The sequence below is a fragment of the Macaca nemestrina genome, chromosome X (assembly GCF_043159975.1).
Source record: "Macaca nemestrina isolate mMacNem1 chromosome X, mMacNem.hap1, whole genome shotgun sequence".
Classification (NCBI taxonomy): domain Eukaryota; kingdom Metazoa; phylum Chordata; class Mammalia; order Primates; family Cercopithecidae; genus Macaca; species Macaca nemestrina.
The window spans coordinates 38,917,827-38,989,915 of NC_092145.1; the positions used below are offsets into that span (position 1 = coordinate 38,917,827).

At 36.7% G+C, this 72,089-nt stretch overlaps 2 protein-coding genes across 2 annotated transcripts; one reads left to right on the plus strand and one right to left on the minus strand.

Moving 5' to 3' along the window:
* Nucleotides 1-18,497: 18,497 nt before the first annotated feature.
* LOC105468373 (kita-kyushu lung cancer antigen 1 homolog) lies at nt 18,498-19,856 on the plus strand. The gene is made up of 2 exons (XM_011718478.3): nt 18,498-18,765; nt 19,535-19,856. The coding sequence occupies exons 1-2, from the start codon at nt 18,691-18,693 to the stop codon at nt 19,799-19,801; spliced, it is 342 nt and encodes a 113-aa protein (XP_011716780.1). The 5' UTR covers nt 18,498-18,690; the 3' UTR covers nt 19,802-19,856.
* Nucleotides 19,857-22,583: 2,727 nt separating this feature from the next.
* On the minus strand, nt 22,584-46,104 carry LOC105468372 (sodium- and chloride-dependent neutral and basic amino acid transporter B(0+)). The gene is given in 9 exon segments (XM_071088525.1): nt 22,584-22,730; nt 23,753-23,920; nt 28,040-28,149; nt 28,425-28,524; nt 29,400-29,518; nt 30,703-30,747; nt 30,750-30,827; nt 32,027-32,226; nt 45,902-46,104. Coding segments are annotated over 9 exon segments (1,170 nt in total).
* Between the last annotated feature and the right edge of the window lie 25,985 nt (nt 46,105-72,089).

The following is a 72,089-nucleotide window of genomic DNA, read 5'->3' on the forward strand; positions in this document are numbered from 1 at the left end:
AACAAACACAGCCGAAACCTCTACAGACGCAAACGACTCTGTCTGACAGCTTTGAAGAGAGCAGTGGATCTCCCAACACGGAGGTTGAGATCTGAGAAGGGACAGACTCCCTGCTGAAGTGGGTCCCTGACCCCTGAGTAGCCTAACTGGGAGACATCCCCCACTAGGGGCAGTCTGACACCCCACACCTCACAGGGTGGAGTACACCCCTGAGAGGAAGCTTCCAAAGCAAGAATCAGACAGGTACACTCGCTGTTCAGAAATATTCTATCTTCTGCAGCCTCTGCTGCTGATACCCAGGCAAACAGGGTCTGGAGTGGACCTCAAGCAATCTCCAACAGACCTACAGCTGAGGGTCCTGACTGTTAGAAGGAAAACTATCAAAACAGGAAGGACACCTCCACCAAAACCCCATCAGTACATCACCATCATCAAAGACCAGAGGCAGATAAAACCACAAAGATGGGGAAAAAGCAGGGCAGAAAAGCTGGAAATTCAAAAAATAAGAGCGCTTCTCCCCCGGCAAAGGAGCGCAGCTCATCGCCAGCAACGGATCAAAGCTGGACAGAGAATGACGTTGACGAGATGAGAGAAGAAGGCTTCAGTCCATCAAATTTCTCAGAGCTAAAGGAGGAATTACGTACCCAGCGCAAAGAAACTAAAAATCTTGAAAAAAAAGTGGAAAAATTGATGGCTAGAGTAATTAAAGCAGAGAAGGTCATAAACGAAATGAAAGAGATGAAAACCATGACACGAGAAATACGTGACAAATGCACAAGCTTCAGTAACCGACTCGATCAACTGGAAGAAAGAGTATCAGCGATTGAGGATCAAATGAATGAAATGAAGCGAGAAGAGAAACCAAAAGAAAAAAGAAGAAAAAGAAATGAACAAAGCCTGCAAGAAGTATGGGATTATGTAAAAAGACCAAATCTACGTCTGATTGGGGTGCCTGAAAGTGAGGGGGAAAATGGAACCAAGTTGGAAAACACTCTTCAGGATATCATCCAGGAGAACTTCCCCAACCTAGTAGGGCAGGCCAACATTCAAATCCAGGAAATACAGAGAACGCCACAAAGATACTCCTCGAGAAGAGCAACTCCAAGACACATAATTGCCAGATTCACCAAAGATGAAATGAAGGAAAAAATCTTAAGGGCAGCCAGAGAGAAAGGTCGGGTTACCCACAAAGGGAAGCCCATCAGACTAACAGCAGATCTCTCGGCAGAAACTCTACAAGCCAGAAGAGAGTGGGGGCCAATATTCAACATTCTTAAAGAAAAGAATTTTAAACCCAGAATTTCATATCCAGCCAAACTAAGTTTCATAAGTGAAGGAGAAATAAAATCCTTTACAGATAAGCAAATGCTTAGAGATTTTGTCACCACTAGGCCTGCCTTACAAGAGACCCTGAAGGAAGCACTAAACATGGAAAGGAACAACTGGTACCAGCCATTGCAAAAACATGCCAAAATGTAAAGACCATCGAGGCTAGGAAGAAACTGCATCAACTAACGAGCAAAATAACCAGTTAATATCATAATGGCAGGATCAAGTTCACACATAACAATCTTAACCTTAAATGTAAATGGACTAAATGCTCCAATTAAAAGACACAGACTGGCAAACTGGATAAAGAGTCAAGACCCATCAGTCTGCTGTATTCAGGAGACCCATCTCACACGCAGAGACATACATAGGCTCAAAATAAAGGGATGGAGGAAGATTTACCAAGCAAATGGAGAACAAAAAAAAGTGGGGGTTGCAATACTAGTCTCTGATAAAACAGACTTTAAACCATCAAAGATCAAAAGAGACAAAGAAGGCCATTACATAATGGTAAAGGGATCAATTCAACAGGAAGAGCTAACTATCCTAAATATATATGCACCCAATACAGGAGCACCCAGATTCATCAAGCAAGTCCTTAGAGACTTACAAAGAGACTTAGACTCCCATACAATAATAATGGGAGACTTCAACACTCCACTGTCAACATTAGACAGATCAACGAGACAGAAAGTTAACAAGGATATCCAGGAATTGAACTCATCTCTGCAGCAAGCAGACCTAATAGACATCTATAGAACTCTCCACCCCAAATCAACAGAATATACATTCTTCTCAGCACCACATCGTACTTACTCCAAAATCGACCGCATAATTGGAAGTAAAGCACTCCTCAGCAAATGTACAAGAACAGAAATTATAACAAACTGTCTCTCAGACCACAGTGCAATCAAACTAGAACTCAGGACTAAGAAACTCAATCAAAACCACTCAACTACATGGAAACTGAACAACCTGCTCCTGAATGACTACTGGGTACATAACGAAATGAAGGCAGAAATAAAGATGTTCTTTGAAACCAATGAGAACAAAGATACAACATACCAGAATCTCTGGGACACATTTAAAGCAGTGTGTAGAGGGAAATTTATAGCACTAAATGCCCACAAGAGAAAGCAGGAAAGATCTAAAATTGACACACTAACATCGCAATTAAAAGAACTAGAGAAGCAAGAGCAAACACATTCGAAAGCTAGCAGAAGGCAAGAAATAACTAAGATCAGAGCAGAACTGAAGGAGATAGAGACACAAAAAACTCTCCAAAAAATCAATGAATCCAGGAGTTGGTTTTTTGAAAAGATCAACAAAATTGACAGACCACTAGCAAGACTAATAAAGAAGAAAAGAGAGAAGAATCAAATGACGCAATTAAAAATGATAAAGGGGATATCACCACCGACCCCACAGAAATACAAACTACCATCAGAGAATACTATAAACACCTCTACGCAAATAAACTGGAAAATCTAGAAGAAATGGATAATTTCCTGGACACTTACACTCTTCCAAGACTAAACCAGGAAGAAGTTGAATCCCTGAATAGACCAATAGCAGGCTCTGAAATTGAGGCAATAATTAATAGCCTACCAACCAAAAAAAGTCCAGGACCAAATGGATTCACAGCTGAATTCTACCAGAGGTACAAGGAGGAGTTGGTACCATTCCTTCTGAAACTATTCCAATCAATAGAGAAAGAGGGAATCCTCCCTAACTCATTTTATGAGGCCAACATCATCCTGATACCAAAGCCTGGCAGAGACACAACAAAAAAAGAGAATTTTAGACCAATATCCCTGATGAACATCGATGCAAAAATCCTCAATAAAATACTGGCAAACCGGATTCAGCAGCACATCAAAAAGCTTATCCACCATGATCAAGTGGGCTTCATCCCTGGGATGCAAGGCTGGTTCAACATTCGCAAATCAATAAACATAATCCAGCATATAAACAGAACCAAAGACAAGAACCACATGATTATCTCAATAGATGCAGAAAAGGCTTTTGACAAAATTCAACAGCCCTTCATGCTAAAAACGCTCAATAAATTCGGTATTGATGGAACGTACCTCAAAATCATAAGAGCTATTTATGACAAACCCACAGCCAATATCATACTGAATGGGCAAAAACTGGAAAAATTCCCTTTGAAAACTGGCACAAGACAGGGATGCCCTCTCTCACCACTCCTATTCAACATAGTGTTGGAAAATCTGGCTCGGGCAATTAGGCAAGAGAAAGAAATCAAGGGTATTCAGTTAGGAAAAGAAGAAGTCAAACTGTCCCTGTTTGCAGATGACATGATTGTATATTTAGAAAACCCCATTGTCTCAGCCCAAAATCTCCTTAAGCTGATAAGCAACTTCAGCAAAGTCTCAGGATACAAAATTAATGTGCAAAAATCACAAGCATTCTTATACACCAGCAACAGACAAAGAGAGAGCCAAATCAGGAATGAACTTCAATTCACAATTGCTTCAAAGAGAATCAAATACCTAGGAATCCAACTTACAAGGGATGTAAAGGACCTCTTCAAGGAGAACTACAAACCACTGCTCAGTGAAATAAAAGAGGACACAAACCAATGGAAGAACATACCATGCTCATGGATAGGAAGAATCAATATCGTGAAAATAGCCATACTGCCCAAGGTAATTTATAGATTCAATGCCATCCCCATCAAGCTACCAATGAGTTTCTTCACAGAATTGGAAAAAACTGCTTTAAAGTTCATATGGAACCAAAAAAGAGCCCGCATCTCCAAGACAATCCTAAGTCAAAAGAACAAAGCTGGAGGCATCACGCTACCTGACTTCAAACTATACTACAAGGCTACAGTAACCAAAACAGCATGGTACTGGTACCAAAACAGAGATATAGACCAATGGAACAGAACAGAGTCCTCAGCAATAATACCACACATCTACAGCCATCTGATCTTTGACAAACCTGAGAGAAACAAGAAATGGGGAAAGGATTCCCTATTTAATAAATGGTGCTGGGAAAATTGGCTAGCCATAAGTAGAAAGCTGAAACTGGATCCTTTCCTTACTCCTTATACGAAAATTAATTCAAGATGGATTAGAGACTTAAATGTTCGACCTAATACCATAAAAATCCTAGAGGAAAACCTAGGTAGTACCATTCAGGACATAGGCATGGGCAAAGACTTCATGTCTAAAACACCAAAAGCAACGGCAGCAAAAGCCAAAATTGACAAATGGGATCTAATTAAACTAAAGAGCTTCTGCACAGCAAAAGAAACTACCATCAGAGTGAACAGGCAACCTACAGAATGGGAGAAAATTTTTGCAATCTACTCATCTGACAAAGGGCTAATATCCAGAACCTACAAAGAACTCAAACAAATTTACAAGAAAAAAACAAACAACCCCATCAAAAAGTGGGCAAAGGATATGAACAGACATTTCTCAAAAGAAGACATTCATACAGCCAACAGACACATGAAAAAATGCTCATCATCACTGGCCATCAGAGAAATGCAAATCAAAACCACAATGAGATACCATCTCACACCAGTTAGAATGGCGATCATTAAAAAATCAGGAAACAACAGGTGCTGGAGAGGATGTGGAGAAATAGGAACACTTTTACACTGTTGGTGGGATTGTAAACTAGTTCAACCATTATGGAAAACAGTATGGCGATTCCTCAAGGATCTAGAACTAGATGTACCATATGACCCAGCCATCCCATTATTGGGTATATACCCAAAGGATTATAAATTATGCTGCTATAAAGACACATGCACACGTATGTTTATTGCAGCACTATTCACAATAGCAAAGACTTGGAATCAACCCAAATGTCCATCAGTGACAGATTGGATTAAGAAAATGTGGCACATATACACCATGGAATACTATGCAGCCATAAAAAAGGATGAGTTTGTGTCCTTTGTAGGGACATGGATGCAGCTGGAAACCATCATTCTTAGCAAACTATCACAAGAACAGAAAACCAAACACCGCATGTTCTCACTCATAGGTGGGAACTGAACAATAAGATCACTTGGACTCAGGGAGGGGAACATCACACACAGGGGCCTATCATGGGGAGGGGGGAGGGGGGAGGGATTGCATTGGGAGTTATACCTGATGTAAATGACGAGTTGATGGGTGTGGCACACCAATATGGCACAAGTATACATATGTAACAAACCTGCACATTAGGCACATGTACCCTGCAACTTAAAGTATAATAATAATAAATAAATTAAAAAAAAAGAAAATGTTAATAAAATAGACTACTAGTTATACTAATAAATAACGAAAGAATATTCAAATAAACATAATCAGAAGTGACAAGGAGGATATTACCACTAACACTACATAAATACAAACAACCATCAGAAAATATTAGGAACAGGTTTATGAAGATAAACAACAAAATCCAGGAGAAATGGAGAAATTCCTGGAAACATACTCCCTACCAAGACTAAAACAGGAATAATTTGAATCCCTGAACAGAATAATAATGAGCTCTGAAATTGAGGTAGTAATAAATAGCCTATCGACCAGAAAAATCTCAGGACCAGACATATTCACTGCTGAATTCTACCACATTTACATAAAAGAGCTAGTACCATTCCTACCGAAAATATTCCTAAAATTAAGGAGGAGAGACTCCTCTTTAATTCAGTTTAATTCATTCTATGAGGCCAGCATCATTCTGATAGTGAAACCTGGCAGAGATACAAAAAACCAGAAAACTTTAGGCTAATATTCTTGATAAACATTGAAGCAAAAATTCTCAACAAACTACTGGCAAACTGAATCCGCAGCACATCAAAAAGTTTATCAACCACGAACAAGTAGGCTTTATTTCTGAAATGCAAAGTTGGTTCAACATGTGCAAATCAATAAATGCGATTCATTACATAAATGGAAATAAAGACAAAAACACATGATTATGTTAATAGAGGCAGAAAGGACTTTTCATAAAATTCAACTTTCCTTCATGTTAAAATCTCTCAATAATCTAGACATTGAAGGAACATACCTAAAAATGATAAGAGCTATATATGAAAAACCCACAGCCATCATCATACTGAGTGGGCAAAGGCTGGAAGCACTCCCCTGAAAAACCATCACAAAACAAGGATACTCTCTCTTTCCACCTCTATTTGACCGAGTATTGGAATTCCTGGTCAGGGAAATAAGGCAAGAGAAAGAAACAGAGGGCACCCAAGTAGAAAGAGAAAACTATCCCTATTTGCAGACAACATGATCTTATATCTAAAAAATTCAATAGTGTCAGCCCAAAATCTCCTTAAGCTGATAAACAGCTTTGCCAAAGATTCAGGATACAAAATCAATGCCCAAACATCACTAGCATTTCTATACAGCAACAACAGTCAAGCTGAGAGACAAATAGGAACACACTCCCATTCATAATTGCCACGAAAAGAATAAAATACCTTTGAATACAGCTAACTATGGAGGTGAAATATCTCTACAAGTAGAACTACAAAACACTGCTCAACGAAATCAGACATGACACTAACAAATGGAAAAGGATTTCATGCTCATGGAGAGAAAGAATCAACATCATCAAAATGGCCATATTTCCCAAAGCAAATTATAGATTCAATGTTATTCCTATTGAACTACTATTGAGATTCTTCAAAGAACTAAAAGAAAACTATTTTAAAGTTCTTATGGAACAAAAAAAGTCCAAATAGCCAAGGCAGTTATAAGCAAATGAAACAAAGCTGGAGACATGATGCTACCAGACTTCATACTACAATACAGTGCTACATTAACTAAAACAGCATAGTACTGGCAATAAAAAGAGACACATAGACCAATAAAACAGAATAGAGACTCTAGAAATAAGGCTGCATGCTTACAACTATCTGATTTTGACAAATCTTACGGAAAAAAAAAGCAATGGGTAAGGATTTCCTATTCAATTTTATGGTGCTGGGATCACTGGCTAGTCATAAGCAGAATATTGAAACTGGAATCCTTCCTTATATCATATGCAAAAATCAACTCAAGATGGATTAAAGACTTAAATGTAATACCAAAAACTATAGACACGCTAAGAGACAACCTAGGCAAAACCATTCAGGACATAGGCATGGGCAAATATTTAACAATGGAGATGCCAAAAGCAATTTCAACAAAAGTAAAAAAAAAAAAAAAATTGACAAATGAGATCTAATTAGACTAAAGAGCTTCTGCATGGCAGAAGAAACTGTCAACAGAGTAAACAGACAACCTACAGAATGGGAGAACATTTCTGTAAACTGCATTCAACATAGGTCTAAAGTCTAGCATCTGTAAATAATTTTTTAAAATTTACAAGATAAAAACAAACAGCCCCATTACAAAGTGTGCAAAGTACTTGAACAGGAACTTTTCAAAACAAGACATACATGGGCCAGCAATTATAATTTAAAAAGAAAACATTAATGATTATTAGAAATACAAATCAAATCCATAGTGAGATAACATCTCACACCAGTCACAATGGCTATTACTAAAAAGCCAAAATATAACAGAGCTGGCAAGGTTGTGAGAAAAATAAATGCTTATACCATGTTGGTGAAAGTGTAAATTCATAAATAAACTTCCTACCCCTATCTCTTTCTCTACCTTCTATTTAAGACTAATAACTCTTAGATTTGCTCTTCTGAGGCTATTTTCTAGATCCTACAGGCATGCTTCATTTTTATTAAATTCTTTTATCTTTTTTCTTTCCTATGTATTTTCAAATACCCTGTCTTTAAGCTCACTAATTATTTCTTCTGCTTGAAAAATTCTGCTATTAAATAACTCCGACGCATTCTCCCATATGTCAATTGCAATTTTCGCCTCCAGAATTTCTGCCTGACACTTTTAAATTATTTTAATCTTTGTTAAATTTATCTGATGGAATTCTAAATTCCTTCTATGCGTTATCTTGAATTTCTTTGACTTTCCTCACCACAGTTATTTTGAATTCTCTCTCTGAAAGGTCACATAATCTCTGTTTCTCCAGGATTGGCCCTGGTGCTTTATTTAGTTCATTTCGTGCAGTCATATTTTTCTGCATTGTGTTGATGCTAGCAGATGTTCTTTAGTGTCCAGGTATTAAGGAGTTAGGTATTTACTGTAGTCTTCACTGTCTGGACTTATTTGTAGCCATCCTTCTTTGGAAGGGTTTCAAAGTATTTGAAAGAACTTAGATGTCGTGATTTAAGCTGTTTCTGCTTTGGGAGGAACCCCAGCTCCAGAAACACTGTGGCTCTTGCAGATTCATAGAGGAACTGTCTTGATGATCTTGGACAAGATCCAGAAGAATTCTCTGGATTACCAGGCAAAGATTCATTTTCTTTTCTCTTACTTTCTCCCAAACATACAGACTCTCTCACTCTTTGTTCAGAGCCATCTAAAACTGGGGGTAGAGTGACACATGCACTCTTGTGGCCACCACCACTATTGCTGTGCTGGGTCAGACCTGAAGCCAGCACAGCACTCGGCCTTATCCAAGGCCTGCTGTTGCCACTGACTTGCTACTGTCTGTGTTCACTCAAGGCCCTGTGGCTCTACAATAAGCAGGTGGAAAAGCCTGCCAGGCCTATATTCTACCGTTCAGGGCAGCGAGGTCCTCCAGCACTTGGGTGGGTCCACAAGTACCATCTTGGAGTCGGGGACTAGAGTGAAAAACCTTAGAAATCTACCTGGTATTCTATGGTACTGCAGCTGAGCTGACATTCAAAATACAAGACACAGTCTTTTCCACATTTCCCTCCTCTTTCCAAAGGCAAAGGAGTTTCACCCTGTAGCCACTGCCAACACTGGCCACAATGAATACTGTCAGGTTGCCGCCAATCTTTCCTTAAGGCCCAAGGGCTCTTCAGTCAGTCAGCTTGTGGTGAATGCTGCCTGGTTTCAGACTCAACTTTCAGGGCACTGGGCTCCCCTCTGGCACAGGGCAGGTCCAGAAATGGTGTCCAAGAGCCAAATCCTGAAATAAAGGACCCCAAGAGCTGGCATGGTGCTCTACCCGCTTGTGGCAGTGTTGGTACCTGAGGTGCAACATAAAGTCCCATTTACTTTTTCCTCTGCTTTTCTCAAGCAGAAGGACTCTCATCCAGCAGCCACCATAGTTGGGAATTTGCTGAGTCTAACCTGAGTTCAGATAGTCTGAGAGTCTCACTCAAAGCCCTCAAGGTAGCATCTCAATATTGTTGCTGTCTATCTAGGGCCCAACATCATAGTATCAAACACATTTGCCCTGAGGTATGAATAAAAATAATAATATTCTAAAACTAAAGAAAATACAGGATCTCTGTAAACCTATCAAAGATCTACAGCAACCATGCAATTTTTCTATTTAAAAAATCACAAAATAGATGAGAGTAAGATAACAGAATAGAAGGCTTCATTCATTATCCCCCACACAAGAACACAAATTTAACAAATAATTACACAAAAAACACCATCATAAGAACTGAAAAATTAGGTGAGTACTCACAGTATCTGGTTTTAACTTCATATCAATAAAAGAGGCACTGAAGAGGTAGGAAAAACAGTCTTGAATTATCACACCACCCCTTCCACATCCCCCAGCAGTGGCTGTATGGTGCAAAGAGTGTTTCTGTGTGCCAGGAAAAGAAAAACTGCAGAAATTGAACTCAGCACTCCCCTGTTATAGCAGAAAACAAAACCAGAAGAAAATTAGCTAATGCTCATCTATGGAGTGAACATTTAAACCAGCCATAGCCAGAGAGGTATAGCCAATCCCAGAAGCCCAGCTGTGGTGGCTATTATGTGACAGTCCTTCAGGACTTTGCTCTAGGCAAAAGTTTATTGAGCACAGAAAACAGAAGTAACATATGTCTTCTTCTGAGAAATTCCTATTCAATCCTCTGCTCATTTTTATTGTATTATTGGTTTTATTCCTATAAAGTTGTTTGAGCTCCTTATATGTTTTGGTTGCTAACCAAACATTGTCAGATAGATAGTTCAGAAATATTTTCTTCCATTCTGTGGGTTGGCTCTTCACTTGTTGATTGTTTCCTTTGCTGTACACAAGCTGTTTAGCTTGATGTGATCCCATTTGTTCATGTCTACTTCTGTTTTGTGAACTAAATAGGCATATGGAAAGGTGCTCAGCATCATTGATCATCAGAGAAATGTAAATCAAAACTACAATAAAATATCATCTCACCTCAGTTAAAATGGTTTATATCCAAAGATAGGCAATAACAAATTCTGGCAAGAATGTGGAGAAAAGAGAAACATTGTACACTGTTAGATGGAATGGAAATTAGTACAACCACTTTTGACTTTCTTCACAAAAATGAAAAGAGAGCTAGTATATACTCCAACAATTCCAGTGCTGGGTATATACTCAAAAGAAGTCAGTATATAAAAGAGATGTCTGCATTCCCATGTTTGTTGCAAATAGTCAGGATTTGGAAGCGACCTAAGTGTTTTTCAGCAGTTGAATTGATAAAGAAAATGTGGTACAGATATGCAATGGAGTACTATTTAGCCTTAAAAAGGAATGAGATTCTGTCATTTGCAACAACATGGATGGAACTGGAGATCATCATGTTTAAGCAAAATAAGCGAGGCAGAGAAAGACAAACATTGCATATTGTCACTTATTTGTGGGAAAAGTCAAAACAATTGAATTTATGAACATAGAGTGTAGGAGGAAGGTTACCAAAGGCTGGGAATGGAAGCAAGGAAGGTGGTGGTAGAAAACTGAGGATGGTTAATAGGTACAAAAAAATAGAATGAATAAAAGAGGCCTCGTATTTAGTAGCAAAACAGCGTAACTACCAACAATAATTTAATTATAATTTTTAAAAAATAAATAATAAATAGATGACTAAAAGACTATAATTGGATTGCTGGTAATACAAAAGATAAATGCTTGGAAAGATGGATACCTCATCTTCCATGATGCAATTAGTATACCTTGCATGGCTATATCAAAACATCTCACCTATCCCATAAATATATATACCTGCTATGTACCCACAAAAATTTAAAATAAAAGAATGTTTTACAAAAAGGACAAGGCAAGAGTGTCAGCTCTCACTACTGGTTCTGAACATTGTATGGGAAGTCCTAGATTGCACAATAAGAAAAGAAAAAAAAAGTCTACACATTGGATAGGAAGAAATAAACTGTCTTTATTCACAGAGGACATGTTCATCTATGTAGAATATCTCAAACAACTCCCAAAATAAACCCTTCTAGAACTAATAAGAAGCTACAGTCAGGTTGCAGGATATAAAGTTAATATATGAAAGTCAACTGCTTTCTATATACCAGCATTGAGCAAGTGAAATTTGAAATTTAAAAAATTATATTAGGAATATATAACTACAAACTATATCACACATAAATTATTATATTACACATAAATTATATTACATTAGGAATAAAAAGTAAAACAGGTGTAAATTTAAAAAAAAATACCAGATGTATATGCAAAGTTAATTATAAACCTCGAATGAAACAAATAAACCTAAATAGATATTTTATGTTCATATATAGAAGGAGTCAATATTGTCAAAATGTCAGTTCTTCTCAGATTGATAGATTCAGAGAAATACCAACAAAAATCTCAGAACATTAATTTGTGGACATCAATAAATTGCAAGCTCAGCTCGCTGCAACCTCTGCCTCCCAGGTTCAAGCAATTCTCCTACCTCAGCCATCCGAGTAGCTGGGAATACAGGAGAGAGCACCACCACGCCCAGCTAATTTTTGTACTTTTAGTAGAGATGGGGTTTCACCATGTTGGCCAGAATGATCTCGATTTCTTGACCTCATGATCCGCCCACCTCGGCCTCCCAAAGTGCTGGGATTACAGGCATGAGCCACCGCACCCGGTCAAAAACCTGATTTTGAAATGAGACAAAAACCTTAACTGACACCTCACCAAAGAAATATACAGATGGCAAATAAGCATACAAAAATATTCCCAGAATCAGATTTCACATGAGAAATCCAAATTAAAGCAAGAATGAGATATCACTATACATCTATTAGGGTTGCCAAACTCCAGAGCACTGACACCAAATGTCGGCAAGAATGTGGAAGCAACAAGAACTGTCACTTAGTGCTGGTGGAAAGCAAAACGTTATAGTCACTTTGGAAGACAGTTGTTTCATACAAAACTAAATCTACCTTTACCATATAATGTCATATTTCTTGATGTTTACTCAAAAGAGTTAAAAACTTATGTCCACACACAAACCTGCACATGTATGGTTATAGCAGCTTTTTTCATAATTGCCAATATTTGGAAGCAAGCAAGAGTCTTTGAGTAGGCTAATAGATAAACTCTTGTATATACAGATACCAGAATATTTTGCAAGACTAAAAAGAAATGAGCTATGAATCCATGTAAAGTCATGAAGGACACTTAACTGCATATTACTAAGTAAAAGGAGCCATTCAGAAAATGCTACACATTGTACAATTCCAAATATATAACATTCTGGAAAAGGCAAAACTATGGATACAGTAATACGATCGGTGATTTATAGGAGTTGAGGTCAGGTAGATATAAATAGGTGGAGTACAACAGGATTTTTAGTGAATCTACTTTGTACAATACTATAATGGTGGATACATATAAATTTGCCAAACCCATAGAATGTAAAACACTCAAGTGAATCCTAATGTATATTATGGATTCTGTGTCACAAAGAGTTGTTAATTTAGGTTCATCAGTTGTGACAAATTTACCATTCTGGTCATGAGATGTTCAAAATTTGGGAGTCAATGCATCTGTGAGGGCTGAAGGCATATGGCAAATATCTGTACTTTCTGCTCATTTTTTTCTGTGAGTCTGAAGCTTCTCTAAAATTGTATATTTTTAAATGATAGCAAACTGAAGGGAACAGAATATTTAAAAAATTATACACCATGACCAAGTAGGATTTACTCCTGGAAAGAAAGGATAGTTCAATGTATAAAAATCAATCAGCATAATACATCACATTAACAGAATAAAAAGGAAATAAGCACATGATCATCTCAATTGATGCAGAAAAATATTTGACAAAATTCAACAGTCTCCAAGATAAAAACACTCAACAAACTAAAAATTGAAATTTCTCAATGGTAAAAGGCTGAAAACTTTTCTTCTAAGTCATGGAACAGGGCAATGATGCCCTCTTTTGCCACTTCTACTTAACATGATACTAAAAGTCCTAACAAGAGCAATTAAAAAGGAAACAAAAAGTCTCCAAATAGAAAAGGAAGAAGTAAAATGATCTTTGTTTGCAAATAACATAGTCTTATATTTAGTAAGCCCTAAACAGTACCCACACACACACATACACACACACAACTCACATTCACAATTAGAACTAATAAGAAGATTCAGCAAAGTTGTAAGGTGTAAAATCCACACTCAAAAATCACTTTCACTTCTGTCCACTAACAATGAAATCTGAAAAGAAAATTCAGAAAACAAGTCCATTTTCAATATTCTCAAAAAGAGTAAAACACAGAAATGCACTTAACGAAGGAGGCAAAATACTTGTACACTAAAAATGACAAAATGCTGCTGAAATAATTTAAAGAAGATACAAATAAATTAAAATATATAGTGTAATATTGGAGTGAAAGACTTAATAATCTCAAAATGTCAATATTACCCAAAGGGATCTACAGAGTCAATGCAAATACTATGGAAACATCCCAAAGATGTTTTTTTGCAGAAATATCAAAATCCATCCTAAATTTTATTTGGAAGCACAAGAGAAATCAAGTTGCCAAAACTATCTTGAGAAATAAGAATAAAGGTAGAAGACTCACATTTGCTGATTTCAAAACTTACTAAAAACTATGGTACTCAAAACAATTTGCTACTAACATAAAGACACACATGAAGTAATGGAACAGAACAGAGATCACAGAAATAAACCCTTGAGTACATGGTCAATTGATTTTCATCAAGGGTGCCCAGACTATTCAATGATGAATAATTAGTCTTTTCCATAAATGGTGCTGGGAAATCTGGATCTCCACATGCTAAAGAATAAAGCTGGACCCTTTACACTATATACAAAAATTAACTCAAAAGGGATCAAGAAACTAAAATTAAGGGGTAAGATTATAATACTCTTAGGGGAAACATTTAAGAAAAGCTTCATCCTGGATATGATAAAAAAATTACAGGTAACAAAAGAAAAGATAGGTAAAGTGGACTTCATTTAAATTAAAAGCTTTTGTGCATTAAGGGACACTATTAAAAGAGTGAAAAAGCAACACATAGGAACAAAGAAAATTTTGCAAGTCATATATCTAATAAGAGATTGGTATCCAGAATATATAAAGAACTTCTACAACTTAACAACAGAAAACAAACTAACAAATTAAAAACCGGGCAGAGGATTTGAGTAGAGGTTTCTTCAAAGAAGATATAAGCACATGACATGACACTCAACATCACTAATCATAAATGCAAATCAAAGTCACAATGAAAGATCTTTCATAAACATTAGGATGGCTACTATATAAACAAAAGCAAGAAAAAAGAGAATAACATGTGTTGAGGAAGATATAGAGATATTGGAAACCCTGTGTACTGTTTGTGGAAATATAAAATGGTATAGCTGCTGTGGAAAGCACTATGAAGTTCCTGAAAAAACTAAAAATAGAATAACTGTATTATCCAGCAATTCCAATTCTGGGTATATACCCAAAGAAATTAAAAGCAGGGTCTTGAAGATATATTTGTACATCCATGTTCAAAGCAGCATTATTTATAATACTAAAACATGAAAACAATACAAGAGTTTATCAACAGAAGAATGGATAAGCCAAACATGGTATACACATACAGTGGAATATTATTCAGCCTTCGCTTCGTGAAAGAAAGAAAATTGTGACACATGCTACAACATGGATAAAACTTGAGTACATTATGCTCATTGAAATAAGCCATTCAGAACAGGAGAAATACTGCATAATTCAACTTGTATGCGGTATCTAATGTAGTCAAATTAATAAAGACAGAAAATAGAATGGTGGTTGTCAAGAAGCAGGGAAAGAGGAAAATAGGAAGTTAATGTTTCATAAATATAGAGTTTCAGTTGGGGAAGATGAAAAAGCTCTGGCAATGGATGTTGTGATGGTTGCACAACTATGTGAATGTACCTATTACCACAAAACTGTACACTTAAAATTGATTAAAATGTTAAATTCTATTTTACATATATATTTTAGAATTAAAATAAAATGAAAAAATCAATGATTAGCAACAGTACTCTAATGTGTTTGATGAGAATATTTTCCAAGATTTCTGAAGTTTTCACTTAAATACCAGTAGGATCAAAATTCACAATCCTATTGTTAGAGATAAGGTTAATGGGCTTCCCTCAATTTTATTCAATGAAACTGGAAATTTAGATGTCAAGAAGCCCACAATCACATACTAATAGAAGTGTTATTGCCCAGCCATTAAATATTAAAATCTTTCAAGGCTCCATTCAAACTTCTCTTCATTTGTGCTCCCTACACTGACATGAAGAAATTTCTATTTTATCTAGAGTTTCAATTATCATTTTCATGCAGATGGCTCACAGATTTATGTCTTCACTTGTCTCCATGGGAACATTTATTTCGTGCCTCAAAGTCACCTCAAACTTGATATGTCCAAGACTAAATTAATGATCAGCAACTCCACACTTGGTCATTTTCTATCCATCCCATTGAATAAGCCATAAAGCCAGGTACTTCACTCCCCTTTAGATCTCATATCCTATTATGAGCTCCCACACCACTATGTACTCCTTGCTATCATTTATCTCAGTACTTTCACATGCATTTCTGTATTTGATTAATATCTGTCTCTTACACCAGAGTGCACACTCCTGGTGGACAAAGACTTGACTTTTGTTCCTAATCAGATTCTTAAAATACAACACGGTGTCTAGTATCTAAGTGTTTAATAAATATTAATTGAATCAATAAAATGTTAAGCTTTGTACTCATAACTAGGAAATGGTGTGATATAAAAAAATTAAAAATATAATTCCTCCCTTTCCCATCTATATGAAGATGAGGGTTGTTTACCTAGCAGAGTTACTGGGTTGCAGTTAGACGCTCACCTTGAGATTACGGTGACTATTGTTTTTAAATTCTGGGTCTTAGGTTAGTGTCATAGTGAATCCAGAAAAGTTTCCTTGTCCCCATCACAGGGTGTGTGATGGAGGTGTGGCTAGCTTCTTCAGTGTATCGCTGCACAAAACCCCTAGGCGAACCAGGCAGAAGAACAGGTTGTGGGGCTCGACTTCATGGCAGCCTCTAGGGGTGAATGTTTACAGCTCCTGAGACTGCAGAGAGCATGTGTTACCATATGCTCTTTAGTTTTGTTGTCTATACATGGCTTGTGTTAAACAGCTCAATTAGACCTTCTGCCTTATTGCAAGGACAGAGAGTTTCCTGTATCCAGAGTTCTCGCCTTAGTGTACCTGAAAAATTGGATCATGCATGGGCTTGGAGAATGAATGCAAGGTTTTATTGAGTGGAAGTAGTTTTTGGCAGATGGTGGAGCCATAAGGGAGATGGAGTGAAAAGGTGGTTTTCCCCTGAAGTTGGGCCACTCAGCGGCTGGGGTCCCCTCCAACCACTTTGAACAAACTCTGCATTGTTCCACCAGTCAATGGCCTGCCAGCTTGCCCGTGCCTATCAGTGTGCTCTCACCCCTTGACGTCCTCTCAATGTCCAGCCTCTTGTGTGTTCTGCTGGTATATTCCTCTGGACATCCAGCCACTTGTGTCTGTGCCTGCTAGGGGCTCCAGTTTTTTATAGGCACAGCATGGGGACATGGCAGGCCAGGGTTATCTTCAGAAGTGCAACATTTGGGCAGGAAAACAGAAATGCCTGTTCTCACCTAGGTCTGTGGGCACAGGTCCAGGGTGGGGAGCTCTAGCCAGGGACCATGCCCTTCCCTTCCAGCACTTCTCTGTCTCACTCCTGTATCTATAGCCTACATTTAACTGAATTTCTTGAACATTTCTAACTTGTCTAGAGCAATGATTCCTGTATGTGTTACAAATCCAACTACACGGTTCAATTCTTTGGTTGGAGAATATTAAACACCTGATGCTCACAAATCAGGGTGGAGGTGGAGAGCATGTGAATTAGGATGGGAATGGGGGAGTTTATCTCAGAGCTCAAACTCCATGGATTCAAGTCCTGATTTGCTAAATAGTTTCAAATGAGTTTAACACCTGCATCTGTTTTCACATTTGCAAAATTAGACACAGTAGTAAAAACACCTTGGCTCTGGAGAACCAAACACCACATGTGCTCACTTATAAGTGTGACCTGAATGATGAGAACACATGGACACATGGCAGGGGGTAACAAAACACACTGTGGCCTGTGGGGGACAGGGGTGGGATGATGGAAAGGGAGAGCATCAGGAAGCACAGCTTAATGGGTGCTGGGCTTAATATCTGGGTGATGGGTTGATCTGTGCAGGAAACAACAATGGCACATGTTTACCTAAGTAACAAACCTGCACATCCTGCACATGTATCCCAGAACTTAAAATAAAAGTTGATTAAAAAAAATAAAAACTAAAATAAAAATAAATATCATGGTATAAACGTGAAATTAAAAAGAAAAAAGATACCTTTAGTGCAAATTTGTTGAGGCTTACATGTGAAAATGTCCCCAAAATTATTTCTTAAACTGTATTAATGACACAAATGTATGTAATGATTCCAATGTGACTAGGGCTGGAGTAAATTCTAAAATAGCAATGTGAGTGTGGAGTAGGTAGTTTCCGGCAAAGATAACTTGTGGGTAGCTACTTTTTACAATGCGTTTCTGTCTTGTTTTTGAAGTGAATAAAGGAATGGTTGTAGCTAAGACATATATATATATATATATATATATATATATATATATATATATATATATATATATTTAAAATGGGAGCAGTCTTAAAATATTCTATTTAACCAATCCATTTGGAGGCTATACTTCTACCACGTTTCAGCTTCCCAGAAATCCCACACTTCCTCACTGTCTTTCACTCTCTTCTCTAAGGACCTGACGTTAACCAGGTGGACGGTTACTAAGTGCCGCCTGGTTTCCTGCAGGGCCGGTTTTTACGTCATCTTATTGTGGCGCAGAACCTCCGCGTGCGTGCCTAACTGTGAGGTCTCGCGTCCTCAGCAGTATATAAAGCGGGACAACACAGAGCATCCCAGTTGCACCAGGCAGTGCAAGACACATAGTATCCTGGCCTGAAGTATCCCAAATCAGGCTGACTAGGGGGCCTACTACCAGCTGAGGGGGTCCGCCCCGAGAAGGGAGAAGAGGCCGAAGAGGAACCATGAACATCTATTTACTCCTAGCGAGCAGCATTCTGTGTGCCTTGATGATTGTCTTCTGGAAATACCGCTTTCAGGTAACGGTGAATATGAGGGAGATTTGAATTAGATGAAGCTAGATAAGTATGTGGACTGGGGAGTGTGTATATGTAAGAGAGTAAAATACAGTAAAATGAGAGGTAAGGGGAGATCATCTCATTTCTCTTTTTCGCTCGAAGGAGCCCCAGACTTTTACCCCCTCACTTCCGCAATTCCTGTATTCTGACCAGTGATTCGACAGTTGTGGTCTCTTCTAAAAAGCCCCAAGTCCCTAAGTAATGTGGTCAGCTTTTCACTCATTGGAGAGGAAAGTGCAGTTGTCAGTGCCCATTCCCCACCACCATCTCCCACTTTAAGAATCTTACCTTCTCTCTTTCTTCTCTTGCATTTCCTCCCCAATGTGTCTGTTTGCTGATCTCGCCATCTTTATTTTAAGGGTGCTTTCCGGGCATTCACAAATAATTCGAGTGTAAATGTGAATTTTCTGGTGTTAAAGTCACAAGTGAAGTGCTTTTAGATAAGAGTCAAAGACAGGGTTCATATGTTTACCTACTAGGCTGCTCAGGAGATGTAAGGAAAGGATATGGAACTTCGGCACTAACGGCTACTTTCATAAATTTTTTTTCTCAGTCTGGTTTTGGAAGAATGTATGTTTGAGTTAATGTAGTAATTCAATACATTTTTAATCTCTACATATTAGCGGAAATCAGTTTATTTTGGTAACCAAGATTAAACAAGTTGTTTTTTGGTAGTTTGGAAATTGCTTAATTCGATAAACTACATATGTATAATTCCCTTCCTTTACAGAGAAACACTGGTGAAATGTCATCAATTTCTACTGCTTTTGCACTACTAAGACGCTCTTCTACTGGGTTAATTAACAGCAATACAGACAACAATCTTTCATTCAACAACCTCTCTCGGGATATTTTAAATAATTTCCCACACTCGATAGACATGCAGAAGCGACTATTGGTAAACCTCAAGAGGGTGGAATACAAAATGGCTGAACTGGAATATATTCTAGTTAGCCACGGTTTCAGAGGTGCATCAGGTCACCGGAAATCCACCTAAAAGCGTACAGGATGTAATGCCAGTGGTGCAAATCATTAAAGACACTTTGAGTAGATTCATTTGATTGTGTGTGTATACTAAATGAATTATTTTTTAAGAGGGAGGGGATACCAAGTCAGATAAAATAAAATCCAGATACTTATCGAGTTTCTTACTTATACTTTAGATAATTGATTACATGTTGCTAAAATATATTTACTGGGGAAGGAATGTAAGCACAATAGAAAAAGAAAAACCGTTCAAAAGTTTTTTAAAAATAAATAAGCTACATTAAACAATATAGTTGAGATATAGTGATTTTTATTTCAATCAACTGTGAAAACTAGTTTTCACTAATGGTTTACAATAGAATACTATAAATTGTCTCCATAAATTACTTTGCATTAAAGTAAGTGGGATTTGATGAACTGTTTTCCCTTATGTAGAATGCTGTTTCTTGCCACTGTTGAATCAGGCTAATAATAATAATAACTATTATGGAACACCCTACAATATGCCAAGCACTATGTTAAGATTTGTGCTTTACACATTTGTGAAGATAGTGACAAAAACTTTTAACTGTTCTTTGTGGTCAGCTTTTGAAAAAGATTTCTTACCCTTCACACTTTTCCCAATTAGATATTCTTTCATTTAAAATCAGCCGGGTGCAGTGGCTCATTTCTGTAATCCCAGCACTTTGGGAGGCCGCAGCGGGCAGGTTGTGAGGTCAGGAGATCAAGACCATCCTGGCTAACACGGTGAAACCCCGTCTCTACTAAAAATACAAAAAATTAGCTGGGCATGGTGGCACGGGCCTGTAGTCCCAGCTCCTTGGGAGGCTGAAGCAAAAGAATCATTTGAACCTGGGAGGCCGAGGTTGCAGTGAGCTGAGATTGCACCACTGCACTCCAGCCTGAGCGACAGAGCGAGACTCTCTCTCAAAAATAAATAAATAAAAATAAATAAAATGAAGTTTAAACAATAAAATAAAATGCCCAAATCTTCCCTGAATTGCAAAAGTCACATGTGGAAAATTGGACTCCTTAAATAGTACCAAAATGTAGTAGTAGAATGCATGTAATATAATGTGGATTAAAATTAAGGAAAAGTATTTCTAACCTCTAATTAGCCATCTGTTTTCAAATATTGTTTTATAAAATCTTGTATCTAAGGAATTAACAATCTGTTGAAGTTTACTAATAGCATTTGACCTGCCTTCAAGGGAAACCCTCAGAATGTCAAACACTTTCAACTTATATGTATGTACATAACTTATTGAGGTGGTTCAATTAGAGGCCTACCTATTTACCTACTTTCCTGTCCCCTCCCCTCTAAATAAATTACCCATATAAATTAAAGAAATGCCTTAATTTCTTACTCCTTTCATGTTCAATTACGACTAAGAGAAAACAATTTAAAATATTTAAGAAAAATGATTCCTGCTATTGTCACTCATTTGCCAAGCACGAAATGTCAGCAGTAGTGTATGTGGTCCTTAAACTTCTTTAGGTCACAGGTTTCTTTGATATTCTGATGAAAACTATGGACTCTCTCCCTAGAAAAATGCATGTAGAAGTACACACAGAAAATATTCCATATAATTTCTGTTTTATATGTTCCCTGAAGCCTATGAACCTTAAGAATTGATGAAAAATTCTTTATATATGTAGGCAGTGTTTATCATCATAGGCTGTGATGCTTAAACCAGTTGTCAACAATATAGAATAAATATGTAAAGCTCTTAGTAATATATTTAATTATCCTTTGTAAGGAAACTAGGACATAGGACTTCTAATTTCACTTTTCTCATTCTTGACAAGTTTGACAAGTTTATCTTCTAATAGTATATAAGTAAGTTGTCACCTGTAAGTAATAACTTACTCATATAAGACAAAAATCACTCTAGCATCTGGGTATCACAGTCATAAAATGCTAGATTTGATTAAAGCCATTTTCTCATTAATATTTCGGTCCATATGCTATTTGAAATTAAACATGTATTTCAGAGGGTATAATGAACAACTCTTAATTTTGTGAAACACAATAGAAATTAAATGGGTGCTAGTTTTGTCCCAAATGACCCAAGGAAGTAAGATTGTATATGGGAAAGGAAGTACTCAATATTTCATTTTCTAGATTTCTTACTGGCCATAGAATCCTTACTTTTCTCTTATGTCACTCTTTATAAAGAACATTAACTATAAGTTTCACACACAGAAAACATGAACTGTAACAAACGCTTGAAGTTTTTAAACATATTTGGATAAAAATATTAAACTACAGTCCTCTTATAGTATACATAGTCCATTTTTGCATATATTTATGACATTTCTAATTAAGTGAGGCCTTCAGTTTTAATGCTTTTTTTAAAAAAGTATTGATTTATATTCCCCACAGACTTGTGGAAAAGAAATATTTTATATTAAGAAAATACAAGTAAATAATATTTTAAAACTTGTATAATGGAAAATGTAAATATTTCAAAGCAATTAGCCCCAAAAAGCCTTCAATGTATTAGAAAAGCATTATAATCTTTACAAAAATATAATTATGATATAGAGACAGTTATGTATGTATGTGTGTGTTTTTCAGATAGATAATCTGAAAAGAAATATAATCACATGGCTAAGCATTAAGAAATTCACATTTTTATACTGCATTCCTGTTTAAATGTGAGAAAAATCACACTATCATGAAAATAGTATGTACATTTCCCTACTCGGTTAACATACAAATAAAAACGTTTCCCTCTATTCTTAAAAAAAAATCACATTATACAATCATATATTTTGTCAATGAGATCTCATTCTGGTTTTCTGCTGCCACTAACAGTAGATATTTGACTGTCAGTCTTTTTTGGGGGATATATCATGCCTTTATATCTCTCCCCACAATGTTGTTCCAGCTATGGAATCCAGTTAGAAGCTGGTCTGCAGCAACTTACAAGGCACTGAAATGAAAAAAAAAATTATTGTCTTAGAATTTAAGTGCCATGATCTGTAAACAAGTAAATATTGAACTGTACTTTCATTTAAATTTTTTTCTTTACTAACAAAAAATAAGAATCATAGAAAGGTAAAAAGCAATCATCTAAATTCTTAATAATGCACAGTTTGCCAAGATAAAAGTATAGTCAAATGTAACTAGTTGTTAATAGAACTATATTAACTACTAAACCAAAATAACTGAGTATGTAAATGAATTCAAAACAAGGTATGTGAACCCATTAGAGTAACAGTGTGTCTAATCTGTACCTTCACTGAATTCTCAGACATTTCCATCCTGGCCTTAGGATGAGTGTGAGGTAAGGATCTAAATCAGTGTGTACCGGGGATATGTTTCAAGAACAAAGGAAAAAAGTTCCAGGATCAAACCATTGAATTGGATCCATTGTTGTATGGACTTGCTAATTTATTTAAATCTAAGACTCCTGAGCCTACGTGGTCATTGTCCTACTGAGATATCATAACAAACTTTATCCCCTTAGACCTCCATGGAAGAAAGGTGACTCAGGGTCTAGATTGAGTTCCAGATATTTACCAGGCTTATTCCAGTATAAAAACACTATTAAAATGTATATTATAACCAGATACGGTTTCAAAAGTAGTGACTATGGATATAAAGCAAACAGGTCATTTGCTTTGTGACATCTTCAGGGACAACTCAGCACAGATATAGATGTCATAGCTGTCATATGCTAAGCACTGTAGCAAGGCCCATCTATACAGCAACAAGTAAGACCAGACTTCTCCCACAAGGAGCTTATAATCTAGTATAGAGAAACACAGCAAATATATACATAATATAATACCATGTTATACACTAGTAACAGATGGTTGTCAGGTATAGAAGTAGCGAAGAAGTAGGAGTAATTAATTGCATCTTATATGTTCTCATATTACATAGTGTGAGTAATCTTCACTTTAATCATAAGTAATTTGTATAAAATATAAAAAAATTTAATGTGCTCACTTGAAAGATGTTTTCTTTAGCCTGAATTATTTTTATGATAGCTATAATTGGAATCCAAATAATGCAGAAAATTATTATACACCAGCCTAGAGCAACTCCCCAGTCAGGGTATGGAATTGTGCCATAATCAGGTCTATGGAATTGCATTAGTTACCAGACAAATATTGCCTGTAAAAGTGAAATATGCAAAGACAAAGCTAAAGATTCAACTTTATTGCACTAATGATTAGCAATTTGATTCTGTTCTTTAGATGTGATTTATCAAAAATAATTAATATGAAAATACATTCAAGCAGTTGAGATAATCTAGTAACAAGCCAGAAGATAACTATGAAAAGAACCTAAATAAATAACTTTTTTTACATGGAATAAATTTTTCCAAAATACTGTCATATATTTATAAATCCAAATACTTGTTCAACATATATTTCAAGAAAATACTAGACCATATATCAGATATAAAGTAAAACAATATCTAAAATAGTCTGTTATTGAGCGTTTCTCTTTGATTTATAATAGTGTGATTTTATTTTATGCCATAAGTTAACCAGTATATAGATTAATACAATGAGAATGTGAAGTACATTTTAATGGGCACACTTTTCTCCTTGCTTAGGAACTGCTTCTATTCTCTCCCACTGCACAAAGCTCCCCTTTTAGCACATCAAAAACACGCATGCATTTACACACCCTATTTAGCTGTCTTTGTTTTACTAAAATCAATGAGAAAACAATACATTGTAAGAATATTTTTAAGTAGATCTATCAGTTTAATTTTAAAATTGTATTAACCATTTTCATGCTTCTGATAAAGACATACTCGAGACTGGGAAGAAAAGAGGTTTAAATGAACTTAGAGTTGCATATGACTGGGGCGGCCTCAGAATCATGACAGGATGTGAAAGGCACTTCTTACATGGCAGTAGCAAGAGAAAATGAGGAACATACAAAAGCAGAAACCCCTGATAAAACCATCAGATCTAGCAGACTTATTCACTACCACAAGAACAGTATGGGGGAAACTGCATCCCTGATTCAAATGATCTCCTACCGGGTCCCTCCCACAACATGTGGGAATTATAGGCGTACAATTCAAGATGAGACTTGGGTGGGGACAAAAAGGCAAACAATATCATTCCCCCCCAGTCCCCTCCAAATCTCATGTCCTCACATTTCAGAACCAATCATGCCTCCCCAACAGTCCCCCAAAGTCTTAACTCATTTGAGCGTTAACCCAAAAGACCACAGTCCAAAGTCTCATCTGAGACAAGGCAAGTCCCTTCTGCCTCTGGGCCTGTAAAATCAAAAGCAAGCTAGTTACTTCCTAGATACAGTGGAGGTACAGTTATTGGGCAAATACAGCCATTCCAAATGGGAGAAATTGGCCAAAACAAGGGGGTTACAGGGCCCATGCAAGTCCCAAATCCAGCGGAGCAGTCAAATTCTAAAGCTCTAAAATGATCTCCTTTGACCCCATGTCTCACATCCAGGTCATGCTGATGCGAGAGATAGGTTCCCATAGTCTTGGGCAGCTCTGACCCTGTGGCTTTGTAGGGTATAGCCCCCTTCCTGGCTGCTTCCACAGGCTGGCATTGAGTGTCTGCGGCTTTTTCAGGCACACGGTGCAAGTTGTCGGTGGATCTACCATTCTGGGGTCTGGAGGACTGTGGCCCTCTTCTCACACCTCCATTAGGTAGTGCCCCAGTAGGGACTCTGTATGGGGGCTCCAACCCCATATTCCCCTACCATACTGCCCTAGCAGAGGTTCTCATGAAGGCCCCAACCTTGCAGCAAACTTTTGCCTGGGCTTGCAGGAGTTTCCGTACTTCTGAAATCTAGGTGGGGGTTCCGAAACCTCAATTCTTGACTTCTCCGTACCCACAGGCTCAACACCATATGGAAGCTGCCAAGGATTGAGGCTTGCACCCTCTGAAACCATGGGCTGAGGTGTATCTTGGCCCATTTTAGCAATGGCTGGAGCGACTGGGACACAGGACACCAAGGCCCAAGGCCGTACACAGCATGGGGACCCTGGGCCCGGCCCATGAAACCATTTGTTTTTCCCTTAGGCTTCCCGGTCTGTGATGGGAGGGGCTGCCATGAAGACTTATGACATACCCTGGAGACATTTTCCCCATTTTCTTGCAGATTAACATTTGGCTCTTTGTTACTTATGCAAATTTCTGCAGCCAGCTTGAAATGGGTTTTTATTTTCTACTGCATCGTCAGGTTTCAAATTTTCTTAACTTTTATGCTGTTTCTGTTTTAAAATGGAATGCTTTTAACAGTACCCAAATCGCCTTTTGAATGCTTTGCTGCTTAGAATTTTCTTCCACCAGATACCCTAAATCATCTCTCTCAAGTTCAAAGTTCCAAACATTTCTAGGGCAGAGGCAAAATGCTGCCAGTCTCTTTGCTAAAACATACCAAGAGCCATCTTTGCTCCAGTTCCCAACAAGTTCCTCATCAACATCTGAGACCACCTCAGCCTGGACCCTATTGTTTATATTACTCTCAACATTTTTTTTCAAAGCCATTCAACATCTCTCTAGGAGGTTTCAAACTTTCCCACATTTTCCTGTCTTCTTCTGAGCCCTCTGCCTGATACTCAGATCTAAAGTCATTTCCACATTTTCAGGTATCATTTCAGCAACGCCCCACTCTACTGATACCAATTTACTGTATTAGTCCATTTTCACGCTGAGGATAAAGACATACATGAGACTGAGATGAAAATGAGGTTTAATTGGACTTACAGTTCCACATGGCTGGGGAGAATTCAGAATCATGGCAGGAGGTGAAAGGCACTTCTTACATGGCAGTGGCAAGAGGAAATGAGGAAGATACAAAAGCGGAAACCCGGGATAAAACCATCATATCTCATGAGCCTTATTCACTACCACAAGAACAGTATGGGGGAAACCACCCCCATGATTCAAATTATCTCCTACTGGGTCCCTCCCACAACACATGGGGATTATGGGAGTACAATTCAAGATGAGATTTGGGTGGAGACAGAGCCAAACCATATCAAAAATTCAATGGCTTCATCCCATTAATTTAATTACAGAAATTTAAATGTATTTTATAAGTATTATAAATGTACCTAACTATAAGAGAATAACTGAGGGATAATGGAGTTCAATACACAATAGATGGCAATGTAAATCATTTCATATGTACTACTTTTGCATTTTCAATTAAAATCAGATGTCAAACCTATGTAATCATTGAATATTAGCTTGTTAAGAGGTCCAGCTAGACATTCTAAATTGACAAGGGGGCTTATTTTATTATGGAGACTTGTCAAATAAAAATATTTAGCAGCATATTCAAAGTCATTTAGCAAAAATATGGAGTATCCAAATATTTCAATTCAGCATGTCTACTTCTAAACTGCTCACTTTTTGAAATTGATCTCATAATGTTAAAGAAATGTAATCCTCTCTGCAAACAAATATGACACTTTAGATTTGATGCAATTAGTGGATAGAATTAATTAATAGCCTTTTCTAGGAAAACCTTTGAAGCATGAAGGCAATGAAAACCAAAACAGATCTATGAAGCTTTGACACTGCTCCACCCCACCATCATTATTTCTAGTTCATAATCATTCTCCATCCAGTGTAGTGTTTATTTTGGTGCTCAGCCATCTACTGTCCTAAAATATTATTTGAAGATTTTAAGTCTATATGTTATGTCTCTCAAGTAAGACAACTTTTGCTTTACCTCAGCTCCTAAATAGTATTAATTGTTGAATTTATTAACATAAACCATTGCCCCTATTGACACAGGTCAGTTTCTTTATTTTCAGATGCCAAATACCTGCCTCGTTAAGAGATAAAATGTGAATTAAAATATGACTGGTGTTTTTCAGCAGTTAGTATATTGAAAGTGAATTCCTTGAAGGCAGGATGTGGGCCTTATGTATCTCTGTGTTTTCTGTGCCTGGCAGAATGGTTAGGAACATTATTCTCTAGGGAATGAGAAAATTCATGATTTATTTTCATTTATTCTATTGATAAATTTTAAATTATTGATAACTTTTAAGTCTGTATGAACCTGTTTATGTTCTCAAATGGTAAATGTTTAAATTGATGGTCTCAAAATAATACTGCAAAGGCATTTTAATTGAAGCAACTTAGAAGCACCATCCATAAATACTGCAAAACTTGAAAATCATTCACTTATAAAATTACTTTGCCTTTTGTCTTCAATGTGAATTACTAAGTTTATCTTAGAATGTATATATTATTGATACCAATGTCATGGTATATTATTACTTATAATCAAAAGGATAGGAGTAATGACAAACCAGCAAGCTCTCCACCATAGCCAAAATATCCACCTCTTTGCTCCAATCATCATTTCTATATCCTCAATGAATCTGTTCCCTCCTAAACAAGACAAAGAGTACATTGAATGTTTGCTGATATTTTCTTCCAATAACCATTGTGGCATCAATTATCTTTCTGCGTCTAAACATTTTTCTGTAGTACAACAATGAAGCATACACCTGTAACTACATTTTCTTCATATTTTGTCTAGTATATTGTACTTTACTATTATAATGGTATAAAGATTAATAGTATAATTAGGTCAACATAATGAAAATGAGTCAAACTAAACTATTTTAATAAAACTTGAAAATAATTTTATAGTTACTATTTACCATAAATCCAGATGATTCCAGCTAGTTCCAGTATAGCTACAATTAAAATGCCCCGTCCAGCACAGAAGTGGTCAATCAGATGAATCCAGTAAATTCCAGCCTACCAAAAAAATATTGATTACTTCTAAGTATATTTTATTTTATTTTATTTTATTTTATTTATTTTTTTTTTGAGACGGAGTCTCGCTCTGCCGCCCAGGCTGGAGTGCAGTGGCCCGATCTCAGCTCACTGCAAGCTCCGCCTCCCGGGTTCACACCATTCTCCTGCCTCAGCCTCCCGAGTAGTTGGGACTACAGGCGCCCGCCACCGCGCCCGGCTAGTTTTTTGTATTTTTTAGTAGAGACGGGGTTTCACCGTGTTAGCCAGGATGGTCTCGATCTCCTGACCTCGTGATCCGCCCGTCTCGGCCTCCCAAAGTGCTGGGATTACAGGCTTGAGCCACCGCGCCCGGCCTAAGTATATTTTAATTGTTTTTATGATTGCTGAGGTATTCCAATTGAATCTATTAATTTAATCTTGACATATGCTCCTTAGTTTCACTTCTGCTAAAATGTGTAAAGGAATGTTTCAGATGTAAACCCAAATGTGGCTTTAAATGTCTCAAAAATCTTTCAATCTATACGGAGTCACTGGAAAAAAAAAACAAGCACTTCGAATAGTTGATTATCAGAATGGTATGCAATGTCTGTGTGTTCTGTAGTGGTTGCCAAGAAATGTAGTATCTGTATCTGTAGTGTTTAAAGTCTGCAATCTTATTGCAACTGAGGTAACTGTCCATTATTCGGCCTCCTCATCTGCAAAATAGATTTATGGAAAGTAATAATGGAGAAAAATGGATTAAAACTCAGAAAACCTTGATCCAAGTCAGACCTGGACTTGTCACTAAGCAACCTCTTAAGACTTCGTTCCTTTCATTAGTTTATAAAGTATGTTCCAACTAATAATTTGTCTATGAAAAAAATGCTGTAGTATACCTGAGTCACACCGACAAGACTAAGGAGAAACAAAACCAAGCAGCAGCCCAGAATTACGGAAACCATCATTTTCTTCATCACTTTGGGAAATAAATCTTGAATTGTTGTTATGATCATTTCTTCAGAGGGGGATAAATGACATGTTATATATCAACTTATTTGCCAATGCTGTTAGTCACAGAATTCCACGTCTATTAATCAAATTTACAAATAGATGTTGAGTAGAGACTCTGAGCCCTGCTTCTTGCTTTTAAAAACCCATAGGGTCATTTCTTTTGGCAGTCATCACTTGGTTCTGCTGGAAACCGAATGCAGTTCTATTTGTTGTTTTCAGTCTGTTTTATATGATTTTTCATTGATAGCAATTGTAAGGTGACAGTCCTCTGTGAGCTGAAATCATCTAAAAGGAAGAATTCTAATAGGACTTTTAAATAAGGTAAATATTTGAATCAGTGGTGTGAAAACGGCAGAAAGGATTCTAGGTTTAGAAATCAATGTGTCCATGAAATAGGTAACTGGCCAAGAGTAGAAAGATGTGTGAATGAAAATATCAGAAAAGATGTTTGAGATTTTCGAGAACTTTAAAAGTCAACAAGAAAACTCTGGATTTTATCCTATAAACAGAGTAAACTATGAAACTGTTTTATATGAGAGAGTGGTAGGATGAAAATTTTTTTCAGAATTTCCCTAGTCATATAACCTAGGTAAATCCCTATATGTGCATAGAACTATGTGCAAGTATGATCATTGCAGCAGTGTATGTAATTTTTTTAATTAAATTATTCAAATGCCCAATATTATGGTAACAAAGAGATTGTGATTTAATTAGATCTATATACCTATGTATCAACTGAATTCATAATTAATGCAAAAAAACTTTCAGAGTAATATGTATGCTATGAAACTTCACATTTATGTGAAAATTTAAAAATGTATATGTTATTTTTGAATACATATAAAATGTATATAAACATGGACAGAATAACATACACAATCCATGGTAACAATTGTCTCTAGAGAAAAATATGAATTGTATCAGGGAGAGAAAGACAGGGGACTTCAAATTCACCTGCAACAGTTTATTTTTAAAATAGCTGAAAGAAGTATGATAAAATATTAATGTGTATTCCTTTTGAGTATCAAGTATTTTTCTGTATTTAAATTTAAGTTAAAACAGCTTTCAGAAAGGTCATTCTGAAATTAACAGCTAGGGGGCAATATGGGTAATAAAAGCATGTTGTCAATTAGAGAAAACACAAATGAAATATATGAGTAATATGTTAACGCTGGAAATATTACTTACCAATGGAAGCAAACTGAGAATCGAGACCCAAATTTAAAAGCTTGCAAAAAATAATATGATCTAAAATGGACTGCCTGGTAGTTGCACTAGAGCTTCTGGATAGGCAATGAATGCCAAATCAAAACATACAAAAATGTATGATATTTTAAATTAGTTACCAGTATTTAAACATTTAAAAAATAAGGTATTAGAAAAATCTCATCTTATTTGGCAACACAATCTATGACGTAAATTCTTTACCAACTATTTCACTTTATAAAAACATTGGATTTGGTTGTTTTGTTTGTTAAAGTTAGGGAGTTCACTAAGTTTTCTTTAAAGCTGGACACTCAAAGTCACTTGACTCTCTTACCTTTACAGTGTTCATGTATTTTAAATATTCAGTCTCAATACTGTAATTTTACGTAAGGAATTTGTATATTGTCTTTCTCTTCCTGATACAATTCACATTTTTCTCTAGAGGCAATTGTTACCATGGATTACATATGTTATTCTGTCCATGTTTATATACATTTTATATGTATTCATAAATGTATGGGAAGTGCTTAACATGATGTCTGAACCTTGTAGTTGTACAGTAAGTGGTTCAAACAAAATCTGGGAAAACATTCTATTTTCTTAAGTAATGTTTTCCTAATATACTCCTGTTTACACGGATAATCTAAGAATTATTATGTTATTAAAGCAACCAAATTATATAAGACTGTGATGAGTGATACTGAGTGTCAACTTGACTGGATTGAAGGATGCAAAGTATTGATACTAGGTGTGTCTGTGAGGGTGTTGACAAAGGAGATTAACATTTGAGTCAGTGGGTTGGGGAAGACAGACCTACCCTTAATCTGGTAGGCACAATCTAAACAGCTGCCACAGAATGTAAAGCAGACAGAAAAACGTGAAAAGGCGAGACTGGCCTAGCCTCCCAGCCTACATCTTTCCCCCATGCTGGATGCTTTCTGCCCTCGAACATTGGACTCCAAGTTTTTCAGTTTTGAGACTCAGACTGACTCTCCTTGCTCCTCAAGCTTGCAGACAGCTTATTGTGAGACCTTGTGATCATGTAAATTAACATTTAATAAACTCCCCTTTATATATATATTTATACATATCTATATATTCATACATATATATTTATACATATATATACACACATATCCTATTACTTCTGTCCCTCTGGAGAACCCTAGTACAAAAAGAAAGTGAGAAAGAAAACACAATACTCTAAATTATGACTGTTTTAAGTAAATTTCTATAAACTATATTAGAGTTTCATAAGTGAGATACATTGAATTAATCAGAGTTGATAATATATGGTATTATATACCTGATTTTCCAACTTGAGAAAATTCCTTTCCAGATATATGAGCCATTTGGCCCAATATAGAAAAAATAGCAAATCCAGCAAGCACACTAGTGAGACAGTTTGTCAAAAAAACTACAATGGCATCAAAGAAGCAGTTGTTTTTGAACTTATTGTCATATAATAGAGCAACTAAGTCACCCCAAGCCACTGAAAGGGAGTAAAATTACCCAAATCTATAAGAGAAAATAATTTAATATTTTAAAACATATACACAATATCTTATTTGCATAAGTATCTCACATATGCAAATTAATATATTATAAATAACAGTGAAATGAACACCCAAATGCCCACTACTCAGCTTAAGAAACAAAATATTACTGTCCTTTCCTGATTACATCACCCTACCACCCTCCAGTGGTAATTGCTATCCTGACTTTTGTGTTGATCATTTCTTTGTTTTTTTTTATACTTAGGTTTGAATGTTTTGGAATTTATAGAAAAGTTATCTTAATGTGTGTAAACATATACAACGTGCACTTTTCTATTTGGTATTGTGAGATTTATCCATCAGAAAATTGAACTATATAAAATGTCCATTTTATGATTCTAAAATGAAAGAATGTAAGCAAATTCATTTGTTTATATTAAATACACCTAGTTCTTTTAATCATTCTTTATTGCCAAACTGCATATGTCACGATTTATCCTTTCTCCTGTTGATGGACATTTAGGTCATTCACCATGTTGCTGTTATAGAGCTGTAAACATTCTTTTATATTCCCCATATGTAGGTGTGGAACTGTGATGTTTAAAAGTATACATATTCCCCCCTTTTACTAAATCTTGCCAAATTGTTCTTTAAAGTGGATATACCATTTTGCACTCCCACTAGCTGGGTGTGAGGGTTCACATTCCACCACATACTTGCCAACACTTCATTTTCCATAAGATTTTTTTTTTCTGTGAAATTCCTGTTCATGTCTTTTGCCAGTTTTTGATTTGGCCTGTGTTACTTGGTTTCTAATAAGTATTGAGTTCATTTGGATTCTAATTCTTTGTCTATTATATATGTTGATTTTTTTCCTCCCAATTTGTGGCTTACATTTTCTACCTTTTAACATTGTGTCCTTTGATTAACCACAGTTGTTGGGGGTTTACTGAAAATGAAGGTATCCATCTTTGATTATATGTTTTGCCCTTGACCTCTGTTACTTTTAAAAACTGCTTAGCCCAAGGTTATAAAGTTACTATTCTATATTTTCTTCTAAAGAAATGAAAGTTTTGCCTATATTGTTAAATTTTCAATTCACCTAATATTGACATTGTGCATATCAATATATGTGATATGTGAATGATATGTGAAATTTCCAACTGATGTTGTTTCCTAAATGGGATATCAATTGTTCAAGGATAATTGATATTATCGATTAAATCAATTAGATATCAATTCTATCAATTGAATGATTATCCCTTTTCCTATTGATCTGCATTGCCATCTCTGCCTCATACCAAGTTCCATTTGTTTTTTAATCTATTTCTGAGATTACGATCCTGTTCTGCTGGCCTATATGTCTATACCTATGCTAACACTTCACTATTTTAATTAGTACAGTATTATAAATATTGTTTCATATCTGGTAGGACAAGTCCTTTTCACATCAGATACACCTTGGGGTTTTGGCCTTTTTCTTTTTCGAATAAAATTTACAATCAGTTTTCAAGTTCCATAGGAAACTGTTTTGGGATAGATCAAGGCTATTTTATTTATATTTAAGAAAATCATATTAGAAATAAAATGCCCTGTTTTTTCTTAGGCTCTTGTCCATATTAAGAGATAAGCAGCATGCTCAGGTTGGTCTCTGAGCTTCTTTTGCTTGATACATTATGTGTGCCTGTGTGACAGGGGAGCTGGAAGTGAGTGTGGCAGTTCTGTGTTGTGTAAGAATGCTACTGCATACCATGATGTGTACCTAGGTTGCAAACAAAAGTGAAAAGAAATTCCAAACTTAATTTTAATCTCCATATCTATGAATCTCATATCCATATACAATATTATTACATTAGAGATTAGGAAATTCTAATTCAAATTGCAATAATTGGCTGTACACTTTTAGCTCAATTTGAATCTATCTTGGTTTTAGTTTCATCACTGTAATGAGGTAGTTAGAAAAGTAATTTCTGCATTCCTGAAGACCTCTCTATCTATAAATTTGTATGGTTCTCTACTCTCCTGGAGATCTCAATGGATTTCAGATATTCAAAGAAAAGGAAAGACACCTGATTATAATTCTCTGTTTAGAATATAGATTGTGAGGAATAAAAAAAAAAAAATCTAAGAAAAACAATTCTTATTGCCAACAAACCCAAAAAAGGAGTTGGGTTGTGTTGTGTTGGAGAGCAGAGGGTGAGAATATTAAATTGTATGTTTCACAAGGAGCTTTAGGTTTCACTCTAATTTTTTTAAGGTATTAGAGATACTGAAACACAGGCCTATAAAAAAGCATCATATAAATTTTTCAGAGTGGTTTCCAGGAAGTACAAAACCCGGATATCTTGGGCTTTTAAAATCCACCCAAAGAATATCAAAGGTGCTTTTCAACTATGCTCAAATCGTGAGTTTTAAAGAAAATGGTGAATCTACTTCTTAGGGAAAATGTTGCAACTATAACAAGGTAGTATAATGTAACAGAAATAATTGAAATAATCGTATATTAGCTCATATTTATTAAAAAGTTTACTATTTCCAAGTGCATTAGCGTATTTTATCTTCTTCAGTAACCTAACACAGAGAAGGTGATGAATCCCAACTTTCGTTTTATTTCTTACTCACCATCCAAAATGGTCTTCAAATGGGGAAGAGATTAACCAACAGGGATAAAAAGAGTAAGGCCCAAGATAAATGAAGAAACAAATTAAGATGGCCTGTGGACACATCAAAGTATATTAAGCTCCAAGACTATAATCATAAAATTCCATATATCTAAAATGATTTAAAGCTATGTGATTAATCATTGAGTGAAAATTATTGAGCACGAAAATGTAACCAAAGACCAATGATTGACATTTCAATTTTCAGAAAGGTAATTGTAAACAAATGACAGATTTCCACAACTAATATCTCATACACTTGGCACTGCTTACCAAAAAATTTACAAGAAATAATTACATATCCTCTTGTAAGTATTTAGAAAAGAAAACAGCAATGGCTGGAAATTGGCATGAGTTCCATTAAGAATACTATAGCAAACTAAAACTAATATCCATTTTGAATAGTACTACTAGTATGGCAGATACTATTAACATAGTGTCTCTTGATTTCAACGTAAGATTATAGGTTTTTACTTGAACAGAACTTAATGTGTGCTAAGAATGTGATGTGACTAATAAAAAAGTGAAAGCATTCTAGGCCATACTGATAGAAGCATACTATCTGTAGTACACTTACTGTTAATATTCTCTGCAGTAAAATTGTAAATGATTTTACATACCAGTGATACACTCAGCCATTATCTAAAGGTAAAGTTAAAAGAGTGTTACCTAATTCTTATTCATAGCATATGTTAGACTTTTGGTATAAGTAACAATTTTGGTTATGGAATGCTTAATCCATGTCATATTTATGTTTTAACTTCACAATTCACTAGGCAAAACTTGACAATATTTTGGGGATATTAAATTTTGAAGAAAATTAAAATGTATGTTAGACTATTAAACTTTCAACAGTAGTCTCTAAAGCTACTATGAGTTTATCCAATAAAACACATAGTCCTAGTCATCAACTTGCAGATATTTATGAATGCAATATTATTTTTCAGATTAATAAACCCAAAATTTTGTTGGTCAAATAGAATCTGTTTAAATGAATAAAAATGACTTTTAAAATCCTATTTCTGAAAATTATCTCACCATCAACAAAAGAGAATTAATGGCATGTTAAATATTAGCTAAATCAGACATCCTAGTGGATAGAAACTAATAAATTTAGCTGTATGTCTTTTGCAAGCTACTACATTATGATATTCATATGGAACCAAAGATTTTTGGCATTTGCTTTTAAGATTTACCTCCTCAGATAGTTGGAAATCCGAAATGAGACTCACCTCAGCTTCCCTAAGTTCTGTAAAGTTTGACCGTGCTCCAATATAGTATGAAATGCCTATTGAAGCACCCTCCAGAGTTGCACGTCATACTAACAAGATGAGTAGGACCACATAAGGGAAAAGAACTGTAAACATAATACCCATCAAAAAAATTAACCAAAAATTAATGTTATTTTTAAAATCATGATATATAATTGTACACAAGTAAAATTATTAGCAAGTTGAGATTATTTAAATAAAGTACTGGAATTTCATAGAGTCTGATGATATAGCAAAGTTAGCATAATTTCTTATTTGTGTTCTCACAACTCTCAAATGATCCATTTAAAAAACACTTTGATGTATTAATTAGCATTTCCTAGGTTTAGGTTGTAAATAAATAATACATCAGCAGTGATAACTTGGGATCTAAATTGAATGCCTTCCTAAAAATATCCTTATACGTTTCTGAGGAGACTGAATGTCTTCTCTCAGTAAATTACTGCATTGAGGTGAGGCGGGAAATGATTTTAAACCCTGCAGTGGTTAGTATATATTCAGCTTTCAAGACGAAGGAAAATATTTTCTAGTAGATATCCAAATCCCAGAAAAGCATATTGAAGTGAATAGTGGACACTTGTTACTGTTATTGCAGCTACCATTAAGAAAGTTTGATAGCATACATACAAGTGCACTGCTTCTGTACTAGATAACACATGGTTCCAGATGAGCAGATTGCCTTTGAGACCAGCTTTGCCTTAATGTGGATGATTTCCTTGATCCATATGTTTTATAATACAACCAAGGAGATGATTTAAACAAGTCATTCAGAGACCAATAAAAATTAATTGCCTGGGTAAATGGCCTTTAATGGACGCTTTCAATATTAACATCAAAAGGAAACCAAGGGGTTAAAAAATGTGCAACTAAAACATTTTAGGAAGTTTTCACTGGATTTGTGATATTCACAGTATTTTTGTGATGTAACAGCATGTCTCATTACAACTTAACATTAATTGAATGTGCTGGATATTGTACTGAGAATACAAAGATAAGATCTCCAGTTATTCCTGTCCTCCACCTTATGGAAATTTCCACTGACTAGTTAAAAACACATAGACTTTTTTTTTCTGGGTATTGTGCAACTATTCACGGAGAAAATTTCATCTTGTTCTCTTAAATCACCATTATTCTCCCTGAAAGTTTATAAAAGTAGACAATTAAGTGAGAAAATATAACAGAATTTTTTTCAAAAGAGGCCATTTCCCTGAGAGAAAATGTTCTGTGTACATTTTGGCAATATTTAAGAGAATAAATACATAGTGTGTATACACACACACACTCACGCACACACACACACATTTCTCTCTCTCTCTCCAACTAGGGGATTCCTGATACTATTACTCTATAGAACAAGGATCTAGATTTTCCAAACCAAACATTGCAATATATGATTCCATTCAAAATGCTTCTTTATATGGTAGGAGAGGAAATTTTATAATATACTCTCAAGCCTCAGAATGCTGTATCAGCTAAAAGGGTCCAATTTTTGAGTAATTGTGCAACTCTAGTAGTAGTTATTATTTTGTTTGTTTGTTTTGTATTTAGCAAGACAGATCCGGGCTGGGCGCGGTGGCTCATGCCTGTAATCCCAGCACTTGGGGAGGCCAAGGCAGGCAGATCACCTGAGGTCGAGAGTTTGAGACCAGCCTGACCAACATGGAGAAACCCTGTCACTACTAAAAATGCAAAATTAGCCTGGCGTGGTGGCGCATGCCTGTAATCCCAGCAACTTGGGAGGCTGAGGCTGGAGAATTGCTTGAACCTGAGAGGCAGATGTTGCAGTGAGCCGAGATCGCGCCATTGCACTCCAGCCTGGGCAACAAGAGTGAAACTCTGTCTCAAAACAACAACAACAACAACAACAACAAACCCCCCCCAAAAAAAAAAACCAAAAAAACCCACAAAGATCCTATATATTTACTTACAGCTTAAGATGACTGCTTAGAAAGTTTTTCACATATTTGAATCCTTCCATTATAGAAAGAAAAATGCTTTTGATAATGCTTGACAATGAACTACAATGAAATTGGAAAGCTGCTATATCACTATCTAATATGTTTTTCAAATTACCTTGGCAGGGGAATTGATTCCTTTAAATAGTGCTGCTCCAAGTATGAGCCGAGTCAGAAGACAACAAAGTGCTAAATACCACCCAGTTACTGCAGTCTTACCCATTCCACTTGTCCCTTGGAGCACCACTTTACTGAAACACATAAGCCGTTTTCTGATCACAGAATCACTTGTGTTATAGAAAATACATTGCATTTTGTAATATAATTTATCCGGGGGAAGCTTCATGAATTTTGTGTCTTATTAATATATCAATCTCCTGTGAGCCTTTATTAATAGATACTACCAATATGAAGAGGCAAGGACATTTCATTAAAAGGCCTGGCTCTGAACTTTGGAAAGTTTAGATCACTCTGAACTTCAGAGTAAACAAAACTTCAGCCAATCCGAATTTTCAAAACCCTAGTATTCTCTATTTTGATTAATGGGTGTGCAGTTAGATGTAAATTCTCTGATTTTATACAACTTTTTTTTTCCAATTTCTGTTTCTCCACTGATTCCTTTATTTTTACATTTTTGTAGCTGACTATAACCTCCTATCTTGGAATTGCTGTAGTTCTTTGCTATGTCAGTCCCAGAATGATCAAACTTACTGAACATGTACATATTCCCCATTTACTCCTGTCTAATCCTTCTATAAATTATGATATTATTTACATACTATACAATTCATCATTTTAAAGTGTACAATTTAGTGGTTTTTAGCATGTTCATAACCATGACCACTTTCAAATCTCAGAATGTTTTTACCACCCCAAAAAGTAACTGTATACCCAGTAACAGTCACTACTCAATCTTCCTTTTTTTAGCCCTGGTAACCACAAATCCACTTTCTGTCTCTGTTAAATTTGCCTGTTCTGGAAATGCCATAAAAAAGTAATTGGAAGGGGAACATCACACACCAGGGCCTGTTGTGGGGTAGGGGGAGGGAGGAGGAATAGCATCAAGAGATATACCTAATGTAAATGACTAGTTAATGGGTGCAGCACACCAACATGGCACATGTATACATATGTAACAAACCTGCACATTGTGCACATGTACCCTAGAACTTAAAGTATAATTTAAAAAGAAGTAAAAGGTAGATGTAAGAAAATAATAATTAAAACCATATTTTTCAACGATGACATGATTGTATAGAAAATCCTATGGGAATGTTAAAAAAAAACCTTATTAGAACTAATAAATGAGTTGAGCAAGGTCTCAAGATAGAAAGTCAAAATGCAAAACTCAATTGTATATCTATATAGTACAAACTATGTATACTATGTATAAATAATTGGGGATTGAAATCTACAATAAAAATTTAAGACTATGAAAAAAGTAATTGTACAACATTTGGCTTTTTATCTTTGGCTTCTTTCACAAGGCATAATGTTTTAAAGGTTCATCTATGTTTTAGCACAAATCAGTACTTCATTCCTTTTTAGGGCTGAATATTTAATGGTATAGATATATCATATTTTACTTATACATTTATCAGCTGATGACATTTGGCTTGGTTCTACCTTGGCTATTATGAATAATGCTGCTATGGATATTTGTGTACAATTTTTTGTGTAGACTTATGTTTTCAATTATCTTGGGTATATACCTAGGAGAGACATTGCTGGGTCACATGGTAACTCTGTTTAAAATTTGAGGAACTGCCAGACTCTTTTTCAAAGTGTCTATACCTTTTTACATTTAAACAATAAATTTACAATTAATTCAAATTTACGTTTAAATTTACATTTACACAAGAAATGTAAAAAGGTGTCGACACTTTGAAAAAGAGTCTGGCAGTTCTTCAAGTTTTAAACAAAGTTACCATGTTACCAGCAATTTCTCTCCTAGGTATACACCCAAGATAATTTAAATTGTAAGTCTATCATCAGAGTGAACGGGCAACCTACAGAATGGGAGAAAATTTTTGCAATCTATCCATCTGACAAATAATTAATATCCAGAATCTACAAGGTATTTAAACAAATTTACAAGAAATTAACAAACAACGCCATCAAAAAGTGGGCAAAGGATATGAACAGACACTTCTCAAAAGAAGACGTTTATGCAGCCAACAAACATATGAAAAGAAGCTCATCATCACTGGTCATTAGAGAATAGCAAATCAAAACCACAGTGAGATACCATCTCATGCCAGTTAGAATGGCCATCATTAAAAAGTCAGGAAACAACAGATGCTGGAGAGGATGTGGAGAAATAGGAAGGAGAAATAGAAACGCTTTTTCACTGTTGGTGGGAGTGTAAATTAGTTCAACCATTGTGGAAGACAATGTGGCGATTCCTCAAGGATCTACAACCAGAAATACTGTTTGACCCAGCAATCCCATTATTGGGTATATACCCAAAGGATTATAAATCATTCTACTATAAAGACACATGCACACATATGTTTATTGCAGCACCGTTCACAATAGTAAAGACTTGAAACCAACCCAAATGCCTATCAATGATAGCATGGATAAAGAAAATGTGGCAAATATACACCATGGAATACTATGCAGCCATAAAAAGGATGAGTTCATGTCTTTTGCAGGGGCATGGATGAAGCTAGAAACCATCATTCTCAGCAAACTAACACAGGAACAGAAAACCGAACACTGCATGTTCTCATTCATAAGTGGGAGTTGAACAATGAGAACACATGTACACAGGGAGGGAAACATCACACACCAGGGCCTGTTCAGGGGTGGGGGGCCAGGGGAGGGATAGCATTAGGAGAAATACCTAATGTAGATGATGGGTTGATAGGTACAGCAAACCAGCATGGCACATGTATTCCTTTGTAACAAACCTGCATGTTCTGCACATGTTTCCCATAGCTTAAAGTATAATAATAAAATAAAAAGTATGGGGTTTCAATTTATCCACATCCTTGCCAACATTTGTTATTGTCTGGTTTTTTTGACAGACAAGCCTAGTGGGTGTGAAGTGGTGTCCCATCATGGGCTTGATTTGCATTGATGACTAATGATGAGTATTTTTTCATGTGTATATTGGCCATTGTGGATCTGCTTTGGAGAAATGTCTTTTTTTTTTAACTTTTATTTTAAGTTCAAGGGTACAAATGCAGGTTTGTTACATAGGTAAACTTCTGTCATTGGAGTATAAATTATTTCTTTATGCATGTATTAATCCTGGTACCTGTTAGTTATTTTTTCTGATTCACTCCTTCCTCCCTCCCAATGTGTATTTTTCACCTCTATGTGTCCATGTGTTCTCACAGTTTAACTCCCACTTACAAGTAAGAACATGCAGTATTTGGTTTTCTGTTCCTCTGTAAGTTTGCTAAGGATAATGGCCTCCAGATCAATCCACGTCCCTGCAAATGACATGGTTTTGTTCCTTTTTATGGCTGCATAGTATTCCACGGTGTATATGTACTACATTTTCTTTATCCAGTCTATCATTGATGGGCAATTAGGTTGGTTCCATGTCTTTGCTATTATGAATAGTGCTGCAATGAACATACAAATCCATATGTCTTTATAAAAGAATGATTTATATTTCGTTGGGTATATACACAGTAATAGGATTGTTGGATCAAATGGTAGTTTTCTCTTTAGGTCTTTGGGGAATCACCACCCTGTCTCCCACAATGGCTGTTCGAATGTACAATCCCACCAACATTATATAAGCATTCCTTTTCCTCCACAACCTTGCCAGAGACAGTTATTTTTTGACTTTGTACTAATAGCCATTCTGACTGGTGTGAGATTATATTTCATTGTGGTTTTGATTTGCATTTCTCGAGTGATTAGTGACGAGCTTTTTTTCATACGATTCTTAGCCTCATGTATGTCTTCTTTTGAGCAGTGTCTGTTCATGTCCTTTGCCCACTTTTTAATGTTTTTTTTCTTGTAAATTTGTTGAAGTTTCTTACAGATGCTGGATGTCAGACCTTTGTCAGATGCATAGTTTGAAAAAATGTTTCCCCATTCTGTAGGTTGTCTGTTTGCCCTGTTGATGGTTTCTTTTGCACTGCAGAAGCTCATTAGTTTAATTAGATCTTGTTTGTCATTTTTGCATTTGTCGCAATTGCTTTTGGTATCTTCATCATGAAATCTTTGCCTGTGCCTATGTCCTAAATGGTATTGCCTAGGTTGTTTTCCAGGGCTTTTATAATTTTAGGTTTTACATTTTAGTTTTTTGGTGTTTGCTTGAGACAGAGTCTCACTCTGTAGCCCAGGCTGGAGTGCAGTGGCGTGATCTCGGCTCACTGCAAGCTCCGCCTCCCGGGTTCACATCATTCTCCTGTCTCAGCCTCCCAAGTAGCTGGGACTACAGGAGCGTGTCACCACGCCCGGCTGATTGTTTGTTTTTTTTGTAGAAACAGAGTTTCACCATGTTAGCCAGGATGGTCTCAATGTCCTGACCTCATGATCTGCCTGCCTTGGTCTCTCAATGTGTACATTTAAGTTTTTAATTCATCTTGAGAAACTGGACCCCTTCCTCATACCATGTACAAAAATTAACTCAAGAAATATCTTTTTAAATTCTGTGCCCATTTTTAAATTGGGTCCATTGTCTTTTTCATTACTCAATTCTAAAAGTTCTTTATATATTCTGAATACTAGACTCTTACCAGGTATATGACGTGTAAATGTCTTTCCCCATTCAGTAAGTTTTCTTTTTAGTTTAGATAATGACCTTTGAAACACAAAATATTTTAATTTTGATGAAATGCAATTTATTTATTTTTTTCCTGGTTCCTTGTGTTTTTGGTATTACATTTTAAAAAGCATTGCCAAATCCAAGGTCATGAAGATTTATGCCTGTCCTTTAAAGAGTTTTATAGTTTAACTCTTACATGTAGATATTTGATCCTGTTTGAATTAAATTTTATATATTGTGTAAGATTTCAAAATCATTTTTTGTATGTGGATATCCAGTTTTCCAGACACCATTTGTTGAAAAGACTATTTTTTTTATGAGTCAAATACACTTCTGTTTATTATAAATTAACCAGTCCATGATATTCCACTATACTAGCATAAAATGGACTACAACACTACCTTAGGCACTGAATTTTAGAAACTTGGTCATTTCGTTATGTTAAAACTATATTAGTTGGGAAATATTATTTTAAACCCCATGAGAAATGTTGTTAATTGACAATGCAGGTATATGTAAGCAAATGCATATGCTTTCTTGTTTATTTGACTATTTTTCTAATTTAGAAAGACACCTATCTAAATTCACTCTGCAGGTCTCCCTGATTATAAAAAATTGGGGAAATACATGTTAAGAATCTACTATGTGAAAATTACTGTAAAAGCATGTAAGAGATACAGAGATATGTAAGACATAGACTTATCCTTTAAGAATAAAACAAAATTATTTTATCAATAGCATATGAACACAAAACATAAATAAAATAAGGAATAGTGTATAAAATTATATTCATATATTGGGCCAGGCGCAGTGGATCACACCTGTAATCCCAGCACTTTGGGAGGCCAAGGCGGGCGGATCACGAAGTCAGGAGTTTGAGACCAGCCCGGCCAATATGATGAAACGCCATCTTTACTAAAAATACAAAAATTAGACAGGCATGGTGGCATGCATCTGTAGTCCCAGCTACTATGCAGACTGAGGCAGAAGAATCGCTTGAACCCGGGAGGTGGAGGTTGCAGTGAGCTGAGATCGCACCACTGCACTCCAGCCTGGGCAACAGAGCGAGACAATGTCTCAAAAACAACAACAACAAAATTATATTCATATATTTATTTAGCACATAGTTACTGATCAGCTGCTTTTTCACATTGTGTAAGAATCCAATGGTGAACACTAACACTAAAGTTTATGCCTTTGTAGTCTTTGCAGATTTGGGGATAATTAGATAGATACAAAATAATAGGACAAACGTAGTAACTGACACAGAAAGAGATATAACTTTCCCTTGTCATAGTTCAAGGCTGAATTTATTCTTCATATTAGATGCTGTTTGGAATAAATAAGTTGGGTGGAATAAATAAAATGTGGATAGGAAGAGAAAACAATCGAGGAAGGCAATTAACATAAGCATAGCCCCTCCTCTAAAAGTCATAGCATTGAAGAGTTACTATCTCAACAACTTGAGTGTAAGCATTTTTGAGTTTAAAATTTGAATAAATTCATGATTTTTAAATGCTTTTCAAATTCTACCTCACCTAGCACCAGAAACACTGGACGCTACTACTTGGACATAGAAAGTGCTCAATAGACTTCTGTCAATTTATTAATTTATACTCTCACCTATATATCTATCTTTTTGCCTTTCCAAATTCTTTATTTTTTTTTCTTCCAACATTTATTTAAGGTTCGGGGAGTTACATGTGCAGGTTTATTACATGAGTAAATTGCGTGTCATTGGAGTTTTGTGTACAGAATATTTCATCACCCAGATAATGAACATAGTATGCAATAGGTAGTTTTTCAATCCTCAACCTCCTCCCAAACTCCACCCTCAAGTAGGCCCCAGTGTCTACTGTTTCCTTCTTTGCATCCATGTGTACCAATGTTTGGCTCCCTTTTGTATGTCAGAACATGTGTTATTTGGATAATACAGGTAAGATAGCATCCTCCAGCTCCATCCATGTTGGAAAAACTGGGTGTAAGTCAATTTGCCTTATAATAGAAGCTTTAGCATCATACATATTATATAGGTGTGTAGGGTCATTTGGTGGCTGTGTTTAGACTTCTAATATGTTCTTCAATTACTTATTGGTTTATTTTCAGAATATACCTGGGGTATTAATGGTTTGTGGCAGAAGATTGATAGCTGTGTATAGAATCAAACATAGTATAAGACATCAGGGGAAAAAATGATTAATCATAAGAAATGATACTGCTGGGCTGGGCGCCATGACTCATGCCTGTAATCCCAGCACTGTGGGAGGCCAAGGGAGCGAGATCACTTGAGATCAGGAGTTTGAGACCAGCCTGGCCAACATGGCAAAACCCTGTCTTTACTAAAAATACAAATATTAGCCAGGCATGGTGGTGCATGCCTGTAGTCCCAGCTTCTTGGGAAGCTGAAGTGGGAGGGTCACTTGAACCCAGGAGGCAGAGGTTGCAGTGAGCCAAGATCAGGCCACTACACTCAGTACTTGGTGACAGAGTGAGACAACACAAAACAAAAACCTCTGTTTCAACTTAACTTTTCAGAATTTCATGTGGTGAAGCAGAAAAAGCTCTAGCTGTGGTGCCAGATAGACTTGGGTCTCACCTGTGGCTCTGCAATTTTCTAGTCATTGTAAAATGGGAAATGTTTTCTTACCCCCTCACAGGGCATGTGATGGGGTGTGCCTCAGTTCTTCAGTGCTCCGCTGCTGAAACCCTTAGGGGGAGCATGCAGATGAGCAGGTCATGGGGAGCATTTTTGGGCTCCAACCCCATGGCAGCATCTAGGGTTTAGTGTTTACAGCTCCTGAAGCCCTCACAGTGTGCTCTTTCAATTTTGCCATCTGCAGGCAGCTTGTGTTAATCAGCTCAATTAGACCCTCTGCCTTACGGTAAGTACACAGGGCTTTCTATATCCCGCGTTCTTGCCCTAATGTACTGGAAAAACCGGATCATAGGTGGGCCTCGAGAATGAGTGCAATGTTTTACTGAGTGGTGGAAGTAGCTTTCAGATGGACGGCGAGCCAGAAGGGGGATGGAGTCAGGTCACCCAGTGGCTGGACTCCCCTCCAACCGCCCCCAACTGAATTCCACATCGTCCCTCCATCGCTGGCCTGCCAGCATCTGCTGATGTTTATCAGTGTGCTCTTCTGCTCCTCTGCAGCTCTCAATGTCCAGCCGCTTGCATATGTGCCAGCTAGAGTGTCTCAGATTTATATGCACACAGGATGGAGGAGGATGTGGTGGGCCAGAGTGGAAAATGCAACATTTGAGCATGAAAACAGGAGTGCCTGTCCTCACTTAGGTCTGTGGGCACAGTCCTGGGAGTGGAGTCCTCACCAAGGACCACGCCCTTCTCTACCCAGCACTTCCCTGCCCCTCTTTCATGTACTCTGAAGATGTACTCTGAAGAGGTACATCTAACTGCCGTTAGAATATCGATGAGAACCAGTCTTAGCTACTTCCTGCTGACAGGGCACATTGTTTTGGGAAGAACAGCAGTCAGATTCTTTCCAGAGGTCTATCTAAGGCTTCCTGGCAAACGGGAACCATTGTCTGAGGCTCCAGTTGCCTGACTGTTTGGAGTTAGATGGCTTCTAGGTGAGAGAGAGAAAAAAAGAAGTTTTATAAGTTTAAGTATGCATGGGTTAAATATGTGTATTATACAAGAAAAGAATTTAGTACCAAATATTACAGAGACAAGAAGTGAAATATACTAATCCCAACATTGTACCCCGAGCTGTTTCACCCTGGTGAAAGAAATTAAACCTTGTGTAGGAGTGGTTAAACTTAAGAAGAGAGAGAACTTTTCTTGCCATATCTTTAGCAGTTAGCAGGTGTACCCTGGGAATTCTGGGGTTTGTGGGCTTTCCTGGTGGCCATTAAGGCCACTGTCTTTTTCCTGTATTTCCTTGCTCTCTTCTGGGCCTCCTTATCTCTTTTATAAAAGACTGAGGTGGCTACTTTCAGGAAGTTCTCTAAAATACTACCTGGTCCCAGCACCTGTTTGTAGCTTCCTCTCGATTCAGGAGCTGCCTGAGCAATAAATTTATCCTTTAGGATTAGCTGTCCCTTGACTGAATCAGGAGATAGAGAGGTGTGCATCACCAAGGCTTCTCTTAGCCTTTCCAGAAAGGCAGTGAGATTTTTATCAAATCCTTGGTCAATCATGGACAACTTAGTATAATTGAGAGGCTTGGTCCTAGTTTGACATAAGCCTTCCATTATGCACACCTAAAAGTGTCTCCCATCTCATCACTGGGATTCCATTTAGTGTCATTTACTGGTACTGCCTTTCTTCCAGTTGGATAATGTCTGCTCCCTTTCCTGATGCTATATATAATACAAAGCTCATCCCCAAATCCCTCTGCTGCTTGCAGAGTGGCCTGCTTCTTGGTGTCTGTCAGGGTCTGATTCAAAAGTAACAAAACATCTCTACAGGAGAGTTCAAATATTTGGGTGAAATTCTGGAAAGTCTCTATATATCTATCAGGGTCATCTGAAAACTTTCCAAGATCCCCCTTAATTTACTTTAAGTCTTGTAGGGAGACAGGGACCTGGCCTTACTTGGTCCAAATTCACTGGGCATCTGTTGCAAGGGCAAGACTGAGACTGGGGCTGAATTAGGGTGAGGATTTTTTGGAGGGGGCAAGTGAGAGGCTGAAGCTGGATAGGAATGTCAGGATGGACTCAGAGGAGCAGGGCTGGAGGGAGCTGGTGCCTCTGCTGGGGGTGAATCTGGGACTCATATCTTTAATTTCCTGAGCTTGCCCCTTGCAGCCTTCTCTGAGATGGCAAACAGAAGGGCTGGATCAAACCTACACTGTCAGCAAAGGTCTGGAAAGATGTAGAAAGCATGCACATATTGAGAGAGACAGGTGGGAATGGCTTACTGGCAAAACTCCATCTGGCCTTTGCACTGGGAAAAGTGCACACTGGGGTGAAGCCACAGAAGTTTGCACCATTTGCAGCTGTGTGGCAAGAACCACTTCTTTAGCTGATCTAAGGAATAGTCTTGCAACATTTTTGGCATGCAACATGGGAGCTCAAGAAGCGGTGAGTGAAATGGGGACTCAAAACCTCTCACTGTCATTACTAAGCCTTTACATCCTGGGAGTTCTGAGCATAGGGGAGACTGTGCCCCCACCCCCATTGCTCCTGGGGTTTGGGAATGTCAGCCTCGGTCTTCATGGCATTTTCCTTTCTTTTTCTGCATGGACCAGTGAGCTGCAGCTCTTTTCTCCCCTCACCATTCCACCACTCCCGGCTCCTTCTGGGGCTGGGACACATGGCCCAAGGGCCCTGCACTGCCATTCCTGCCATGGGCCTTCCGCTTCCCTTGCTAAGGGGTTTAACTTCATCAGACAGTAATTAAGCTTTTCTCCAGGTGGAGGAACCAGTTACATAAGAGTAAGAGGTTCTTCCCCAGGCATTTTTAAACTTTTTTTTTTTCTTCTCCTTCTCTATGCCATCAGCAGTTAAGTTTTAAGCCATTTTCTTGTTTTGTTTTGTTTTGTTTTGTTTTTTAGAAGGCATTTTGCTAGGCCAGGACCCCCAACTATCACTCTTTATATTCTCTGTAAAGTTTTGCTTGTGAAAAAGGATCTTGTGGGGACTGGGTTTTCTTCTGCCTGTCTCCGTGTGTGTTGTTTGTAATGTCTGTAAAAAGAGCTCTAATTAATTTGGCCTAAAGAAAGACAAGCACTTGGATAAAATATTCCTTTAAGGGAAGATAAAAGCCATAGTACCTTTCATTTCACGTAACTTTAATCCTTGAAAAATAAAAACAGCCTTGAAGATTATTGGTAAAATGCAGGTGTCATTAAAATGTAAATAGCTGAACTAAATTATGCAAGTCAGATGCAAGGTTTGCTCAGTGTTCTGAGGTTACAAACTGATTTATGGGTTTTAAGAACTATTTGACTTGCCTGCTTCAAAATTGGTAAGGCTTGAGGACATATAGAACTAACCACACCCCTAATTATGCTGGAAAGCAAACTTTGGCTGTACTTAGCACACAATTAAAGCAACTTACCAGATTTTACCTTAAAGTTAAAAATTACTGGGAGTTACCATTATAACATGTGATTGAAACTACTGAAAGTAAATTTACATGCAAGGTGTGTAAGAACAATAAAATGTGTGTTTTAGTAAAATGTTGTAAGAAGTCATGGATATGTAAATTTTTGCCTAGGGTTAAAGAATTGTGTTGAGTTAGGAAAATCTGAAGGCTCAAATAAGTGGTGGAAGGATTGTGGAAACTAATCTCACAAAGGGGTTCTCTATGTGAACATATTGACTAAATTCAAAAGGATATTATATGACTTTCCTTTACATTGAGCATTGAAAGAGAACAACAACAAGGTGTTCTTAAGATGCTAATATGCTCTTTGGCAAAATTTGTAAACGGTTATAAAAGGTTTTTGCTTCTTAAAATTTCTGAGTCACAGTTCTGGAAAAATAAATAATGTATGGTAATCTGGAATTCTATTTCATAATATCAAGTGCTTTAAACATATTTAATAGGCTTCCCCAAATCAAACTTCAGTTTCAAAATTGTCTTTCCTGATGCCTAGCTTTTTGGATACTTCAGAGGGTCCCTACTGTGTCCAGAAAAGCAAGATAAACAGGATTATTTGACATATTTAGGTACATGGTGTTGCCAAAATTATGTTCAATTTTCTTTAGGTTATATTTTTTTGAGTAATGCTAACATATGTTCCAAAATTGTATGGGATTTCTCAAATTCTAACGTCCAAATATATACTATCAATCATAATTAAGGTCATTATATTAAGTCATTGTAAACCACAGAAATTACCAAACTTCTTTGTCAATTGTGTTGGTAACTGTAACTATCCAGGACATTTTGCTATTCATGGACAATTACTGTCTTGTTTTATCCTTTTCAAAAGATGATTTATAATGAGCTATAGAACTTTAACAGGTGCTCTCAAATTCAAGCTTCTGAACACTTTAGAGATTGTGACATTGGAATAAAGGAAAATTCACAAGACTCATGAAGAGCTGATATGTTCATGAATATCATGCAAAACAAGAGTTTTAACTAAATGGACTGAACTGAGAAAGCTGAAATTGCCTTTTTGACTTTTGCTTGAAAAATTGCTGGTCTGTGTTTTGTTCTTCAGAGTCAAGGAAACTTATTTTGAACTATTTACGGCCTTTAATAATTGAGCATACTCCTGTGATCAAAATTTAGAGCATGTTTGTCTGTCTCTGCCTGGTTCCTCTAGAATTTGGAAACTATCTATCTGTAAGTATTCTTAACCTACGGCAATATCGTATTTGCATCTGTGCAATAAGAATCCATTTTTCTTTTGCAACAGGATGCAATTGGAAAAACTGGATAGTTTACCAAGGCTTTGACTGGAAGTGTACGCTTCTCTTTAAGGAGTAAATCTCAACGTGCAGAGCTAGTAAAAGCCCCATGGGAGACTGGTCTTATACCCTCATCTACACAGTCCCTGTACAGGGTTCTTTCTTGACCTGTGGTCAGTTAAGAATGTCACTTTCTAACAGGTCCAGGATCTCCAAGTGTATCTTGTGACATTAACAGGAGAGGATCACCTAACTCACAGGTATTTGAGGATACAAACCCATGGCTGGGCTTAGCTTTAAAGGCCTCATCTGAGGTTCTTGTGGAACAGACTTCCATCAAAGCCAATCCAAAAGACCTATACAGAAAGAGTTATTCTTACTATACTTCATGCAAATAATTAGGCCAAGTATAAAGGCTAATATCCAGAATCTGCAAAGAACTCAAACAAATTTATAAGAAAAAAACAACCCCATCAAAAAGTGGGCAAAGGATATGAACAGACACTTCTCAAAAGAAGACATTTATGCAGCCAACAGACACATGAAAAAATGCTCATCATCACTTGCCATCAGAGAAATGCAAATCAAAACCACAATGAGATACCATCTCACACCAATTAGAATGGCAATCATTAAAAAGTCAGGAAACAACAGGTGCTGGAGAGGATGTGGAGAAATAGGAACACTTTTACACTGTTGGTGGGACTGTAAACTAGTTCAACCATTGTGGAAGACAGTGTGGCAATTCCTCAAGGATCTAGAACTAGAAATACCATTTGACTCAGCCATCCCCTTACTGGGTATATACCCAAAGGATTATAAATCATGCTACTATAAAGACACATGCACAAATATGTTTACTGAGGCACTATTCACAATAGCAAAGACTTGGAACCAACCCAAATGTCCATCGATGACAGACTGGATTAAGAAAATGTGGCACATATACACCATGGAATACTATGCAGCCATAAAAAAGGATGAGTTCATGTCTTTTGTAGGGACATGGATGCAACTGGAAACCATCATTCTCAGCAAACTATCGCAAGGACAAAAAACCAAACACTGCATGTTCTGACTCATAGGTGGGAATTGAACAATGAGAACACTTGGACACAGGAAGGGGAACATCACACACCAGGGCCTATCATGGCATGCAGAGGGTGGGAGGGATAGCATTAGGAGATATGCCTAATGTAAATGACAAGTTAATGGATGCAGCATACCAACATGGCACATGTATACATATGTAAGAAGCCTGCACGTTGTGCACATGTACCCTAGAACTTAAAGTATAATAATAAAACAAAAAGAAGGAAAATGTCCAGCTCAGCCAGAAACAGTGGCTCATGCCTGTAATCCCAGCATTTTGGGAGGCCGAGGCAGGCGAATCACAAAATCAGGGGTTCAAGACCAGCCTGACCAACATGGTGAAACCCCATCTCTACCAAAAATACAAAATTAGCCGGGTGTGCTGGTGTGCACCTGTAGTCCAAGCTACTCAGGAGGCTGAGGCAGGAGAATCGCTTGAACCTGGGAGGCAGAGGTTGAAGTGAGCCGAGATCACACCACTGCACTCCAGCCTGGGTGACAGAGTGAGATTCTACTCAAAAAAAAAAGAAAATAAAGAAAATGTTCAGCTCAATAGCTGACATTTTAAGGTCTTATGTGCTAGATCTAAGTCTAACAACTTTGCATATATTATTTCATTTACTTCACATAGCAGCCCCGTGAAGTAGGTACTATTATTATTCTCATCTTTAGAGATAAAGAATTTGAGGCCTAGAGGTTAAGCATCCTAGATAAGATCACCATGGTAAAGGGACTGTTTTCTATGGATATATTTCTTTAGGATTTATGAGAAACAGTATAATTCCTAGAATAGCACTACTTAACTAGGAACTACTATGTTGGCTATTCCTTGTTAAGATTTGTGTGAAAGTGTAATCCTACTACATCTGCTTTCCAAACCATCTCAAATTGGTGAACACTGTTTTTAGTTCTTTACAATTGAAAGAGCTATGTCGTTTCAGTTCTAAAATGGGCTAATTCAGAATTTGCTGATTAAAAAATAAGCTAATTGAAATGCAAAATAATTAAATAAATAAAAATAAAGTCTACTTTGCAAGCCACTCAGTCCTATGATGATTTTTTTTTTAACAAAAATGAGAACTGGAGAGAGAAAAAATATGTTTTAAAACTTATTATGCATTTGTCATTAAATTCTAAGCTTATTAGTTGTTTTTAAGTTTTTGCCTACATTCTTAGACTAACCCTGCTTGTTCCTGTGAAACAATCAGCAATATGCAGCTACAACTCAGAAATAACAAAAGGGATGGGTATTGTAGAAATCTGGGTTAATATTCTAGTTCTGAGCAATTTAATCTTGCAAGACCTGCCAGGTAATGGGACCCCCATCACTCCAAGGTTTTGTTTTGGGAAAGTAAGACCAAGGGAGCTAACCAAGGCCAGGTACCATGCACCCAAATCCTAACAAGCGTAACTATAGCTACCAGTTATCTTGTTGTGTCACAAGACATCCTTTTCTCTTTCTTGCTGGAGGAGGGCTCAGTTCCACAGCTTCACCTTAGCATTCAGCTTATGATAAGAAGTCCATGCAACCCCCCCCACCCCCCAGACACATTTTACCCCAAACTCAATTCCAAACTTTGGGTCAAAGCCCTAGGAAAGAAAAGTGTATCTAAGGGATCCAGAGGCAGATGACAACATAGGTTAAAAGGGCACAGTACAGGTAAGCATGGCTAACTCCTGCCGATCAAGCTAAGCTCAAGCTTCCCATGTCATGGATAAAGGCCATGGCGTAAATGAATTTTGGGGAATTCAAAGTTACTGATAGCAGGGGAGATAGGGCATACATGGGTAAGAGTGGATGATTCCTACTCCCTAGGCAGCCCTGATTCATGTGTGCAAGCCGTTTTGGCACTCATGGTGGCACCTGCCAAGGTTGCCAGGACTCAGGGATGCAAGGATGGAAGAGGGAAAGAGGATGTTCTTTCTTCTCTCCCTCACATACCCTGTGTATCTGCTCAGAAGATGCCTGCTCCCCGCCTTTCTATAGGGGTAAGCATTCATCTTCAGTCTGTACCCCCCTTTTTTTTGAGATGGAGTCTTGCTCTGTCACCCAGGCTGGAGTGCGATGGTGCGATCTCGGCTCACTGCAACCTCTGCCTTCCGGGTTCAAGCAATTCTCCTGCCTCAGCCTCCTGAGTAGTTAGGATCACAGGCATCCATCACATCCGGCTAATTGTGTGTGTGTGTGTGTGTGTGTGTATGTTTTTAGTAAAGACTGTGTTTCGCCATGTTGTTCAGGCTGCTCTCAAACTGCTGACCTCAGGTAATCCACCCACCTCGGCCTCCCAAAGTGCTGGGATTACAGGCATGAGCCACCGCGCCCGGCCCAGTCTGTACCCCTTTTGAATGCATTCTGAACTTCTGAACTCCTTTGCAAAAAGCATTATTATTATTATTTTTGTCTTCTCCTCGGTTCTATCTTCACAGATAGGCAATTGTGTCTTTTTACTATGGGACACTACCCATGCATCTTCCAAACTAGAAAGAATTAATTTCCCAATCCTTAAACTGGTTGGTTTAGGATTGGGCTCAGGGGAAGGGAACATAGAAGCCCAACATGTTGGCTAAAGGGTAAAGTTTTTTGGTTGATTTTTTTTTTCTTTTATTTCCAGTAGGGCTTTTGACCTCCTTCTTCCTGTGCAAACTGGAAAAAGGCCTTAGGATTTATGAGCTGTCCTTACCCCTCTCCTTGTTGCATTTTGTTGCCTGTTTTCTAATAACCTGGTTTGTTCCTTCTTGACTTCAGGCCATCAAATTCCAAACGATCATACAACTAAAGCCTTGGATGATGGCCCCTTCTACTGGAAACCCTTAGATATATCTCTGAGGGAGCTGTGACTGCTGCTTCTCCCAAAACAGTGCCACTATCTCCAGGAAGCAGTTAAGATTGGTCTTCATCCTTATCCATATTTTTTATTTGAATGTCAGTTGGATGTACTTCTTCAGAGGGGGAAATGAGACAGGTGGGAAGAGCTACCTGGCAAAACTCCAGCTGGCCTGCACACTGAGAGGGGTGCATACTGGGGTGGAGCTGCAGGAGTTTGTGCAGTTTGCAGCATGGAGGAGTCTGACCCCTCTTTCTGTGTGGAACCTGGGGTTCAAACTGTGAGGCAGGAAGTGCACCAGCAGGGACTCTGGCTTTGTGGAGGGTCCCTGTTTTCTTTTTTTCTCCCTTTTCACCCAAATAAAACCCTACCTTACCCTTCAAATTGTCTATGATCCTAGATTTTCATGGCCCTGTGGCAAGGACCCGATCTTTAGCTGAACTAAGGAAAAGTTCTGCAACAACATGGTGCCTCAGACCATCTGTCCTCACATCTACAGAAAAGTTCCAACTGACGGACGGTATTGAAACAAATAGTTACTTCCTGAGGCAAACCCTATCTTTCACAATTTTGCCAAACCTTTGTGCAGAGGGCTAGGAGGCATTTTTCCTCCAGATTCTGAGTGTCAAAGCAGGATACAACCCAGAGGTGTATAAGCTGGGGGTGGTGAAGAGAGCTGATTGCTCATTCTGAAAGACAGAAAATAGAGGTGTCTCTCATTTCCCTCACTTCTTTTAGTGAAAACTCAGGGTGTGATGGAGAGAGAAAGTGATCATCCGTTTCTCTTCCATCTTTGTATCCCTGAGTCCTGGCGAACTTCACAGGTGCTGGCCATAGGTATCAATGCGGTATGCACCCATGTAGCAGGGAAGACCTAGAGAATAGGAATTAACCTCCCTCACCTGTTCCTGTTTTCCTCTGCTGTGGACAACCTTTGAGTTTCCTGCGCCTGTTTATGCCATGGAGCATGGCCTCCTTCCATGCGGTGGGGGCTGAGGGGTTCAGTGGGCAGGAATTGGTCCTGCCCATTTACATTGTGCCTGTTGCCTGGCTTTGGATCCCTCAGACCTTGTTTTTCTTTGTAGGGCCTCAGCCAGCAACTTGGAGTCAAGTTTGGGACTTAAAAGATATTTCAGGGGCTGTTTGTCTCAAATGGGCCCTGCCGAATTTGCAGTTATCGGCCAGTAGGGATCGTTAATCCATTAACTGCCCTATCAAAAACAGAGTGCTGCGGAGGAGGAGCCCTCTTACTTAGAAAAGGGGGGACAAAAATAAAAGAAAAGAAAAAGAATTTAAGAGGCGATATGGGCATGTCCTGGGGAAAGAACCCCTTGCTCAGTACTAGTGAGTCCCTTTAATCCTTGTATTCTTCCCCTGGTTCAGACCGGGTTGAATTCCATGGCCAGGGGAAAAGTGTTCCATTGGCATGGTGCTTGAGAAGCACCCACCTGTCAGCCTTTTGGGGTCCCAGCAATAGCCGTGTTTATATTTATTTATTTATTTATTTATTTTTATATATTTCCCCTCATGGCTGTTGGGCACAGCCTTTGCATGCTGTGGATGTGCCCAGGCACCCGGGCTGGAAAAGGAGAGGGTGAGGGAATGTGCCCTGAGCTTTGCGTGCCCGTAGCTGTCGAGGTGGAGGTGGAGATGGTGTGCACACATGTGCTGGCAAAGCATTGGTGGTTTCCGTGGGTCAGTTCATGTTGGCAAAGTGGTGGGCAAAGGCTGTGGGCAGGTGCATGCTGGTGGGGGCCCATCTGCAAAAACTCTCTGCTCTGTAGGCAGGGTCTGCCAGTGAAAGAGCGATGACAGTGATTGCTGGCAAGCTACCCAGTTGGGCTTCTGAGGTTTCACGGCAAGCAGGTGTGGCCAGGCAGGGACCCCAGGAGAGGCTGGCAGACAGGGAGGCGCTGAGATCAGACTGGTTCTTTTTCTGCTGTCCAGGTCTGATAGTAAACAAAGGCCAAAGCCACCTAGAGGAGTGTGGCAAGCCTTGGGTTGGTGTTCCTAGCTGTATTCCACTGCAGCTGTTCCCGTGTCAAACCCTGTGGGCTCATGCAGTCTCCAGTACCATCCCTTCCAACTCTCCAAGCAGCAATCCCTGACAGCTTGAATGTTTTGGGGAGTTGTGTGGTCTCCTGCAGCTAGGACTCTCTAAGTCCATGGTGATAGTGGGACACTCCATGCCTATTTAATTCACCCCTTCCCCAGAGCCACTCAGGACCAGGAAAGAGTTCTTGTGTTCAGCAACCTCATGCTTCCCAGCTTCTTCAGCCCAGGGTCTGCATTCTCCTTCCACCCACTCTCAATGTCTTTCTTCCAAAGATCTTCTCAGAGTTGTCTGGTCCTCTTGACGGTCTTGTCTCTTGGTGGCAGAAGTTCTTCCTGGCTGCATGTAGTCAGCCATCTTGGCTCCCAAGAAGCATATGTATCCTTAAAACTGTTTTCATCCTCTGATAGAAATGGTTTTAAAACACCGATTTGCATGAGTGAAATATCCTTGAGCCTGATTTTAACTTATATAGGCTTTAATTTGCATATCAACAAAATGAAACATGGTAGTTCTCTACCCTTTTCTCCTGTACTGACTTTCTTACTTACAGTCAAAAAGACTATTCTTTACCATAAATGTGTTGGTTTATTTCTATACTTTCAATTATATTTATTTGACATATATGACTCTCCGTATGTCAGTATCACACAATCTTGATTACAGGAGCTTAAGTTTTGATAGTAACATTGTATCCTGAAAACATGCTCAATTTGTTTATTATTTATAATAGTTTTTGTGGAATCCTCATGAGTTTCTGTGTACATAAGGTCATGTCATCTGTGAGAAGAGATGCTTTACTTCTTTATAATTTGGATGACTTATTTCTTCTGTTACATATTCTGGCTAGAACCTTACTACAATATTGAATAAAAATGGGGAGAGCAAGCAGCTTTGTCTTGTTCCTGATCTTAGTGAGAAAGCTTTCATTGTTTTACCGTTAAGTATGATATTCGTTCTAGGTTCTCATACTTGCTCTTTATTAGGTTAAAGACATTTTCTTCTATTATTAATTTGTTGATTGTTTCATGGTGAAAAGATGTTGAAATTTGTCACTTTTTCTGCATCTATTGAGAACATCATGGGATTTTTGTTCTTAATGTAATTAATATGGTATATTGCATTGATTTACTTATGTATGTTGAATCACCCTTGCATGTTGGGATAGATCCCATGTTGTTGTGCTAAGTATTTCTTTTTGCATATTGCTGGATTTTTTTTTTGCTAGCATTTGTTTAGAATTGTATGTCTGTATTTATAAAATATATTGGCCTATAGTTGTGTATTTTTTTCTTTTAATATTTGTCTGGTTTGGGTATACTCATTTTCTTTTAATCTCCTGCAGTTAGGTATACAAGTTCATACTTTGATTGAAACTATTCTAGCAAAGGTTAGAAAATCCAGTGTTCATATCTTTATATTCTATATCACTATCTCTTAATCATTTGTTATAATTAATTTCTGACTTTAAAAAATCCTCTATTTCATCAGCATTTATCCTTTGAAGAACTAAGTTAGGAGATACCTCCTATTTGTTTTGTGCCTTAAGAATAGAAGGGGGTAAAGTTGGTGTTTGTGATCAGAAAGGATTTTTACAGAGCAGTGACCAAATTAGATAATTGCTGTTCTGATTATCATAACAACAACAACAACAATAATAATATGTGTGTTAATTACTGAATTCTACTTCTTCCATGCTCGGCACTGCATAGTAAAACAAAACAAAACTTTAAGGAGTTTTCCCTCTGCATGGTCAATGAAAACAGTGTGATTCAGATGTTAAGCCACTGGCTGCTTCTCCATCCCTGATTACCTTCCATTCTCCTTGTCCAGGCTCCATGACTCAAGTGACTGAAAGACGTAGGGTCAGTGGAGTAGGCTAGTCTTTCTTGTATCAGAGTATGGAAAGACTGGCTGCTTGAATGTGATCAAGGTAACATTTATTCACTCATTAATCAACTGGTATTTATTGAGCCTCAATTATATACCAGACATTGTTCTAGGGAAAGGGAATACAGCAACAAATAAGATAGATATAGTGCGTGTTGCCATGAAACTTGCCTTCTTGGAGTGGCATGGATATTACATTGTATTGTGGGGTCAACAAACTTTTGGTGTAAAAATATTTGCAGCTTTTATAGACCAGATGATCTCTGCCACATATATCAAGCCTGTGGTTGTGGTACAAAAGTACCCATAGAGAATGTATAAATTAATGAGTGTGGATATGTTCTAATGAAACTTTATTTACATAAACAGGTGGTGGGCCAGGTTTTTTGCTAGGGATATAATTTTCCAACACTGGTCTAAATGCATAATCATGAATACAGGAAATGAAATGGTAGCAAAACAGGGGATTTCTTTTTCATTTTAAAGGGAGGTAAAACCAGAATGAGCCTGTGAAAGCCAGTTTCCTAAGACCTTTAAATTCTGCACAGGAATGGTGAATATAAAACTGCACTGTCTTGCAGAAGATAGGGAATTATTATGATTAAAGTGTACAAGATATGTCATAGAACATTCTTAAATCATTTTGTGTTATTATCAAATGATTTAGTTTCAAACTTTTCATATTCTGAGTCACAATTTTGGTTGCTTTTCAAGTGTGCCTCAATGAAGCACAGTCTTATAATGTCTACTCTCTACGCTAAAAACTCATCTCTGACATTTTGTTCCTGTGTGGGCCAGAGTAGACAAAACACATGTAATATCTAGGGTTTGTTCCAAGGGTAGATGAAGTTTAAATTTGCTTTTATTTTTTAATGGATTATAAAACACATAACTTGAGCAAAGCCAAGAACAAATCAGCTACTTGGCATTTCTGAGACATTTTTGAAATGCTGGAAGTTATTCTTTGCCCAGGACTGTCATGGGAGATATGGAACCTCTGAAAAGGGTCACTTTAAACAGGGGATTGTAATAGTAATTATTGAATAACTTCTCCTTAAAAACTTCCTTTTAGATGCAGTTATTTTTAAGCAATATACTTTATATTCTGGCAGTTTGTTTCGGTTCACAGGTACTATTAGCATGCAGAAGTTTTGAAGCATTTTAATTCATTCTTTGATAAAGTACAAAAGTTAACATTTAAGACAAGATCTCTTCTGTTTATATGTTCTTCTGATTCTTGTTAAAGGTCTGGTTATACAGCTGTATGATGAGACTTGATTCCCATTTTTCTTTTTGTTGTCATCTTTGAGATGGGCATAAATAATCTTTAATTTTCTTGCTTAATATATTCTGCGAGGTGAAGTGGTTTACCGTGGTGGTTTGACCTTTGTAGTATTATGTATGTTGGCAAGATGGACATGCATTTCTGTGATGCATGGTAATGAAAAATTAGTTTATAAAAGGATGCCACCTTCAGGTAATAGGAGGGAGCAGGAAGGAAGCTTTTATATAATAACACATTAGGGGCAATTTATTTCTGCAACAAGCTTCTGTATGAATTAAATTTTTCTTTCAAACAATTGAATTGTAACCCCAGATTCCCTCCCTCCTTTCTGAACTGTGATCAGAACTTTTTATTATTGAGGAAAGATTTATCATTCAGTTAATAAGTATTTGTGAATGTGATCTACACTTAATGTAAATTGAGAAAAGAATAGACAGTTACACCCACCGGCACACACACGTAAGTTTGAATAATTAACCATCGAATTTCTCACTCTCTCCTCATTGAGAAGAAGAATCCATAAAATGATCTCAAATACTTTGCCCCACCTCCCTTAATATCTACCCTCAAAATAATCTTATTTTTAATTTTTTATTTGGGACAAATAGTCGGCAGATAGATTTCTAAGAAGGCATATACAATTTGATTAATGAGCCAAAGGTCATATTGCATAAAATATGTGGCAGAGAAAATATTAGGAAGTTTTTGGAAAAATATTTGTGGGGAAATACTTCTCTCTAAGTCAGCATTCCTACAACTGGGGAATTGCTTTTTGGCACAATACAGTGGATGGAAAAAGAAGGCAAGTGAATAGTGCAAAAAGGGACCAGAAATTAAAGACATAGTGTAGGCCACGGAGCCAAATGGACAGCCCTCAGAGCATGCTGAAAAAAGTATGTATATGTAAGGAAGAGTAGTTTCCCTTCATTTTATTTTCACTATAATTTCGTTTCCACTATAGCCCTTACTGTAAACAGTTGTAACCAAAATGGAATTTCCTTTTTAGCAATCTGTCCTCACTTTTTCTTTATAAATCAAAAGGATTAAAGAAGTAGGAAAATAATTCTCCTTTATGTCAAAGTTGTCCAAATATGAAGAGAGCTGTTTCTAAAGGTGGTAAATTTTCTGTTATTAGTAGGTTCAACTGTAGGTTGATTAGAAGCCACAGGGGGTAGTAAGAGCACATGGTCCAATCAGGCTCACAACTAGACCTAGTAGCACCAAAGACAGGGAGAAAGAACAAATAGTCTACAATATAAAAATAGTACTATTGAAGTATTTTCCCAGTAGACATAGGCACCAAGTAAGTTTATGTCTGAATTATGTTGGTCTGTCCCAAATAAATCCTCTATATTTTTAAAGATGAATTTGGTTTAAGAAACCAGGCTTTTTGTTTTGTAATTTAAATTTACCATAATATTTAATGCACTTTCTAGTTCAAAATTCTAAAAATGAGGAGACAGTGCTTTTTGTGTAAGTAAGATAACATAAATAAAGAGGTCTTAACATCAACAGACTAATATAATTAGAAATGTAACATGAAAATAAGGCATATTCTAATGGTTTCACACAGTGTCTCTGATAAGATTTGATCAATACACAAAGAACTGCAGAATGCAATAAAAAGAGCAAGATGTGATGCACTAAGCATTTTGTTTTTAAAATGTTTTCCAAATATCATTTCATATCTGGCTACTGACATTAAATGCCATAAATTTTAGAAATTATAATCTATTGATTTGAATAGACATTTATTCAGAAAGATATACAAATAGCCAAGAAACACATCAAAAGATACTCAGTATTATTGGTCATCAGGTAAATACAAATCAAAACTATAATATGATACCACTTCACACCCACCAGGATGGCTAGAATCAGAAAGAAAGAAAATAAAAAGTGTTTAAAACATGGGAAATGGTGAATAGGAGGCAGAACCAACTTGCTGCTCCACTCGGATGGACAGAGCAGCATCCAGAGACTCACATGGTAAATTTTGCTTCAAGAACTATGGCAGGAACATACCAGGAAAGCATAGGGAAGCCACAGACCCTTTGAAGGAGGTGGATTGCGGCTGCAGGCTCTGTAGGACAGCCAAGGAATGGAGTTTGCTTGCTTTCTCAGCTGTGAGATTTGTAACCTGGGGCAAGTTTTTGGCCCAGCTCACCAACTGCCTGGAAAAAAACTCAGTGCTGTTGGGGGGTGGGGGCACAGTAGGAGTGAGACAGGCCTTTCAGATTACAGGCTGCATGAGAGCTGGGTGGGACCTGTGGCTGCCAGCTTTCTCCCACTTCCATGGCTATCTGTGTGATGCAGCAGAGGCAGCCATAATACCCCTTGGAACATAAAATCCATTGGCCTGGAAACCACACCCCATTCCCCACAGCCATTGCAGCAAGCCCCACCCAAGGAGAGTGTGAGCCCAGACACGTCTAATGGTGCCCCCACCTGATGGTGTTTCTCTACCTGCCTTGGTAGCCAAAGACAAAAGACATAATATCTTGGGATCTCTATGGCTCTGCCCCCTGCCTGACCCTAGGGCAAGCTTGTATCCTTCCTATACTACTGCAGGTGATGCACTCTTGAAAGTGCACCCTCCTGGCTGCAGGTCAACAAACACAAAAGCATCTCACTAAACAAAAATACAACCAAGGTCTCTCACAGAACCCACTTCACTCCCCTGGTACCTCCACTGAAGTAGATGCTATTATCCACAGTTGAGAGCATTAAGATGGATCACATCACAGGACTCTTTGCAAACACTCTCCAATACCAGCCCAGAGCCTAGTGGTTCTGCTGGGGGGCTAGATCAACAAGAGAAATAAAAATAGCTGCAATTTGGCTCTCAGAAAGCCCCATCTCTAGGGGAAGAGGGGAGCACTAAATAAAGGGAGCACCCTGTAGGACAAAAGAATCAGAAGAGCAGCCCTTTAATCCCAGATCTTCCCTCTGACATAGTCTACACAAATGAGAAGATAATATGGTAATATGACAAAACAAGGTCCTTTAACAACCCCAAAAGATCACTCTAGCTAAACAGCAATGTGTCCAAACCAAGAAAAAATCTCTGAACTGCCAGAAAAAGAATGCAGAACATTGATTGTTAAGTTGATCAAGGAGGCATGAGAGAATGACAAAGTCCAACTTAAAGAAATTAAAAAAAAAAAAAAAAGATACAGAATATGAATGGAAAAAATCTCCACTGAAATAGATAACAGAAATAAAAAACAATCACAACATCTGGAAATCAAAGACACAGAGAAATGCAAAATGCACTGGAAAGTCTCAGCAATAGAATGGAACAAGCAGAACAAAGAACTTCACAGTTCGAAGAAAAGGATTTTGAATTAACCAAATCCAACAAAGACAAAGAAAAAATTTTTTTCTAAAATGAACAAAGCCTCCAAGAAGTTTGGATTATGTTAAATGACCAAACCTAAGAATAATTGGTGTTCCTGAGGAAGAAGAAAAATAAAAAAGTTTGGAAAATGCAATTGAGGGAATAATCAAGGAAAACTTCTGTGGCCTTGCTAGAGATCTAGACATCCAAATACAAGAAGCTCAAAGAACACCTGGGAAGTTCATTGCAGAAAGATCATCACATAAGCACATAGTAGTCAGGTTATTTAGAGTCAGGATGAAGGAAAGAATCTTAAGAGCTGTGAGGCAAAAGCATCAGGTAACCACTAAAGGAAAACCTATCAGATTCACAGCAGATTTCTCAGCAGAAACCCTACAAGATAGAAGGGATTGGAGTCCTGTTGTTAGCCTCCTTAAACAAAACAATTAGCAACCAAGAATTTTGTATCACACAAAACTAACCTTCATAAATGAAGGAAAGTTACAGTCTTTTGCAGAGAAACAAATGCTGAGATAATTTGCCACTACTAAGCCAGCACTACAAGAACTGAAAAAAAGAACTCTGAATCTTGGAACAAATCCTTGAAATGCACCAAAATAGAATCTCCTTAAAGCATACATTTCACAGGACCTATAAAACAATAACAATTTTTTTTTTTAAAAAAAAGGTATTCAGGCAATAAATAGCATGGTGGATAGAATAGTATCTCATATCTCAGTACTAACAATGAATGCAAGTGGCCTCAATGGTCCACTTAAAAGATACAAAATGGATAAGAATTCTCCATCCGAGTATCTGCTGTCTTCAAGAGACACACTTAACACATAAGGACTCACATAAACTTAAGGTAAAAGGGTAGAAAAGGATATTCTGTGAAAATGGACATCAAAAGCAAGCCAGAGTAGCTATGCTTTTTTCTTTTCTTTTCTTTTCTTTTCTTTTTTTTTCTTTTCTTTTCTTTTTTTTTTTTTTTTTTTCAGTACAGAGCCTTGCTCTGTTGCCCAGGCTGTAGTGCACTGGTGTGATCTTGGCTCAGTGCAACCTCCGCCTTCTGGGTTCAAGCAATTCTCCTGCCTCAGCCTTCTGAGTAGCTGGGATTTGCAAACACCCACTACCATGCCTGGCTAATTTTTATATTTTTAGTAGAGACAGGGTTTTACCATGTTGTCCAGGCTGGTCTTGAACACCTGACCTCAGGTGATTCACCCATCTCAGCCTCCCAAAGTGCTGGGATTACAGGTGTGAGCCACTGCACCCAGCTGAGTAGCTATTCTTACATCAGACAAAACAAACTGTAAAGCAACAGCAGTTAAAAAATACAAAGAAGGACATTGTATAATAATAAAAGGACTAAGCCAACAGGAAAGTACCACAGTCCTATATATATATGCACCTAACAATGGAGGTCCAAAATTTATAAAACAATTACTACTAAACCTGAGAAATGAGATAGACAGCAACACAATAATAGTGGGGGATTTCAGTACTCCACTGACAACAATAGACAGGTCATCAGGACAGAAAGTCAACAAAGAAGCAATGGACTTAAATTATACCCTGGAACAAATGAACTTAACAGATATTTATAGAACATTCTACACAACAACTGCAGAATATACATTCTATTCAACAGCACATGGAACATTCCTCAAGATAGACCATATTGTAGGCCACAAAACAAGTCTCGACAAATTTAAAACAAATGTAAATTATATCAAGTACTCTCTCAGACCACAGCTGAATATAATTGGAAATTAACTCAAAAAGGAACCCTGAAAACCATGCAAATACATAGAAATTAAATAACCTGTTCCTGAATGATCTTTGGGTCAACAATGAAATCAGGATGGAAATTAAAAATTTATTTGAACTGAACAATAATAGTGACACAACCTATCAAAACATCTGGGATACAGCAAAAGTGGTGCTAAGAGGAAAGTTCATAGCATTAAATGTCTACATCAAAAAGTCTGAAAGAGCACAAATAGAAAATCTAAGGTTACACCTCAATGAACAAGAGAAAAAAGAGAAAAAACAAACACAAATCTAGAAGAATAAAAGAAATAACAAAGATCAGAGCAGAACTAAATGAAATTGAAACAAAAAATACAAAAGATAATTGAAACAAAAAGCTAGTTCTTTAATACACATGTATATATGTTGAGATATATTATATATATATATATATATCTGATAGACCATTAGTGAGATTAACCAATAAAAGAAGGGAGAACATGCAAACAAGCTAAATGAGAAACAAAACAGGAGATAGTACAACCAATATCACAGAAATACAAAAGATCATTTAAGGCTACTATGAACACCTTTATGCATATAAACTAGAAAACTTAGAGGAGATGGATAAATTCCTGGAAATATGCAACCCTCGTAGATTAAACCAGGAAGAAATAGAAACTTTGAACAGATGAATAACAAGGAACAAGATTGAAGTGGTAATAAGAAAATTGCCAATAAAAAAAAGTTTAGTACCAGATGGATTCACAGCTGAATCATACAGACATTCAAAGAATATTTGGTACCAATCTTATTGGCACTATTCAAAAAGATAGATAGAGAGAGAATCCTTCCTAAATCATTCTATGAAGCCAGTATCACCCTAATACCAAAACCAGGAAAGGACATAACAAAAAAAGAAAACAACAGACCAATATCTCTGATGAATATAGATGCAAAAATCCTCAAAAAATTACTAAGAGAATCCAACAGCATATCAAAAAGATAATCCACCATGATAAAGTGGGTTTTATACCAGGGATGCAGGAATAGTTTAACATATGTAAGTCAATAAATGTGATACACCACATAAACAGAATTAAAAACAAAAATTACATGATCATCTAAATAGATGCAGAAAAATGCATTTGACAAAATTCAGCATCCCTTTATGATTAAAATCCTCAGCAAAATTGGCATAGAAGGGACATACCTTAAGGCAAAAACAGCCATCTAGGACAAACCCACAGTCAACATTATACTGAACAGGGAGGAGTTGAAAGCATTTCCCCTGAGAACTGGAACAAGACACGGACACCCACTTTCACTGCTTCTATTCAACATAGTACTGGAAGTTCTAGCCAGAGCAATCAGACAAGAGAAAGAAAGAAACGGCATCCAAATCAGTAAAGAGGAAGTCAAACTGTTGCTATTCACGGATGACACAATCATATACCTAGAAAACCCTAAAGACTCATCCAAAATACTCCTTGAACTGATAAATGAATTCAGCAAACTTTCATGATACAAAGTTAATGTACACAAGTCAGTATCTCTGCTATACGCCAACAGCAATCAAGCTGAGAATGAAATCAAGAACTCAACTCCGTTTACAACAGCTAAAAAAACAAAAAACAAACAAACAAAAAAAACTTACGGATATACCTAACCAAGGACGTGACAGAGCTCCATGTAGTTTTACATGGAAAACTACAAAACATTGCTGAAATAAATCATAGATGACACAAACAAATGGAAACACATCTCATGTTCATGAATGGGTAGAATCAATATTGTGAAAAAGACCATACTGCCATAAGAAACTTAAAAATTCAATGCAATTCCCATCAAAATACCATCATTCTTCACAGAACTAGAAAATACAATCCTAAAATCCATATAGAACCAAAAAAGAGCCCACACAGCCAAAGCAAAACTAAGTAAAAGAGCAAATCTATAGACATCATATTACCCAACTTCAAACTATACTATAAGGCCATAGTAGCAAACATAGCATGGTACTGGTATAAAGATAGGCATATAGACCAATAGAACAGAATAGAGAACCCAGAAATAAAGCCAAATACTTACATCCAACTGATCTTTAACAAAGCAAATAAAAACATGAAGTGGGGAAACGACACCCTATTCAACGAATAGTGCTGGTATAATTGGCAAGCCACATGTAGAAGAATGAAACAGGATCCTCATCTCTCACCTTATACAAAAATCAACTCCATTTGGATCAAAGACTTAGAAGACCTGAAACCCTGAAAATTACAGAAGATAACATGGGAAAAACCCTTGTAGACATTGGCTTAGGCAAAGACTACATGACCAAGAAACCAAAAGCAAATGTGCCATGAACAATCATAAATAGATGGGACTTAATTAAACTAAAAAGCTTCTCCACAGCAAAAGAAATATAGCAGATTTAACAGACAACTCACAGAGTGAGAGAAAGTCTTCACAATCTATAGCTGCAACAAAGCGCTAAGATCTAGAATCTACAAGGAACTCAAACAAATCAGCAAGAAAAAAATCATGCAATCTCATCAAAAAGTTGGCTAAGGACATGAATAGATGATTCACAAAAGAAGATATACAAATGTCAACAAACATATGAAGAAATGCTCAACATCACTAATAATCAGGGAAATGCAAATAAAAATCGCAATGCAATAACACCTTATTCCTGCAAGAATGGCCATAATTAAAATAATAATAATACATATTGGCATGGATTGCTGAAAAGAGAACACCTTTACACTGTTGGTGGGAATGTAAACTATTACAACCACTGTGGAGAGAGAGAGAGAGAGTCTGGCTCTGTCTCCTAGGCTGGAGTGCAGTGGCATGATCTCAGCTCACTGCAACCTCTGCCTCCCAGGTTCAAGCGATTCTCCTGCCTCAGCCTCCCCAGTAGCTGGGACTACAGGCACATGCCACCACGCCTGACTAATTTTTTGTGGTTTTATTAGAGACGGGGTTTCACCATGTTAGTCATGACGGTCTCAATCTCCTGACCTAGTCATCTGCCCCCCTCGGAATATATTTTCAAAATTAATTGTAGAGTTTAAACAGATGAATTGCATGACATGCGAATATAGGTATATAGGTATATATCCCACTAGAGTAGTTTTAAAAATTATACTCTGTTTTCTCCAAAAAGATATTTATTATGCATAACAATTGCACAATAATTACATCTTCCTCTGTAAGATTCAAAGAATGCTTTCACAGTCAAGAAAAAGATCAATAGTTCACAATTTTAAAATTAAAATGCCTAGCAAATTCTGATTCAGCCTCTCTCTATCTCCCACCAAAATACTTATGAGGACATTAAAAAGGTAAGAGCTAAAGCAAAATTCTGTACTGGCAATCTATTACCAAAAACTTTGACTTACCAGCAACAACTAGATTAAGCATGCCAACCAGTAAAAAGATAGAAAATCCTTTATCTCTTTGTGGTTGTTTGTACCCTGAATCTGATACTCAAGTATCGGACCAAGGACAGAAATGGTTAGGCTTCTCTCTGCTTCAAGGAAGCTGCTTGCTTTTGGAAATAAGGCTAATGCTGTTATACTACGTCACCCGTCTCCACTCATTCGAAATTTATATAGAGATTTCAACTCTAAGAATACAGCATGTCAAGAAGCCTAAGACAGATATTATATCCTGAGAAATACAGTTCCATAATTAAAGTTTGTGGGTGGAGACAGAAAAAGGCCTTGCTATATCTGAAAAGAGGTTTGTGTCATTATTTTGGACAAAGTGTGGGACAAGAATGATCTAAATATCTCGTTTGATGGCAGTCAGCAAGTTTGAATAGTTCTTTGTTCAAGGATCAGTAAATATGTATATCATTATATTAATATATACTTGAGATATATTAATATACTTTCATAAATATAAATATATATTTATATGTAGCAAACCTATATACTAAATACATATTTATGTATAGATATAAATGGTATATATTGTTAAATATATGTACATATTTAAATATAAATATATATAAAGTGTATATGTTTAAAAATATATATTTGGTATATGTATATATACACTTACATTGTTAGTAGAATATGCTACATATATAAATATATGTGTGTATATATTATGTGTATATATTAGTTATGTATATCTACATATATATTTAAACATATATACAGATATATGCCTATATTCAACACTTTATCATAAAGAAATTTGGGCCAGTTTGATACAGAAGCAATTTTTCAAAGTATCTATGTTTAAATCTCTTTGATTGCTAACAATATACTAAGCAAATTTATTCAATTTTTAATAATATACAATTTCTTTTCATAGGTTTATCTTTTGTATTATTTATTTATGAATTTCCTATTTTTGTCCTTCAAACATTTTTCTACTGGGATGTAGGCAGTTGTCTCATTTATTTGTTAGAACTCTACATAGCAAGGGTTTGAACTCTATGTTGCAAATGTTACCTGCATTTCACTCACCTTTCAATTTTGATTATAATTGTTCTTGAGATTGTTTAGATACAGAAATTTAAAAATAAAATTGTAGTTGATTCTTTTAGTCTTATCCTATGAAGTTTTTCAATTGTCTGTCATTATTTTCTAATTTGAAATAACACCTTTAGGATTTATAAAGTTTATCAACATATATAAAGATGTAGATTACATAAACATTTTTTGCTATTCTTGCACCAGTACTATGTTGATTTATTTTAGCTTTATATTCCATCAATATTTTTAATCTAATAGTGCAAGCAAGGTCTCTTCATTATTCTTATTTTCAAAATTATCTTGGCTGTATCACCTCATTAGCACTTAGAGATGATATTTAGATCAGTTTGTCAAATTTTCCTCCTAACAAATAATATGGCATGTCTTGTTTTTATAGAAGATTTTGTCTTTTATTTACCACAGTAAAGTTTTACAGTTTACTTGATGGAGATCCAACACATTTTCCAAAGTTATTCTAAGAGATTTTATCATTTTTGTTGCTGGCATAGAATACTTTTAAAGATAATAGTTATTTTTCTGTTGATATTTGATATTTGAACAGAATATATATTCTCTGGTACAATACAGTATATTTTAGAACAAGATAATTAAATGAAATATTTAAATTCATAAAATTCTTATGCATTTTGGTTACCTTGATTTGTTAAATTCTATGACAAAAAAATTATTCCAATGTGGGTTTGTCTGCTGTTTCTCTTTGCACGTTCATTAATGTTTCCTTTTTTGTGATATAAACCTTATTTTCTATCTAGAATACCTGTTTTATTAACATGAAATATTACTTTTATCCAAACTTACAACTCCTTGATTTTTTTTTCAGATATTAACATCACGAAGCCCACTTTCTTTATATTAGCCGTTAATGTGTTGGTACTTTTCTCATTCCTTTTTTTGAACTTTTTATTTCATTATGCTTTAAGCATTGTTCTTTATGAACTAGGAGAGAGAGATGTATTTGCTATGTCAGTAGAGGGAAAGATATTTATTAAAAAAATTACTCCTTTGTTTTTTCAGACTGAGTAACTAGGTGGATTATGGTACCATTTACCGAGTTAAGGGATACCTGGGGAATAATAGGTTTAGAGAGTTGGAAATAAGTCTGTTTCAGATGTATTCAGTTGGATACAAAGATAATTAGTAGACAATTAATATACAAGTCTGGATTTCAAAGTTAGTGTTTAGGAGATTTAATTTTTGGAGTAGCCAGCTGATAGGTGATATTTAAATCTATGAGACTTGATATGATCACCTTGAGTGAGGGTACAAGAGTGAAAGCAATAGAAGTCTGTGGACTTCTAGGGCACTAAGCTCTAGGGCACTTTAACATTTTTATTTTTACTTTTTTATTTTTATTTTCTTGGTAGGTGTATATATTTATAAGGTACATGAGATGTTTTGATGCAGGCATGCAATGTGTAATAATCACATTATAGAAAATGGGGTATAAATTCTCTCAAGCATTTGTACTTTGTGTTACAAAAACAAACATCATATGTTATCACTTATTTGTGGGATCTAAAAATCAAAACTATTGAACTGATGAAGGTAGAAAGTAGAAGGATGGTTCCCAGAGGGTGGAAGGGTAGTGGAAGGCTGGTGGCAGGGAGATGGGGATGGTTAATGGGTACAAAAAGTAGTTACATATGATAAATAAAATCTAGGATTTGATAGCACAACAAGGAGACTATAGTCAATAACATTTTAACATGTTTAGATGGGAGGAAGAGGATTCAGCAAAGGAGCACAGGAAGAGGCCTCGGTAACATAAGATGAAAACCAGGAGAGTGTGTTTTCCTAGAAGCAGAAGGGAAACTTTCCGAGAGGCAAGAAGTGAACAACTCTGTCAAAAGTTTCCGAACTCTCCAAATGAAGTTTAAGTGGTGAAGGAAATATTTTATATCTGTGCTGTGCAACACAGTAACCACTATCCACAAGTGGCTCCTAAGCACTTGAAGGATGGCTACTGCAACTGAGGAACTGAACTTTTTGTTTTACCTCAATCTTAATTGCCAAATGTGCCTTGTTTCTGTTACACTAAACAGTGCAGCTTGAGCTTTGAAAGATGAACACAGACAATTGTCCATTTGGTACCTCAGTTTTCTTGGAATGGAGGGGACAAAAGTTGTGTCAGAGTGGGCTGAAGCATAAGACAGAAGAAATCATTTCAGTAATATCACATTAAGGGAAAAATCAGGTTGCAAAGTCATATGTGGAGTGAGATTCCTATATTATTATATTATATAAAGACATAAAAAAACTGAAAAGAATATACATTAAAATAACAATGGATTATCTCTAAGTAGTGAGATAATGCTCCTTTTCACACGATTTTTAAATTATACAATTTTTACAATAGTTACATGTTCTTTACAAAATTCTAAAAATGCAATTAACATTATTTTAAATGCAAATTTCAGCCATTGAACGATAAAAAAATTATTTCATGTTTGATGAAATTGGGGTATTTAAATATGATTCCCTCAGTGATGTCAAATATATTAGATCAACATTTTCTACTTTCAAAAAATAGAACTGGAAGTTGATAATTCAAGGAAATTACAAGATCTTTGACCTTCCATTAAGTCTTTGACTTGAATATAATGTAAATCTTTCTGAAGTTAAATGGCTATAAATGGGCATTTTAGTACATTATCTGAGTATATTTAAATTGTACAATTCCTTCAACAATACTTACTCTAGATTTAACTTTTTAAAAGTATGATGGTTGGGAATTTATTCCACGTCAAATTTAAATATAATTAAACTTTGAATTCCGGAGAATTATTGAACAGTCTGGAATATTAAATAAAATTAATATTGCCATTAATTTTGTAAACTTTTTAAAAATAATGCTTCTGATTAGTAACTATTATTAGACATTAAAATACCTAAAATGTTATAACATTGGTATTCCATGAACATACATCTTTGTTAATAAACTGTAATCTATTTTCTAATAGAGTTTTCTTCAGTTTGATATTTACCTCCATTTATCTGAGCACTGTTATACTTTTGTATAAAGGGTGACATTGCTCTCTTGCCTAATTTATTAAAATAAAAAAATAAGCTTTGATTAAAATCTGTGACCTTCCATCTTGTGAATCTCCATGGGTTTTCTTTAAGATTCTGAGCAAAAGGAGGCAGGTGTATGGCTTATGAATTTTCA

Bases quoted from the DNA above. Each gene is read 5' to 3' on its own strand.
- LOC105468373 (XM_011718478.3), top strand. From the start codon at position 18,691: ATGAACATCTATTTACTCCTAGCGAGCAGCATTCTGTGTGCCTTGATG. The intron at 18,766-19,534 runs GTAACGGTGAAT...CTTCCTTTACAG, and splicing joins TCTGGAAATACCGCTTTCAG to AGAAACACTGGTGAAATGTC.